General features: G+C 41.5%; 1 long non-coding RNA gene across 1 annotated transcript; it reads right to left on the bottom strand.

Annotated features, from left to right (window-relative positions):
* Positions 1 to 10621: 10621 nt before the first annotated feature.
* LOC128644601 (uncharacterized) lies at positions 10622 to 42147 on the bottom strand. Its single transcript, XR_008400025.1, has 3 exons — positions 42089 to 42147; positions 20721 to 20827; positions 10622 to 11291 (listed from the first exon to the last, which is right to left on the bottom strand). It is a non-coding gene; the product is annotated as an uncharacterized LOC128644601 (long non-coding RNA).
* Between the last annotated feature and the right edge of the window lie 10407 nt (positions 42148 to 52554).

Here is a 52554-nt window from a genome sequence, read left to right as displayed (position 1 = left end):
AGGAGCACTCAAGTCAAAAACATAATTTATGTAAGAACTTACCTGATAAATTCATTTCTTTCATATTAGCAACAGTCCATGAACTAGTGACGTATGGGATATACATTCCTACCAGGAGGGGCAAAGTTTCCCAAACCTTAAAATGCCTATAAATACACCCCTCACCACACCCACAATTCAGTTTAACGAATAGCCAAGAAGTGGGGTGATAAGAAAAGAGCGAAAGCATAAAAAAAAATAAGGAATTGGAATAATTGTGCTTTATACAAAAAAAATCATAACCACCACAAAAAAAGGGTGGGCCTCATGGACTCTTGCTAATATGAAAGAAATGAATTTATCAGGTAAGTTCTTACATAAATTATGTTTTCTTTCATGTAATTAGCAAGAGTCCATGAGCAGGTGACGTATGGGATATAAATACCCAAGATGTGGAACTTCCACGCAAGAGTCACTAGAGAGGGAGGGATAAAATAAAGACAGCCAATTCCGCTGAAAAAATAATCCACTACCCAAATCAAAAGTTTCAATTTTAATAATTATAAGCAGAAGAATCAAACTGAAACAGCTGCCTGAAGTACTATTCTACCAAAAAACTGCTTTTAAAGAAGAGAAAACATCAAAATGGTAGAATTTAGTAAAAGTATGCAAAGAAGACCAAGTCATTGCTTTGCAAATTTGATCAACAGAAGCTTCTTTCTTAAAAAGCCCAGGAAGTAGAAACTGACCTAGTAGAATGAGCCGTAATCCTCTGAGACGGGGAATAATCCGACTCCAAATAAGCATAATGAATCAAAAGCTTAACCAAGATGCCAAAGAAATGGCAGAAGCCTTCTGACTTTCCTAAAACCAGAAAAGATAACAAATAGACTAGAAGTCTGTCTGAAATCTGAGTAGTTTCAACATAATATTTCAAAACTCTTACCACATCCTAAAGAATGTAAGAATCTTACCAAAGAATTCTTAGGATTAGGACACAAGGAAAAGACAATAATTCCTCCATTAATGTTGTTAGAAATTCACAACTTAGGTGAAAATTTGAATGAGGACAGCAAAAAAACACCTTATCCTGGTGAAAAATCAGAACAAGGTGATTCACAAGAAAAAACAGATAATTCAAAAACTGTTTTAACTGAAGAGATGTCCAAAAAGAACAATACTTTCCATGAAAGTAATGAATGTCCAGAGCAAGCATATGCTCGTATACCTTCAGAACCCAATTAAGACTCCAAGGAGGAGAAATTGGCTTAATGACAGGTTTGATACCAAACAAAACCTGAAAAAAAATGATGAATATCAGGAAGTAACACATGCCTTATCCTGATGAAAAATCAGAAAAGGATATTCACAAAAAAGAGCAGATAACTAAAAAACTCTTCTAGTAGAAGAAATAACCAAAAGGAACAATACTTTTCCAAGAAAGCAATTTAATGTTCAGAAAATGCATAGTTTCAAATGGAGGAGCCTGTAAAGCCCTCAGCACCAAATTGAGACTCCAAAAGAGGAGAGATTGAATTAATGACAGGCTTGATATGGACCAAAGCCTGTACAACACAATGAATATCAGGATGATTAGCAATCTTTCTGTGAAAAAAGAACAGAAAGAGTAGAGATTTGTCCTAACAAAGAACTGAAGACAAAACCTTATCCAAACCAACCTGAAAAAATAATAAAATTCTATGAATTTTAAAAGAATGCCAAGAAAAGTAGGTCCTCCAGACTTAATATAAATCTTTCTAGAGACAGATTTATGAGCCTGAAACATAGTATTAATCAATGAGTCAGAAAAACCTCTATGACTAAAAACCAAGCGTTCAAACTCCATCCCTTCAAATTTAATAATTTGAGATCCTGATGGAAAAAATGGCCTTGAGAAAGAAAAGGTCTGGTTTAAACGGAGGTGTCCAACGTTGGCAACTGGCCATCCGAATGAGATTCGTATACCAAAACCTGAGAGGCCATGCTGGAGCTACCAGCATAACAAATAAATACTCCATAAGAATTTTGGAAGAAGAACTAGAGGCGGAAAGAATAGGCAAAAAGATAATTCCAAAGAAATGTCAATGCATACACTACTTCCGCCTGAAGATTCCCGGACCTTAATAGGCCCCTGGGAAGTTCTCTATTCAGATGAGATGAAAAACATATCTGGGTAAGAGAGACCATTCTCCCGGAAGAAAAGCTTGATTAACAGAGATAATCCGCTTCCCAAATATCTATACCTGGGATAAAAACCACAGAATTTAGATAGGAGCTGGATTTAGCCCAAGCTAATATCCGAGACACTTCTGTCACAACCTAAGGACTGATAGTCCTACTCTGATGAATGACATACACCATAGTAGTGATTGTTTGAAAAACATTAAACGTCTCTTCTTCAAAAAGAAACAAACTGAAAAAACTCTGAGAAAGCACAGAGTTCTAAAATATCAAATGGTAATCTCGCCTCCTGAGATTTCCAAACCCCTTGTGCTGACAGAGATCCTCAGACAGCCTCCCAACCAAAAAGACTCGCATCTGTAGAGATCATGGTCCAGGTTGAAAGAAACGAAGAGACATGTAGAACTAAATGATGGTGACCTTAACCACCAAATCAAGAGAGATAAATATTAGGATTCGAAGATTAAAAATGCGAAATCCTAGAATCCCTGCAGCATAATTCAGCATAAAAGACTGAAAAGGTTCTATTGAAAATGAGCAAAGGGAATTAAATCCAATGCTGTGGCCATAAGACCTAAAACTTCTATGCATATATAGCAACTGAAAGAAATAGAGACTAAAGGTACCGACAAACGGAACACAATAAAAATTGTCCCTTGTCTGATAGAGACAAAGACAGAGACACAAATATCTGGAAACCTAAAAAAGGTGACCCTTGTGTGAGGAATCAAGAGCTTTTGAAAAAAAGATCCTCTAACTATGTCCTGAAGAGCAAGTGAATCATATGAGATTCCGCATCCTCAGAAAATAATCTGAATGAAAACAGAAAAATGAAAATATGCATTTATTGTATCTAATGAAAACAAATAATGCTATCACTGACCAAAAGGCAGAATAGTTTGAATAAAACTCCAAAACATAGTTCCCAAAAATGGAACTGGAAGAAATACCCCAGAAGATTCCAGGTCTGAGCAGCGCTTGAACCCCATGGGTGCCCAGCCATGCTTCAACAGTACCCAAAATATATAGGACCGAAACACACTTAAAGAAAGTGTTAGCCTTACTGGAATAAAATCAAAGAAATTTGGACCGAATAGAACCAAATAAAATTTCAAAAAAGTCTTAACCTGCCTCTTGCCAGCCAAGCTGGAATACGGCACGTACATCGCAATATTAGGGAGCTGATTTCGAACTGAAACATTTCCAATTATAAACATGTTACTTGGGAAAGAATTCAGGAATTCGTTCCTTAATAAGAACAACCAAACTAGTATAAGCTTAAAGTTTTAGTCTTAGAACTCAATCTTGAAGCCCAGAGTAACAGATAAGAATTGAATCCAATTATAAAACAAATAATTGATTATCTTAGAACAAAAGAAATATGGATTTTATAAAAATCACAAAATTCTTCTAGCTAAAATAGCTTAAGACATAGATTAACCCTCATTTGCGAAAATATTCAACAAAATGAAGACACAAATGAAATTATTAGCATGATAGTTCAGTTTAAAGGAACAGTCAATACAGTGGACTTGCATAATCAATAAATGCAAAACAACAAGACAAATGCAACAGCACCTAGTCTAGTAAATGTTGTCCCTTAACAATGCTAAAATAAATCATAATCTGATACTTGATCTTAAAGTAAACAGAACAAAAATGAAGCAATTGTAAAATCCAAATAAATCACAGGACCAAGAAAAGTTCCTGAAACTAAATAATTTTCCATAAACAAGATACAACCATCTAAAGGAAAATAAATACTATTTTGCTATAGAAACAATAGCATAATTAGTAGGAGTAGAGATAGGCCCCAAAAAATTGGAGAACCCTCCAAATTGAATTTAACTGCTGGCAAAGAATATAGTTTAAAACCTTTGAAGAAGGAATAAAAGAAAATTCTCAGCCTATTCCATTCCCTAGTATGGGGAATTGGAAAGAAAACCTCTGAAAACACAGAAGAATAAATAGGCAGAAATAGTGTCAGCTAGTCTTAAAGAACTAGTTACCTTAATATCCAAAATAATCAACACCTTTTCAACAAAGAACAAATGTACTTTAATAAAAAAATAATAAAAAAGTATATTTGTTAGTGTCAATATTTGATGAAGAAAATTCTGAAAGAGAAAAAACACATCAGAGAAGGATAAATCAGTATGTTGTTGGTCATTTGAAACTCCAATAATTAAAAAAGAAGTGATAAAGACCTAAAAATTTTTATTAGAAGGCACGAAGTCAGACAAAGCCTTTAAAATAGAATCAGAAAAATATTTCTAAATATTTCTTGTACATAAGATGTAAGAATGGCAATATATAAAGCATAAATACTAATGGATTCTGCATGTAAAAGTATATCATAATAACTTATTACAAACCATAGCTAAAGATAAACATTTATAACATTTAAAATAAATGAACTTAGCTTGGTAAGAACTGAAAACTCAGTTAGCGTTTTTTCCAGAAGTGGTCATCTGATTCAGGGTTCAATCTGAGACATCTTGCAATATGTAATAGAAAAAACAACAACATATAAAGCAAAATTGATTCCTTAAATGACAGTTTCAGGAATGGGAAAAAATGCCAATGAACAAGCTTCTAGCAACCAGAAGCAATAAACAATGAGACTTAAATATTGTGGAGACAACAATGACGCTCAAATTTTTTAGCGCCAAAAAAGCCGCCCACATTATTTGGCGCCTAAATGCTTTTCCGGTAACGCCGACATTTTTTGGCGCAAAAACGTCAAAAAGATGACGCAACTTCTGGCAACACGTATGACGCCGGAAATGACAAGAAAATTTTTGCGCCAAGAAAGTCCGCGCCAAGAATGACGCAATAAAATGAAGCATTTTCAGCCCCCCGCGAGCCTAACAGCCCACAGGAAAAAAAGTCAAATTTTAAGGTAAGAAAAAATTGATTTATTCATATGCATTATCCCAAATATCAAACTGACTGTCTGAAATAAGGAACGTTGAACATCCTGAATCAAGGCAAATAAATGTTTAAACACAAATATTTAGAACTTTATATAAAAGTGCCCAACCATAGCTTAGAGAGTGTCACAAAATAAGACTTACTTACCCCAGGACACTCATCTACATATAGTAGACAGCCAAACCAGTACTGAAACGAAAATCAGCAGAGGTAATGGTATATAAATAAGAGTATATCGTCGATCTGAAAAGGGAGGAAAGAGATGAATCTCTACGACCGATAACAGAGAACCTATGAAATAGACCCCATAGAAGGAGATCATTGAATTCAAATAGGCAATACTCTCTTCACATCCCTCTGACATTCACTGCACACAGAGGAAAACCGGGCTCCAGCCTGCTGTGAAGCGCATATCAACGTAGAATCTAGCACAAACTTACTTCACCACCTCCATGGGAGGCAAAGTTTGTAAAACCGAATTGTGGGTGTGGTGAGGGGTGTATTTATAGGCATTTTGAGGTTTGGGAAACTTTGCCCCTCCTGGTAGGAATGTATATCCCATACGTCACTAGCTCATGGACTCTTGCTAATTACATGAAAGAAATAAACTTATGATTCAGAAAGAGCATGGAATTTTAAGTTATCAAATTTTGCAGTCTTTTATATTCACACTTTCTGGGCAACAAGCCCCTACTGAGCATGTGCAGAAGCTCACAGGGTATACGTATACTAGTCTGTGATTGTCTGATGTCGGTCACATGATACAAGGGGCCAGAAAATGGGAGAAAAATCTACTGCTTATTTGAAATTCAGATTAAGTGCGATTGCATTGTCTTTTTATTATGTACTTGTTAATTGTGTAATTCTACTGCATTGAGTGGTCCTTTAAGCAACATTGCCAACACATCTAAAAGTTTAGATAAAGGTTTCATGGTGAAATGTATTACTAAGAAAATGTCCAGAACTGCGCAAGAAAGGTCAGATGCAGACACCATTGTGGTATTTAAAATAACCCTCTCCTGCATAAATAGGGATGGGCGAATGTTTCGCAACATTCGAAAAATGAAACTAATTTTAACACATTGGTTCGAATTTCAAATGTTTACCTATCGTTCTAACATTCAATTTTCGAATGTTCGGTTTAGAATTTTACGATTACTTTAAACATATTTGTTTTGAAAAATTGAAATTTATATATTTGTAATAGTATTTCTAATGCCTTCCTTAAATGTAATATTCAAATTATGCAATATTTGATCAAAATAGAAACATTTGAATTGATATATTTGTATCTATTATGTATTAATTTACTAGATTCCCTACCACATGAACTATTGAACTTCAGAATAGTATTTTGAAATTTCGAATTAACATTCTTTTTAACATGTGGACATTCTAATTATAAACATTCAAATTCGAAACTTGATATCCGAAAACTGTAGCATTCCATTATAGATTTTCTAAGAATATTGGTTCTTATCAACATTCGGATTTGTAATTCAAATTTCGGTACAACATTCTTTCTAACATTCGAATTCAGAAATTTACATATTCAACCATCCCTAATAAATAAGCAGTAGGCTTTTTATTAATGTATGTATGCAGCAACGTCTTACTTTCATTGTGATATTCCAGCATTTCTGTAGATTTAATACACCACTAACAGTGTACTTTACAGTCCATGAAAACTGAAATACCAGAGTTGCTAGATTAAAAGGGATTTTTAAGAAGAAAAAACCCCACTTCTTTCTGTAGTGAAACTTGCAGCTTTAACCCCCTAATGACCACAGCACTTTTCCATTTTCTGTCCGTTTGGGACCAAGGCTATTTTTGCATTTCTGCGATGTTTGTGTTTAACTGTAATTTTCCTCTTACTCATTTACTGTACCCACACATATTATATACCGTTTTTCTCGCCATTAAATGGACTTTCTAAAGATACCATTATTTTCATCATATCTTATAATTTACTATAAAAAAAATTATAAAATATGAGGAAAAAATGGAAAAAAAACACACTTTTTCTAACTTTGACCCCCAAAATCTGTTACACATCTACAACCACCAAAAAACACCCATGCTAAATAGTTTCTAAATTTTGTCCTGAGTTTAGAAATACCCAATGTTTACATGTTCTTTGCTTTTTTTGTAAACTATAGGGCCATAAATACAAGTAGCACTTTGCTATTTCCAAACCATTTCTTTTCAAAATTAGCGATAGTTACATTAGAGCACTGATATCTTTCAGGAATCTCTGAATATCCCTTGACATGTATATATTTTTTTTAGTAGACAACCCAAAGTATTGATCTAGGCCCATTTTGGTATATTTCATGCCACCATTTCACCGCCAAATGCAATCAAATAGAAAAAATCGTTAACTTTTCACAAATTTTTTCACAAACTTTTGGTTTCTAACTTAAATTATTTACAAACAGCTTGTGCAATTATGGCATAAATGGTTGTAAATTCTTCTCTGGGATCCCCTTTGTTCAGAAATAGCAGACATATATGACTTTGGTGTTGCTTTTTGGTAATTAGAAGGCCGCTAAATGCCACTGCGCACCACACGTGTATTATGCCCAGCAGTGAAGGGGTTAATTAGGGAGCATGTAGGGAGCTTTTTGGGGTAGTTTTAGCTTTAGTGTAGTGTAGTAGACAACCCCAAGTATTGATCTAGGCCAATTTTGGTATATTTCATGCCACCATTTCACCGCTAAATGCGATCAAATTAAAAAAAACGTTAATTTTTTCTCAATTTTAGGTTTCTCACTGAAATTATTTACAAACAGCTTCTGCAATTATGGCACAAATGGTTGTAAATGCTTCTCTGGGATCCCCTTTGTTCAGAAATAGCAGACATATATGGCTTTGGCATTGCTTTTTAGTAATTAGAAGGCCTCTAAATGCCGCTGCGCATCACAAGTGTATTATGGCTAGCAGTGAAGGGGTTAATTATGTAGCTTGTAGGGAGCTTGCAGGGTTAATTTTAGCTTTAGTGTAGAACTCAGCCTCCCACCTGAAACATCAGACCCCCTGATCCCTCCCAAACAGCTCTCTTCCCTCCCCCACCCCACAATTGTCCCCGCCATCTTAAGTACTGGCAGAAACTCTGCCAGTACTAAAATAAAAGGTATTTGGCCCTTTTTTAAAAAAAAAAAAAAAAAAAAAAAAAAAGCATATTTACATATGCTGATGTGTAGGATCTCCCCTTAGACCCCAACCTCACTGATCCCCCACCAAACTGCTCTCTAACCCTTCCCCTCTGCAATAATGGGCGCCATCTTGGGTACTGGCAGCTGTCTGCCAGTACCCAGTTTTGTAACAAAATGTGCCTTTTTTTAAAAAAATTCCCTTTTCTGTAGTGTAGCTTTCCCCCCCACCGAGACCAACCCCCAACCCCTTCCAGGACCCTTAGATTGCATTTTAGTATGTTTGTTTTTTCAACTTTTAACTTTTTTTTTTCTGTAGTGTAGCGGTTCCCACCCGCGCCCGCCCACCACCTCCCGTGCGCGCCCCCGTAGCTCCCGCCCCCGATCCCGCCCCCCTCCACTCCACATAGAGCACCGATGGCCGCCCACCCACCTCCCACGTAAGCTCCCACCCACCAACGATACCGGCCATCGATGTCCGATGCAGAGAGAGCCACAGAGTGGCTCTCTCTGCATCGGATGGCCAAGGGGGGTTATTGCAGGATGCCTCCATATCGAGGCATCACTGCAATAACCGGAAAGCAGCTGGAAGCGAGCAGGATCGCTTCCAGCTGCTTTCCAGACCAAGGACGTACGCCACACGTCCTCGGTCATTAACTGCATTTTTTTTGAGGACGTGTGGCGTACGTCCTTGGTCGTTAAGGGGTTAAAAACTAACTTTATTCTTTAAGCTTATTTTGAAAAAAAAAAAAAAAAAGGTACAATTTATAAAGAGGGTGTTCGAGTGCAAATATAAAATATTTAAACTTTATTTATAGTAATTAACCTATAAGATGGTGCCAAAAGCAAAACAAGTTGAAATTGTCACATTTTACCCCCCAAAATATATAAAACAAACACAGGGTCCACTTCCAATATTTAAAGGTGACAAAAAAACCAAATATTTTCTATCATGATTTGGATAGAACGTACAATTTTAAAACAACTTTCCTTATTACTTCTAGTATCAAATCTGCTTTGTTCTCTTGTTATTCTTTGCTGAAGGAACAGAATTGCACTACTGCAGCTAGTTGAACACATCTTGTTAGCCAATCACAAGATACAAACGTGTGCAGGAACCAGTAAGTAGCTAGCTCCCTTTAGTGTAGGATATGTGCATATTCTTTTTCAACAAGGGATACCAAGAGAATGAAGCACATTTGAAAATTTAAGTGAATTTAGAAGTGTGTTAAATGCTCTCTGAATCATGCAAGTTTAAATTATGACTTTTCTATCCCTTTAAATAGAGGAGGGAGATAGAGATATTCCTTCCACCTGGACCATGTAAATTTTAGTCCCCTTAGTGACTTAGCATTAAGTGCGATTGCTATAACACTGAGACTTAGGAACGCACGCACGCACCCTCCACTGCTGTGTTCAGTCTGGTAACTATTCTCCTAAACCAAGTAAGCAGAACATTAAAGGGATATGACACCCAAAACGTTCTGGGTAGCGCTGGCTGATTGGTGGCTAAATGTAGCCAATAAATCGGCAAGCGCTACCCACCAGGATGCTGAACCAAAAATGGTCCGTCTCTTAAGCTTTTATTCCTGCTTTTTCAAATAAACATTTCAAGAGAACAAAAAAAAAAAAAAAAATAGGAGTAAATTAGAAAGTTACATGCTCTGAATCATGAAAGAAAACATATGAGTTTCATATCCCTTTAAGATGCAGGGACACAAAAATGCAAGCATTGAAAGTTGCAAATGCTACATCTTCACAGCCATTCATTTTTACCTGGGCTGATGTAACGGAGAAATGTTTCATGTAGACATTTTGTCCAGTGCTTGAACATCTGTATATAAAACAAAACATACACACAGAAAACAAAATGAGTGTAAGAAACTAGACAACCTGATGCTCTAAATGCACCCAGTGTACAAAGTACAGAGTTAAAGTTGCCTTTCCCATATTTAAGCCAAATATTGTGCACAATAGATAACCAAACAGATTGCAATCTGATTAGCTTCCCATGATCACAGACAGTGAGAGCAGTCCGCACACTACACTCACTGTCCGTCAACACTTCAGCCGAATTTAAAATGTGTTCATGGTTACCATACTAGAAATTATAATAATAAACATTATACATAACATACATATCATATACAGAATAAACATACTAAATATAATGATACAGAACATACTAGATATACATAATACATAACATATTATACAGAATAAAGATACTAAATATACATAATAAATTATAAAAATATTGTACAATAAATAACCAAACAAACAAATTGCAATCTGATTATCTTCCCATGATCAGACAGTGAGAGCAGTCTGCACTCTACACTTACTGTACATGAACACTTCAGCAGACACAGAATTTAAATGTGTGCATGGTTACCATACTACACATAATAAACACAAAAACTATGCATAACAACAATATACATAATTATTCACAAAAATATTGCATAAACACTGTTAAAAAAAGCCAATACTTAAATATTTTTTCTTTCCATGATCACAGGCAGTAAGAACAGTCTGCTCCTGCGTTCTGTGAACACTTCAGCATGTGCAGAATGCTACGTGTACTTTAAACTTACCAAAGTGGCGTTCTGATCATGTCTGAGGATTGACGAATCTGGTTGAATCCGTGGTATGCTTGAATGGTGTAGGCACAAACAAATGTAAAACTCACCAACACGATCGCTTTACGTAACTACCCCAACAAAGTCTCATCTTGTGGAGCAGAATGACGTAGCAGATCTTGAGCAGCAGATGTGTCCTTTTCATGCAGCAAACAGTAGCTTGACAGGATAACCTCGAGCAAATGTTCATGGGAGATGTACAGGAGACAAAGAAAAAAAAATGAGAAAGGCAACAGTAGCTCCAGTCTGTCCTTACCAACTTGCGGCCTGGATGTGAGCTTTTTGTCAACATTCTACACCTCATCTCAGCTGCCAGTAGTGATTGCACAGACGCAGTTATTCAGCAGACACAGTTGAAGAGCGCTCTTTGTACTTTAAGGCCTCTCTCGTCACATTGCTAGATCTGTTGAGAGGAAACAAATTCAGTTCTTGCACAGCAATACCTAAGTAGCTATAAAAAGTAATATGTTTTCCTTCATGTAATTAGCAAGAGTCCATGAGCTAGTGACGTATGGGATATACATTCCTACCAGGAGGGGCAAAGTTTCCCAAACCTCAGAAATGCCTATAAATATACCGCTCACCACACCCACAATTCAGTTTTTGGAAGTGGTGAAGTAAGTTTGTGCTAGATTTCTACGTTGATATGCGCTTCTCAGCAGGCTGAAGCCCGGTTTTCTTCTCAGAATGGAGTGAATGTCAGAGGATGTGAAGAGAGTACTGCCTATTTGAATACCATGGTCTTCCTCTAGGGGATCTATTTCATAGGTTCTCTGTTATCGGTTGTAGAGATTTCTTCTCCTACCTCCCTTTTCAGATCGACAATATACTCTTATATACCATTACCTCTACTGATTCTCGTTTCAGTACTTGTTTGGCTATCTACTATATGTAGATGAGTGTCTTAGGGTAAGTAAGTCTTATTTCTATTTATGACACTCAAAGCTATGGTTGGGCACTTTATATGTAAAGTTCTAAATATATGTGTTTAAACTTATATTTGCCATGATTCTGGATAATCAGTATTCCTTCATTCAGACTGTCAGTTTCATTTTTTGGGGAAAATGCATATAAATTTATATTTTTTTCTTACCTTAAAATTTTCAATCTTCAACATCTAATGTTCAGGATGTTCCTGTTAATGTTAAAGAATTTGTTTCTAATTCTATTGAGAAGGCTCTGTCTGTTATTCCTCCTTCTAGTAAACGTAAGAGGTCTTTTAAAACTTCACATATTTCAGATGAATTTTTAAATGACCGCCATCATTCTGACTTATCTATTTCTGATGAGGATCTATCTGGTTCAGAAGATTCTACCTCAGATATTGACACTGATAAATCTTCATATTTGTTTAAGATGGAGTTTATTCGTTCTTTACTTAAAGAAGTGTTGATTGCATTAGATATGGAGGAGTCTATTCCTCTTGATATTAAAACTACTAAGCGTTTAAATTCAGTTTTTAAACCTCCCGTAGTTATTTCAGAAGTTTTTCCAGTTCCTGATGCTATTTCAGAAGTAATTTCTAGGGAATGGAATAGTCTGGGTACTTCATTTACTCCTTCTCCAAGGTTTAAGAAATTGTACCCTTTGCCATCTGATAGATTAGAGTTTTGGGAGAAAATCCCCAAAGTTGATGGGGCTCTCTCTACTCTTGCTAAATGTACTACTATTCCTACGGCAGATAGTACTTTGTTTAAAGATCCTTTAGATAGGAAGCTTGAATCCTTTCTAAGGAAGGCTCATTTATGTTCAGGTAATCTTCTTAGACCTGCTATTTCTTTGGCTGATGTTGCTGCAGCTTCAACTTTCTGGTTGGAGGCTTTAGCGCAACAAGTGTCAGACCATAAAGCTTAGAGCATTGTTAAACACCTTCAACATGCTAATAACTTTGTGTGTGATGCCATTTTCGATATTAGAATTGATGTCAGGTATAGGTCTTTAGCTATTTTAGCCAGAAGAGCTTTATGGCTTAAGTCTTGGAATGCAGATATGACTTCTAAGTCAACTTTGCTTTCTCTTTCTTTCCAAGGTAATAAATTGTTTGGTTCTCAGTTAGACTCAATAATTTCAACTGTTACTGTGGGGGGGGGGGGGGGGGGAGGGAGCCTTTTTACCTCAGGATAAAAAAAATATAAAAAGGTAAATATAGGGCTGCTAATCGTTTTTGTTCCTTTCGTCAGAATAAGGAACAAAAGCCTGACCCTTCCTCTAAAGGAACAGTTTCCGTTTGGAAACCTTCACCAGTCGGGAATAAATCCAAGCCTTTTAGAAAGTCAAAACCAGCTCCCAAATCCGCATGAAGGTGTGGCCCTCATTCCAGCACAGCTGGTAGGGGGCAGGTTACGATTTTTCAAAGATGTTTGGATCAATTCGATTCAAAGTCTTTGGATTCAGAACATTGTTTCACAAGGGTACAGAATAGGTTTCAAGGTAAGACCGCCTGTGAGAAGATTCTTTATTTCAGGCATTCCAGTAAACCCAGTAAAGGCTCAAGCATTTCTGAAATGTGTTTCAGATCTGGAGTCAGCTGGGGTAATTGTGCCAGTTCCAGTTCTGGAACAGGGCCTGGGGTTTTATTCAAATCTGTTCATTGTTCCAAAGAAAGAGAATTCTTTCAGACCAGTTCTGGATCTAAAAATATTGAATCATTATGTAAGGATACCAACATTCAAGATGGTGACTATAAGGACTATTCTGCCTTTTGTTCAGCAAGGGCATTATATGTCCACAATAGACTTACAGGATGCATATCTTCATATTCCAATTCATCCGGATCACTATCAGTTCCTGAGATTCTCTTTTCTAGACAAGTATTACCATTTTTTTGCTCTTCTTTTTAGCCTAGCAACAGCTCCAAGGATCTTTTCAAGGTTCTCGGTGCCCTTCTTTCTGTAATCAGGGTATTGCGGTATTTCCTTATTTGGACGATATCTTGGTACTTGCTCAGTCTTTACATTCTGCAGAATCTCACATGAATCAACTTGTGTTGTTTCTTCAAAGACATGGTTGGAGGATCAATTTACCAAAGAGTTCCTCGATTCCTCAGACAAGGGTAACCTTTTTGGGTTTCCAAATAGATTCAGTGTCCATGACTTTGTCTCTAACAGAAAAGAGACGTCTGAAATTGGTTTCAGCTTGTTGAAACCTTCAGTCTCAATCTTTCCCTTTTGCTTGTTTTCACATGAGATCTCTCCAGCTTTGTATGCTGAACCAATGGTGCAGGGATTATACAAAGATATCACAATTAATATCCTTAAATCCCAATGTTCATTCTTCTCTGAGTTGGTGGTTGGATCACCATTGTTTAGTTCAAGGGGCCTCTTTTGTTCGTCCAACCTGGACTGTGATCTCAACAGATGCAAGTCTTTCAGGTTGGGGAGCTGTATGGGGATCTCTGACAGCGCAGGGGGTTTGGGAATCTCAGGAGGCGAGATTACCAATCAACATTTTGGAACTCCGTGCGATTTTCAGAGCTCTTCAGTTCTGGCCTCTTCTGAAGAGAGAATCGTTTATTTGTTTTCAGACAGACAATGTCACAACTGTGGCATATGTCAACCATCAAGGGGGGACTCACAGTCCTCAGGTTATGAAAGAAGTATCTCGGATACTTGTATGGGCGGAATCCAGCTCCTGTCTAATTTCTGCGGTTCACATCCCAGGTATAGACAATTGGGAAGCGGATTATCTCACTCGCCAGACGTTACATCCGGGCGAATGGTCTCTTCACCCAGAGGTATTTCTTCAGATTGTTCAAATCTGGGGGCTTCCAGAAATAGATCTGATGGCCTCTCATCTAAACAAGAAACTTCCCAGGTATCTGTCCAGATCCAGGGATCCTCAGGCGGAAGCAGTGGACGCGTTGTCACTTCCTTGGAATTATCAACCTGCTTATATCTTTCCGCCTCTAGTTCTTCTTCCAAGAGTGATTTCCAAAATCCTAATGGAGCGTTCGTTTGTACTGCTGGTGGCTCCAGCATGGCCACACAGGTTTTGGTATGCGGATCTCGTTCGGATGGCAAGTTGCCAACCTTGGACACTTCCGTTAAGGCCAGATCTTCTATCTCAAGGCCCATTTTTCCATCAGGATCTCAAATCATTAAATTTGAAGGTATGGAGATTGAACGCTTAATACTTAGTCATAGAGGTTGCTCTGACTCCGTGATTAATACTATGTTACAGGCTCATAAATCTATGTCTAGAAAGATCTATTACCGAGTCTGGAAGACTTCCATTTCTTGGTGTTCTTCACATAAATTCTCTTGGCATTCTTTTAGAATTCCTAGAATTTTACAATTTCTTCAAGATGGTTTGGATAAGGGTTTGTCTGCAAGTTCCTTGAAAGGACAAATCTCTGCTCTTTTTGTTCTTTTTCACAGAAAGATTGCTAATCATCCTGATATTCTTTGTTTTGTACAGGCTTTGGTTCGTATCAAGTCTGTCATTAAGTCAATCTCTCCTCCTTGGAGTCTCAATTTGAACCTATGCATTCTCTAGATATTAAATTACTTTCCTGGAAAGTTTTGTTCCTTTTGGCCATCTCTTCTGCTAGAAGAGTTTCTGAGTTATCTGCTCTCTTATGAATCTCCTTTTCTGATTTTTCATCAGGATAAGGCGGTGTTGCAGGCTTTAATTTTTAATTTAATTTTTTACCTAAAGTTGTGAATTCTAACAACTTTAGTAGAGAAATTGTTGTCCCTTCATTGTGTCCTAATCCTAAGAATTCTCTGGAGAGATCTTTACATTCTTTGGATGTAGTAAGAGCTTTGAAATATTATGTTGAAGCTACTAAAGATTTCAGAAAGACTTCTAGTCTATTTGTTATCTTTTCTGGTTCTAGGAGAGGTCAGAAGGCTTCTGCCATTTCTTTGGCGTCTTGGTTAAAGTCTTTGATTCATCATGCTTATTTAGAGTCGGGTAAATCCCCGCCTCAAAGGATTACGGCTCATTCTACTAGGTCAGTTTCTACTTCCTGGGCTTTAAGGAATGAAGCTTCTGTTGATCAGATTTGCAAAGCAGCAACTTGGTCTTCTTTGCATTTTGATGTTTTCTCTTCTTCTGAAGCAGTTTTTGGTAGAAAAGTACTTCAGGCAGCTGTTTCAGTTTGATTCTTCTGCTTATAATTTCAGTTTTTTTCATTATAAGATTACAACTTTTTGATTTGGGTTGTGGATTATTTTTTCAGTGGAATTGGCTGTTTTTATTTTATCCCTCCCTCTCTAGTGACTCTTGCGTGGAAGTTCCACATCTTGGGTATCTGCTATCCCATACATCACTAGCTCATGGACTCTTGCTAATTACATGAAAGAAAACATAATTTATTTAAGAACTTACCTGATAAATTAATTTCTTTCATATTAGCAAGAGTCCATTAGGCCCACTGTTACAGAAGCATTAGTTATTTTGTTGTGAAGAGCTTATTTCCCAGCAGCAATGCCTGAACCAGCAAGCCAGCGCCTAAGAAGGGCTCCAAGAAAACCGTAACAAGTTTCATTTCATAAAGAGTTAACTCTTTTTTTTCAGCTTTTAGAAACTATTGTCTAATCACCTCTGGAGCCAGACTGCTAATTGATAAGATGAACTTGTAAACTTGTTATCTTAAGTACTGTAATCCTATTGTGGCCTGTCAAAGGACAGTGCTCTCTATCTAAATGTGTGATGGGGGATTTTGTGCTTCCCCCCCTCTCCCCCTGGGAGTGCCCTGTGTGCATGTAACCTTAATAAAAAGCAGGCTGGGCATCCCAGTCCTGAGTTCTTGTTTGACCCTCAATCGCAGCGTTGACTCGTTTTTGTGGGCAGAAGGGTATCCTAGCTGTACTGCAGCTAAGGGAGATTATTCTATATTTGCGAGACTCATATAGAATACTATGGAAAGCAGCTTCTCCCCTCTTTAGCAATAGGGATCCAGGCTACTAAGCGGTCCATCTCTCAGCGAGACTAAGGGTAACCGTAACACCCACCCTTTTTGTGGTGGTTATGATTTTTTTGTATAAAGCACAATTATTCCAATTCCTTATTTTTTGATGCTTTCACTCCTTTCTTATCACCCCACTTCTTGGCTATTCGTTAAACTGAATTGTGGGTGTGGTGAGGGGTGTATTTATAAGCATTTTTGAGGTTTGGGAAACTTTGTCCCTCCTGGTAGGAATGTATATCCCATACGTCACTAGCTCATGGACTCTTGCTAATATGAAAGAAATTAATTTATCAGGTAAGTTCTTACATAAATTATGTTTTTTTTTGTTATTCCTAAAAGGCAAGTACCGAGGGGGGGGGGGGTGAAGTGTGCTGTGTGACACGATAAACAACATGCATGATAAACAACAAAATACCATGATCATCCATGTACAGAGCAACACTTTTTCCCAATATCTGTCTAAAAGGTCATGGAAAGAAAGTATTTTCTATATTTTTCTGTGGCTATTCACATCCGTTTCACAACAGTGTATATGTTAACATAGCAAAAGTGACACAGAAAGAAAGAAAAATTACAACACAAGAAAATACAGTAATGTTTAAACTTCAACATGGTTTTAAAATGTAGCTCTAGGATGCTTGACTTATAAATTAAACATTCATGATTCAGCAACAGTATATAATTATAAACAACTTTCCAATGTATTTCTATTACCAAATTTGCTTTGTTCTTTTGGTATCCTTTGTTGAAGGATAAAGTCAAGTCAGCGGAAAGGAGCCCAAGAGTGTGCACGTAAAATGCAAAGTCTGTGAAAAGAACTGAAATAAGGGGACAGGCTGCAGAGGCTTAGATACAAGGTAATCAGAGGTTAAAGGCAGGGGCGTATTATTGTCTAGGCAAACGAGGCCTGGGCCTAGTGCGGCAGATTTGGGGTAGGCGAAAAGTACGGCATTGTTCCCTACTAAACAGCGCTGGGCAAGGTTTTTTGGGGGTACTTTTTATTGAGCACCGCATTGTGTAATCAGTGGCAAGCTTACCGCTGAGCTGCCACTTCAGTTTATTGTCAGTGCTGGCCAGTCTACCCTATGCCCTGTCTCTAAAAGCTTACATCACATGCAGTACACTGAGCACTACAGCATGTGGGCTTTTACAGAGCTGGGGTGAACGTCAGCATGAGGGGGCATGTTAATCAGTCGACTCAACAGAGATGGAGAGGGATATACTACAGGGGAAGCAGTGGTGGCATGGCAATACTTACTAACCCACAGGTAAGATTGGCCACTCGATGTACTCACTAACAGTGGCAGCTGGGGTAGCACTGAAACTTGTGCAGGGAAAACAACTTTGAAGGTGGCGGTTGGGGCAGCGAGCATGTGTTCAATTTTACTTTTCTTAGATGCTTTGATTGCCGCGCACAGTAACCTGCACCTGTAACCTTCTTTGTGGAATCACAAATGTAGGAGGGCAGGGGCAGCCTAAAGTGTAAACTTCCATGTGAGGCAGCAGCAGGTCTCTGGTCCACATGAGCAGATCCCATCCCATTAGTGTTAGAGACAGATTCTAACACAGCAGGTAGATCATTTCTCTCCTTCACTTTTAGTTTTTCTATTGACAAGTTCCCTTGTAGAAGAAGAACAGACAGTAGTAGTTTTGACTTCCCCATCCAGGGACTTGCAGCCAACCAACAGCATAATTTGCTTACAGAGATGCAATAGGATTCTCTAAAGATATGTTTCTGATTAATGCAGGTGGACCTCCTTTTTAACCTTTTCACTGTGTGCCCTATTCCAATTTTGTCAGCATTACTTTGTATGTACCTGTGTGCATGTATCTGTATGTGTGTGAACCTTTATATATATGTATCTGTTTATGCATCTGTGTATGGATGTGTGTGTATGTATATCTGTTTGTGTGTGTAGCTTAGTGCATTGTACTTTTTAAAAAAAAATGTAAAATATTTTTAGTTCTACGTAGGGGCCCCACGCTGTAATTTCGCCTAGAGCCATGCAACTACTAGGGATTTTGTATTTTAATTTCACATGGTTACTTAGTACTGACTGTCTCCTATCTAATATATATATATATACCCTGCATATAAAATAGTTTTTTCTCACCCTGCATATGCATTTAGGTTTAAATCAACCCACCTGAGTGAATGCAAGCCCTGGTAAAAATCTACAAGAGACATAAAAATAAGAAAAATGTTACACCCTGACCAAAAAAATATTATAGATAAAAAAAGGCCTAAAACCTGGGGGGGGGGGGGGGGGTAGCAGAAGTTTGAGTGCCTAGGGCAGCACAAAACCTAAATACACCACTGGTGAAAGGTATATTTAATATAACCGTGTTGGTTATGCAAAAATCGGGGAATGGGTAATAGAGGGATTATTTATCTTTTTAAACAAAAATTTTGGTGTAGACTGTCCCTTTAACAATAGTATACCACGAGAACTAAGCAAAATTGATAACAGAATTAAAATTGTAAAGTTGTTTAAAATATCATGCTCTATTCAATCCATTTAAGTTTATTCTTTTACCACTGGCTGTTATTATGATCCCATGTTCAAGCAAGTACATTGAACATTTACATTAATAAAAAGCTGCCTAGGCTCTGAGATCAGGTTAATTTTGCTTAAGAAGCTAAAACTTTTTTTTTTTGGTTACTAAGATTAAAGTAGCTATATTGCCCCAGGACATATTTTATGCCCCTTTAAGAGACAAGATAGCTATACACTAGGACTAGCAATAGCAACTGCTTTCCCTATTCCTTTAAGGATAAAAATCTATTAAAATTAAAAGTACAGTCATACCACAAAAAAGACACTGCAAGGACGAGGGGACATTAGAGGTAAAATGACATTCATTTGTTAGAATATATCATTTTAAGACTAGTGACCCTGCAGCTACTGCTTGGGATCCCCACAACAGTGCTGGTCCCATTCAGTAGAGCTTTCTGCTTGGGACTAGCAGTGTTCTGTGGGTCTTCAGCAGGACAGCATTGTTAGTGTTAACAATTACATGCTCCATTGCTATTGTTTAGGATCTGCAAAGAGTTACACATTTAAAGTCGCACAGAGTACTACTAGTCCCAAGCAGTAGCACCAGTCGCACAACTCAGATGTTTAACTAGCGCTACCAATTGCATAGTTGCCAACAGTCCCTGATTTCCAGGGACAGTCCCTAGATTTTGTTGTATGGCCCTGTATTTTTTTTTGTCCCTGGAAATGTCCCTGAAAATCTCCTTTGCACAACATTTGTTGTTTGCATATAGATACACACACACATACACATAGATAGATGATACATAGATATAGTGTATTATTTAAATATAATGCATTCCTAATGGAATATTGTTATTATTATTGAATGGGTTCACATATTATTTGTCTTTCTACATTTGATGCTGTGTTGTAAAAATATCCATATGCCCAGAATGTGTTCCAGAGACTGGGTAGGTGTAAGAGCTTGGTGCTGTAATCTGTATAATAAACTATGGATAAGTCTAAATTATACTATTACTTTCAAATGGGTGTGTTTTGATTGCAGAACTGAGTGGGCGGAGCAGTTGAACAGTAGGTTGTCAATACTCCAGTAACCCGCCTGCTTGCTCTGCTTTAAAGTGTCCCTGGAATTTTTTTTGAAATGTTGGCAACTATGCAATTGGGACCAGCACTGCTTTGCTGGTCCGAAGAAGTACTTCTACTCTGCGTTTACCTCTTTGCAGGTTAAACACACAGTAATGCAGGGTCGCTAGTCTTAAAATGCCATGTTCTAACAAATTAGAGCATGTAATTGTTTGACTGTTATCACCAATTATACTATGATAATATATGTGCAACAAAAATGATCTACTGTTATACAAGAAACACAGCTCAAATACTATGAATTTAATGTATTTTACAACAATTTAACTCTTACCTTTTTAACAAAGGAGGCACAGAAACATTTCTTTTGACAATGAACTAGACACTGTTGTGTTGGCTGTATGTCATCTGGTGCTGTAGATCGGTTAACTTTAGCATCACCTGCAGATTAGAAAACTAAACTATTTAACGTAAGAAACAGGACATTGTGATAGATTTGCCTTGCCTATAGTTAATACTCAAGAAGAAAATCAGAGAACAATTAGAAGAAAGAACCTTTAATATGAACATTAAGTCTTAAGGTCTATATTCTGGGCTGTACAATATATAAGGAGATTTATAGGTTTAAGTTGTTAGTTATATGACCAAATGCTCCAAAACTACAGCCTAACAGTCGCTCCATATCATAATTTCATAAATGCAACACAAATAAAAACAGCATTAGAAGGGAAAGAAGAGTAAGATAAACCAAGAGGTCTCCGTGGAATGGTATAAAAGCATCAGGAATTGGGTTATTAAAGACTTGGTAATTATAGGCAGTGACAGAGGAATAATAAATGCAACAGAATAGAGTTTACCATGAATGTTAGCTGTGCATTTTCTGGGTTGGGCTTGCATGGGACCTATGTCATTTTTTAAGCTGTTGTGTAAAAAGGTTAATGGAAATAATATATAATTTTCATTAAAATATTGATATATTTAGGGATTATTATATCTTAACTGCATGTCCAAAGGCTTCAGAGACCATTTACAATCCATCATAGCCTTACAGCTGTACTCATGGGCACTGGGAGAAGGTGCGGACTGCTCCAAGTGTTCACAAGCACAGCTGACACCATGACAGAGAGTTCACAGCAACATCTACCAATGACCATGATGGGTTTTAACAGTACTTTAATAGGAGAAAATGCATTAGGCTATCTTTTTTTGTAATATAGACTATAATGTCAGAAACTTTACTATGAAAAATAGGGGGAAAAGGGAAAATGCCATATTAGAGGCAATAAAATTAATTTTAAAATGTCATGCTCATAGGCGTCAAGATACCATTTACAATCCACCATAGCTTTACAGCTGTATCCATGGGCACAGGGAGCAGGCGCGCACTGCTCCACATGTCCATAAAAACAGCTGCCACCATGGGCAGAGAGCTCACTGTAACATCTGCCAGTGATCATGTTGGGTCTAACAGGAGAGAAGAAAGGAAATTATGCTGTTAAGCAGCCATTGAAAATAGGAGGAAATAAAATTCCATGCTAGAGGCAGTAACTAATTTTAGACTAGTCACATGTCCAGAGGGTTCATTAAACAGTTTATGCCCCACCATAGCTTTACAGCTGTAGTCACGGGCACCAGGAGCAGGTGCGGCCTGCTCTTAGTGTCCGCAAACTACAGCTGCCACCATGTGCAGAGAGCTCACTATAACATCTGCTAGTGACCATATTGGGGCTATCTGGAGAGAATAATGGAAGTGGAGGGCCCTCTAGTGGGGCTGTAACAAAATTAAGGGATAACTGAGTTGAAGTCTAGAGGGTACAAGGTGATACAGTGTTGCAAGTGTGGGGGCGGGTGTTTCTGCTTACCTTTATAGGTCCTGGCTGCAGTTTATCCGGCCCTCTTTTGTTCCTGGATCCAGACTTCAAAGGAGTTTTTCCCCGCCCGCCCGTCCCTCGATGAAGAGGTGGCAGCTCATAGCGGTAAAGTTAGGGTTTACCCTGGCGTGGGTAGGTTTATGTGAACTAGCCTTTTAAGACCAGGTTTTAATTGTAGCCTTCCACCTGTTCAGGCGTGTTTTATGACTCGCTTGAGGGGGTCGCCTTCCTAGGCTGGTTGTTTTTATGCCTTCGCTGGCGGTCGGTCAGGGCCCAGAGAGCGGGCAGGGAGAGAGAAGAGTGATGCCCTAGGATGGGGGAGGCGACGCCCGCTAGGTGCTGAGTTGACCTAGGGGTTACTCCCCCCTACGAATCGTAGGACAAATAACTCTAATAGCTTACAGCTCTATCTGCCAATTGGGTGCGTGCAATCCGCGCCGTGCTGCAAACACTGTGTAGGACCCTGGCTGTCTGTCAGTAGGGGTTAGAATAGCTAATTCATTGCCGCCATCAATTTTTGCTAAGAACTTTATACAGTTCTTTGTGTTATTATGAGTAAGTTGCCTAAGTTGGCATATTTTAAATAGCCTAATCTAAAAGGTTTATTTATAATAAACGTGACCGGTCTTTAGTCCAAAACCTGTTGTTGTGTGTTTATTGGTTTATCATTTCTAGGGTACGTAAGATGAATAAGGAAGTTTATCTCTTAAGTAAATTATGCTGTTAAGCAGCCTTTGAAAATATAGGGAAATAAAATGCCATGCTAGAGGCAGTAATGAATTATTTTAGACTATAAATGTCCAGAGGCTTCAGAAACAGTTTATGCCCCACCATAGCTTTACAGCTGTAGTCACGGGCACCAGGAGCAGGTGCGGCCTGCTCTTAGTGTCCGCAAACTACAGTTGCCACCATGTGCAGAGAGCTCACTATAACATCTGCCAGTGACCATATTGGGGCTATATGAAGAGAAAAAAGTAAATTATGCTGTTAAGCAGCCTTCGGAAATATAGAGAAATAAAATGCCATGCTAGAGGCAGTAATTAATTTTAGACTAGTTACACGTCCAAAGGCTTCAGAAACAGTTTGCGCCGCACCATAGCTTTACAGCTGTAGTCACGGGCACCAGGAGCAGGTGTGGACTGCTCTTAATGTCCGCAAACTACAGCTGCCACCATGTGCAGAGAGCTCACCGTAACATCTGCCAGTAACCATGTTGGGACTATCAGGAGGGAAGAAAGTAAATTATGCTTAAAGGGACACTGTACCCAAAAAATTTCTTTCGTGATTCAGATTGAGCATGAAATTTTAAGCAACCTTCTAATCTACTCCTATTATCAAATTTTCTTCATTCTCTTGGTATCTTTATTTGAAATGCAAGAATGTAAGTTTAGATGCCGGCCCATTTTTGGGTTGTCCTTGCTGATTGGTGGATAAATTAATCCACCAATAAAAAAAGTGCTGTCCAGAGTACTGAAACCAAAAAAAAAAAAAAAGCTTAGATGCCTTCTTTTTCAAATAATGATAGCAAGAGAACGAAGAAAAATTGATAATAGGAGTAAATTAGAAAGTTGCTTAAAATTGCATGCTCTTTCTGAATTACAAAATAAAAAATTTGGGTTCAGTGTCCCTTTAAGGGATTAAATGCCTATCAGTTGTTACCAGAAAAGAGGAACTTAACATAACTTTAACCTTTAAATAACGTAACTTTAAGGAATAAATAAGACACAGAAACTGAATGTGGGAAAAAATTTTGACCTTCACTAGCCAAAACATTTATTAACTGAATAACTTCTGAAACAGGACAGGCAAGATGGCGGCAAGAACTTCTAACTAAACGGCCTGTTACGGTTACCCTTAGTCTCGCTGAGAGATGGACCGCTTAGTAGCCTGGATTCCTATTGCTGAAGAGGGGAGAAACTGCTTTCCATAGTATTCTATATGAGTCTCGCAAATGTAGAATAATCCCCCTTAGCTGTAGTACAGCTAGGATACCCTTCTGCCCACAAAAACGAGTCAACGCTGCGATTGAGGGACAACCAAGAACCGAGGACTGGGATGCCCAGCCTGCTTTTTATTTAGGTTACATGCACACAGGGCACTCCCAGGGGGGGGAAGCATAAAATCCCCCATCACACATTTAGACAAAGCCCTTGGACAGGCCACCGCAGATAACAAGTACACACAAGAAAACAATTGAGTCCTTCTTATCACCTAGCAGTGAATGCTTATCACAAACTTAATTACAGTACACAATATGCTAGGAAACCTGCCTCAGAAAATAGTTTTCTCAAAACTGAACAGAGTTAACCCTTTATGAAATGATACTTGTTACAGTTTTCTTGGAGCCCTTCTTAGGCGCTGGCTTGGCTGGTTCAGGCATTGCTGCTGGGAAATAAGTTTCTTCACAACAAAATAACTAATGCTTCTGTAACAGTGCTCCCTTTCTGTGGAACACTCTGGCAGACACGGTCTGACCCCTTTTCGGGGCAGACTAAGGCTGTCCAGACCGCTGGTTTATGCGGGGCTGAGGTCGGTTTGTCTGGACAACCCGTCGGCGTTGCCATTCTGTTTCCCAGGTCTGTAAGTAATGGTGAAATTGAAGGGTTGCAACGATAAACTCCAACGTAATAGCCTGCCATTATCTCCAGAGACCCGGTTCAGCCACACCAACGGGTTATGGTCGGTGACCAGAGTGAACTCCTGCCCATATAAATAGGGAGTCAATTTCTTTAATGCCCACACCAAAGCCAAACACTCCTTTTCGACCGCTGCATAGCTGACTTCGCGGGGCAGGAGCTTCCGGCTGATGTAGGCAACTGGATGCTCCCCTCCATCTTCGCCTACTTGGCTGAGGACGGCTCCCAGCCCGAACATGGAAGCATCTGTGTGGACGATAAAACGTTTGTTAAGGGCTGGAGCCGCCAAGACAGGAGCGTTAATTAGAGCATTTTTGAGAGCCTGGAAAGCCGTTTCACAGTGGGGAGACCACAGGACCTGTCGAGGTAAGTTCTTCTTGGTCAAGTCAGTCAGGGGTTTGGCAAGTGTGCTGTAGTCTGGTACGAACCGTCTATAGTACCCTGCCGTGCCCAGGAAGGCTAGGACCTGAGTCTTAGTGATGGGGGTGGGCCAATTGGCGACAGCTTCTATCTTGGCCGGCTCTGGTCGCTGCTTTCCACACCCCACCCGGTGACCCAGGTACTGTACCTCGGCCATCCCAAAGTGGCATTTTTCTGGCTTCAGAGTCAGGCCAGCAGCCCGGATCTGATCCAGAACCATTCCTATGTGAGCTAAGTGGTCCTCCCATGACTCACTGTGGATCGCTATGTCGTCCAGGTAGGCGCAAGCAAAACTCTGGAAGCCATCCAGGAGCCTATCCACCAAGCGCTGGAATGTAGCTGGGGCATTCTTCATCCCAAACGGCATTACCCTAAACTGATATAAGCCGAATGGGGTGACGAATGCCGACTTGGGGATAGCCTCCGGGGTCAGGGGAATCTGCCAGTAACCTTTGCAGAGGTCAATAGTGGTCAGGTAATTTCCCCTGGCTATACGATCGAGTAGCTCGTCTACCCTGGGCATAGGGTAAGCGTCCGTCACGGTCTTTTCATTGAGCCTCCGATAGTCTACGCAGAACCGGGTGGTCCCATCTTTCTTGGGCACCAAGACAACTGGGGAGGCCCAGGGACTATCGGAGGGCTCAATTACCCCGAGTTGGAGCATCTCATCGATCTCCTTCTTCATTCCTATCCTAACTGCTTCGGGGATTCGGTACGGAGCCTGGCGCAAGGGAGCTTGTCCCGGAGTATCTACCTGGTGGGTGGTTAAAGTAGTGTACCCTGGCTTCGGGGAGAAGGTGAGGTGTTTGGACTGTAGGAGTTGGTTGAGCTGCTCCCTTTCAGTGGGGCTAAGTCGGTCTCCTATCTGAACCTGAGCCACTATACCTGTGGGGAGACTCTTTTCTAATAGGTCTGGAATGGGTAGACTGTCGGGGCCTTCCTGAGGGGAACAACATACGGCCGTCACGTTCTCTGGTCGCTCAAAATATTCCTTGAGCATGTTTACATGGAATGTCTTTCTAAGATTGTTGTCGTGGCAGCTAGCTATCACATAAGTGGTGTCTCCCCTTTTCTCTACGATCTGGTAGGGGCCCTGCCAGGACGCCTGCAATTTGTCTGTCTTCACCGGCTTAAGTACTAACACCTTTTGTCCTATGGTAAAGATTCTCTTTCGGGCCCCCCGATCGTACCATACTTTCTGTCTTCTCTGGGCCGACTGGAGATTAGCCCGCACGGATTTGGCTAATTGCTCCATTCGGTCCCTGAGTTCCAGCACGTATGGCACAATGGGGACACCGTCAGTCTCCATCTCTCCCTCCCAGTGCTCCCGGATCAGGTTTAGGGGTCCCCGTACCTTTCTTCCGTAGAGCAACTCGAAGGGAGAGAACCCTGTCGTTTCCTGGGGCACCTCCCGATAAGCAAAAAAGGAGGTGCGGCAGGAAGCGTTCCCAGTCTCGGTATTCCTGAGTGAACGTCTTGAGCATTTGCTTGAGGGTCCCATTGAACCTCTCACACAGCCCGTTCGTCTGGGGGTGGTATGGGGAGCTCAGGAGGGACTTAATTTTGCAAACCTGCCAGAGTTGTTGGGTCAATTCAGCCGTAAATTGGGTGCCTCGGTCGGATAGGATTTCTTTTGGAAATCCTACCCGGGAGAACACCTGTACTAGTGCATTCGCTACCGTATCCGCTTGTATGTTGGATAGGGCGACAGCCTCTGGGTACCTGGTAGCGTAGTCCACTACGGTAAGAATGTAGCGCTTACCGGAGGGACTAGGGGTAGCCAGTGGTCCCACTAGGTCAATAGCAACCCGGCTGAAGGGTTCCTCTACAATGGGCATATTTACTAGATGGGCTTTAGGGTGATCGCCTCGCCTTCCTACTCGTTGACACACATCGCAGGTGTTACAGTAAGTTCTAACGTCGGCGTGTACCCCTGGCCAAAAGAACGTGTGAGTAATGCGGTGTAGGGTACGGGTTACAGCTAGGTGGCCTGCTAAGGGGATGTCATGGCCTATCTTGAGGATTTCTTGACGGTATTTGTGGGGCACTACCAGCTGTCGCCTACGCTGTCCCCTTTTCTCTGTCCAGCGGTATAGTTTCCCTTTTTCCCATAAGAATGTTTCATTATCTGCCCCGCCCCCTCCGGTCTCTGCTCGTTCCCGGTACTTTTGTAAGGTCGGGTCAGTCTTAGACTCTGTCTCGAAAGCATCTGGGGTGTCCCAGGGTATGGGGCCTAACATGTCAGGCAATGTCGGGGTAGGTCTTACCTGTGTCTCCCGCACTGGTGAGAGTTCTCGCTCCGTCCGGGCTTGGGCCCGTGTAGTCACTGGGTCCGCCTCGTTGTTGCATACTGGAGCATAGGCAGAAGTCATGGGGCCCAAATCATTGCCCAGTAGTACTTCGGCAGGTAAATTATCCATTATGCCCACGTTCACAGCCCCCTTTCCCGCTCCCCAATCAAGATGCACTTTAGCTGTTGGAATTTTGTACACATCCCCCCCCGCCACTCTAACGGCCACAGTCTGTCCAGATCGCTTGTGCTCCGGCACCAAATGACTCTGTACCAGCGTGATAGTAGCCCCTGTGTCTCTCAATCCCTCGGTAGATCGCCCCTCGAGCCATACCTTCTGCCGATGGTGCTGGCGGTTATCTGAGGCAGCATATACAGGGTCCGCCTCGTGAAGCGGCCCCAAATATTCCTCCATAGGGGCCTCTTGGTTAACACAGAGGGTCCGGGCCGGACGATATGCCCCAGAGGGGTAATTGTAATTCCTGGGTGTCTGGTGCGTATTAAGGGGGCAGCTAGCCATGAAATGCCCTGGTTGCTTGCATCGGTGGCAAGTCGGTCTGGGACGCTCAGAGCTGTTATTGGGTGGTCCTGAGTGTCGGGCGGGCCCTGCGGGCACCGGGGCTCGGAATTCAGCACGAGGGGGTGCACGGTAAACCTCTCTGGGTTCGTGAAGACGGGAGTCATAATGTTCATCGGCCAATTTGGCTGCTTCTTCTAAGGTAGAAGGTCGCCTGTCTCGCAGCCATTCCTTCCCTTGCTGTTCCATGCCATTATAAAAATGTTCTAAGAGAAACAATTGTAAAATTTCCTCACCAGTCACCGCTTTACTTCCGCTCATCCAGTGATTTGCCGCTCTCCGCATTCGGTGCGCCCATTCCATATGGGTATCGTTAGGCTTCTTTTTCGTGCCCCGAAACTGTCGGCGATACGCGTCCGGAGTTACTGCGTACCGTCGCAACAGTGTCTCCTTAACTAGCTCATACTGTGTCACTTCCTCAGCACCCAGAGTACGAAAGGCTTCCAGGGCTCGCCCGGATAGTTTCCCAGACAATATCGTGGGCCACTCCCTGTTGGGAATCTGGTGCAGGGCACATTGCCTTTCGAAGTCCGCCAAATATTCATCAATCCCTGTCTCGCTCTCTAGGAAGGGTCGAAATGCCGCATAGGGTATCTTGGGCCTCCCAGCATTTTCGACAGGGATGATTACCTGCGGGGCTTCAGCATTGCGGTGTGCGTTCGCTAGGTTGAGTTCGTGGGCTTGAGTCTCTCGTATATCCTTGTCCGCTTCCGCCATCAACTGCTGTACCAATTCCATGGAGGGGTTCGGCCCGTACAGTGAGAGCCTCTCCCGAACAATCCTGGTTTTTTCGTCACTAATCGTGGTCGGTGTTTCCGCCATTGTGAAGCTCTGATCCAGTTCGGTCAATTCTGCGATCAGCTCTCTCCTCGGCCGGTTGCTGGCGTACCCCCCTCTGCTTTCAAGTAAATCCTTTAGGGTTGTACGCTTCAATTTTTCGTAAGCGCTCTCCATCCGTTCTGTACCTCTCCTAGGAAATCCAGGAAAAATCCCACCGCTGCCGCCAAATGTTACGGTTACCCTTAGTCTCGCTGAGAGATGGACCGCTTAGTAGCCTGGATTCCTATTGCTGAAGAGGGGAGAAACTGCTTTCCATAGTATTCTATATGAGTCTCGCAAATGTAGAATAATCCCCCTTAGCTGTAGTACAGCTAGGATACCCTTCTGCCCACAAAAACGAGTCAACGCTGCGATTGAGGGACAACCAAGAACCGAGGACTGGGATGCCCAGCCTGCTTTTTATTTAGGTTACATGCACACAGGGCACTCCCAGGGGGGGAAGCATAAAATCCCCCATCACACATTTAGACAAAGCCCTTGGACAGGCCACCGCAGATAACAAGTACACACAAGAAAACAATTGAGTCCTTCTTATCACCTAGCAGTGAATGCTTATCACAAACTTAATTACAGTACACAATATGCTAGGAAACCTGCCTCAGAAAATAGTTTTCTCAAAACTGAACAGAGTTAACCCTTTATGAAATGATACTTGTTACAGTTTTCTTGGAGCCCTTCTTAGGCGCTGGCTTGGCTGGTTCAGGCATTGCTGCTGGGAAATAAGTTTTCTTCACAACAAAATAACTAATGCTTCTGTAACACGGCCCAAAATGGAAACTGCAGCAGAGAGGCTCTCTGCTCAAGGAAATGCTACGGAGGGGTGTCGAGCTCTTGTGACCCACCCACAAGGGGAAGGAGGGGCACCCCACGTGCACTTGGGGGACATTCACCCCTCTCACATTTAGATCGGTCATTGCTCACCCCTTCTCGCCCTTTCCTAAACAACAGGGCCGCTACCTCCCGCCACAAGATAGCATGAAAATGATACACTTGCCGCCACCCTAACCAACCACAACCTGCTTATAGGCGGGTTACTATAGAATTCTTAATTTCAGCAATAAAGATATCTAGGGCTACGTTCTCTAGGTGAACCCTATCCCTCCTATAGTACTGAAGCTTGATGACCGTGATGGAATCGTGCTTGACAACGAATCCGTGACGGTCTTGCCTACTGAGGCATTTATCTTTTTTTGCACCCTATAGGCTGCACTGTGACTAGCCATGCGTCGCCATTTCAGTCTGGGAATAATATTGGACCACCCTATCTTAACGTTTGGGATTCTAGTCCTTATCCATGCAATCCTGGCCTGCATGACCTTATCAATTCTAACACTGGAATGGCACCCACATCGTTACCCCCAAGGTGGATGATCAATATGTGAGGCTTACCCCACCATACCAAGGCCTCAGATATAAGGGGGGCTAACCTAGGGCAACACATACCCCATTCCCCCAACCATCTAACTGATGCCTTATGGGAAGGGAACCCCAGGGATTGACCTCCGGGCAGGGATAAGCAACGGATGCAAGTCCAAAGCACATATGAGTGCCTCACGATCCACACTCTCTTGGCGCCTTTTGGTGCACCTGCAGTGACAGTGTAAAAAACACAAAACAAGGCAACTGAACTAATATTAAACAACTGGGCGAACATAACCCCGGTACCTATTAGAACGCCACCTACCCAAATGCCGAATAGCTTCCGCTGAGGAGCCCGTCAGCGCAGAGTTAGTTGTGGCCCTTATGCGAAAGGAGTGGGAAGCTATCCTAGTGACATCTAAACCTGCTACCGCCTTTGTTAAGACCTTGCGGAACTGGTAGATGGATAACGTGTACCCATTAGCATGCATTAATAGGGACCCCGGGTTTGCGGGCCTACATTCCCAGAATTGGGTCAGGACAGAGACTGGGAAACATGACCCCAAAGTCTTGGGCATAGAAATCCACACCCTTTTGCCCTGCTGATCTGTTTTTGAACGGGGCAGATACAGCAACAGAGAATCCGCTGAAAACCGTAAATGATCAGCCAACAAGCCCTTGTCAACCTGTGTTTTAGAAGGGGATACTAATTCGCCTACCCCGAGAGCTGCAGAATAAGCTAGGACGAAAGCTGCACGAAATAACAAACTCATATTGTGTAGTGCAAACCTGCCGTAACGCCTCAACCAGCTGCTCGAGCCGGGCTAAGGTAATGGGCTCTCTAGGGTCTTTATGCTAAGGTTGCGATATTCCCCATCCTTTCACCACCTGCCATACAAAAAATGAACTAGTTGGGTCAGGCATGCCCATGGTATGAAAGAAAAATGACAATGCTGCTAGCCGAGAGTAAATAGCTCCATGACGAGCCCCCGACTGTCTAAGACTCACCAGCCAGTCACACAAAGTAACCTGTGATGCCTCCACCACCTCCAAATTCCGGTCTCGACAGAATCATTCCCATTCATCCCACAAGCTAACGTAAGAATGCCAGGTTGATGGGGGCTAGAGAGGCTCAGACTAAAGGGAGCAGGGATATCCGTGACTTAGAAGCTGCCAAAGAAAAGCAGGACAGGGTAAAACCCTCTGGAGCAGCATTAGGTGCAAGACGTATGAAAGTCACCCAATCAAATCGCGACAGAGCATCAGCAAGGACATTATTAACCCCGGGGACATGTTGAGCTTGAAATTGAACGTTAAGCTCTAAAAGCGCAACACCAGGCGTCTCAGCAGGCAAACCGCCACAGCGGATGTTGCTGATAGATTGTTCACCACGTTAACAACACTGAGGTTGTCTGTCCAGAAAACCACTGTCTTCTTTGCAAAGCATGCCCCCCCCCATAATTCAACTGCTAACACTATCGGGAAAAGTTCTAATAGGATGAGGTTCCGTGTCAAACGCCTCCCCTCTTTCCAGTCTGAAGGCCAAGGACCTGCAGACCATAGCCCTTGAAAGTAATCCCCGTAGCCTTTGGACCCAGCTGCATCTGTAAATAAGTGTAATGATTGGCTGGATGTAGGGGGGTTAACGTCAATGACGGATGCCATTGAATTTTTTCAAGAAGTCCATACCTGCAAATAAGCCCTCATGCCATCAGTGATCCTGATTCTCTTTGAAGGTGAGGAAGGACCCTTTAGTTTACTTTCCAACCTTCTGTTAAAAACCCTACCCATGGGCATAACTCTTCCCGCAAAATTAAGGAGGCCTAGCAAAGATTGAAGTTGGCGGAGGGAAATAAAGCGACTGGCAGAAATTGATTGGACTGCTAGTAACATAGATTGTACTTTGTCAGGAGGCAACCTGCACAACATCGCCTCTGTGTCAATTTGAATACCCAAAAATGTGAGACAAGTGCAAGGGCCCTCGGACTTATCTTCGGCAAGGGGGACCCCAAATTGAGACATAAGGTCTCTCATGGTCGGCATGAGAAGCTTGCAATCCTGCGAATCCCTTCTTCCTACTAGGAGAAGGTCGTTGAGGTAGTGAGTTATGAAATCACCACCCACCAACTGGTTAACTGCCCAATGCAGGAAAGTACTAAATGTCTCAAACAGAGCACATGAAAGGGCGCAAACCATAGGAAGGCAACAATCAACATAATAACCACCTTCAAACTTAATTCCCATAAGATGAAAAGCTGCTGGATTTAACGGCAGCAAGCGGAAGGCAGCCTCAATATCTAATTTCGCAAGTAAGGCCCCCTTACCAGCCGACCTCACCAACTCAAGAGCACTATCGAACGATTGGTACTTAACTGAACGGAACTGCCCCTGGGGTGAGAGAGATGCTGGATAAAACGAAATTTACTGGCTTCCTTCTTTGGGACAACCCCCAAAGGAGACACCACAAGATTTGGCAGGGGGACGGAAAGGAAAGGGCCAACAAGCCTTCCCAAACTTATTTCTTTAGTCAGTCAGTTTTAGACCTAACTACCTGTGGAAACTGATAAGCAGATTTCAAGTTTCTAAGGCAAGAGGCCCCCTTAATACCCTGAATTATGGGAATATGAAAGCCATGAGTGAAACCGTCTAGAAACAACCTTGCTGCATGACGGTCTGGGTAATGGCGCAGCCAAGGTCAAGGGCGTGAACCCTCACCGGAGTTGGTGCCCTTTGTAACAGTAGCAAATCTGTTTGTGGCTCTACCACCGTCCTTTTTCTTTGGGCATTCGTTGCCGGAGAGTGGGCCCCCGCAGAACTTACAGGAATGACGAAAGGTGCAGGAGCTACCCCTATCGCATTTGCCCTCTTGAAATGCCCAACATGCACCTCCCTTACGTTTATCCTTTGGGGAACGAAAGGACTGGCCAGGAGCACCAGTGGATGTGGAGGAGGAAGCATGAGAGCCCAGGCGCTGCCAAAGATGGGTATAAGTGGTGTCAAATGTGAGCACCGGGTTCCCAGCCATCTTTTGCCTGAACTCTGAATCATAATCCCTCCATGCACCATCACCATACCTCCTCTGCATCCAGTGTATGTTATCTGTATATTTCAAGATAGCATGGAACTGACAGGGGTATTTTTCTAATTAGCATGACGAGTACACTCTGAAACCAACCAGCCATTCATCAAATGTCTCCGGGCGCTTGAACCTTTTAGGACCAGTGCCATCAGAGCTCCTTTCCCTTCGGTCTGTAAGCTTCTGCCGAAAGCTTGAAGACATTAACATATTTTCCTGACTGTTTTAGGTTTCAAGTGTCTATGCAAGGAAAGGTTATAGGCGGGCAACGAAACACGAAATGAGGCTAGGTAAAGGGCGCTTAACTAGTTGGCCTGGGATTTCCGGGGAATGTTCCACTAATGCCAATTGCTGCTGCTGACCTGCTCTTTTAAAAAGTACCCCCTTGGAATTCCTGCCACATCTTTTTCACCATTGAAAACATACATTTCTGCCCCTTAGTTTTAAGCCCCAATGAAGTGTCACTGTCAGAGTGTGATTCTGTTAAAGATAATTCTGACATGTCAGGTAGGGTCATGTATAAATGCCCTAGTCTTACCATCCGCAGATGATGCCGCTGCCTGACTTGTGGCCGCCGCTGGGTTGTCTCTCCCTGGTTCACCACCTGCTGTCTGGAGAGTTGCTGCCGCTGGACCTGGATTATCCCCGCACTCCTACTGGGTAGGTGCCAGGAGCGAAAGCATTTGCCTGAACAGGGACCCGCAGGCAAAACGGGATCAACTTGAGCAGTATCCTGCAAAATAGATAAGATTTTGCGAGCACAACGAATACACTAGTAGTGGAAGGATAAGCACTCTCTACTCTCAAAGCCTCATTTTCAGTTGAATTAGTATGTGACCTTGCATTGTACCCTGACTCACTCTGCAACTGAGGTATGGGATTATTCTGCCCCAACCTAACATTGTCCGTAGTAGATAATGTGATACTGTCTCTAACGTTAATGGGAGGGTTCTGGACATTCATACCATCAATACCATTGGGCCCTGATGCATCTGGCTATTGTAATAATATTATGTGGCCCATTCACACTATCAGGTGCAGTGTTTAATAGATACATTCATCATATCATTCATAACTGGAACCTGTATGGCTGTCTGTGGTGATGCCCTAGTAGTTACACATACATTTCTCACATTGTGCGTCAAAACCTGTTTTGAAATGCCCCCCATAGTATTACTGCGTTCATGTGTATCACCAGCTATCACGCTGCTACAAACTGCGTCACTCTTATTAGACACGTACCACTCATTTCCTGTCTCCCTTAGCTACATTCTCGTTTTCTATAACTGAGAATATGCTCCTCTATCACCTTTTAGAAAATACCCCTTTTGACACCTTATAGCGAGTGGCACCTCCATTTCCCCGTGATACATTTACCCCAGCGCCTTTTTTATTTGATGCGCTACTTCCTGAGGCCCCGCCCCTCCTAATTGCCACTCTTGTATTGACCCTTGTTTGAACACTTTTTGCCCCTCTAATTGCCCCAAGGAGATAGGCAATCGTTCCCCTTACCGGTGTCCTCTTATGGTGCTCACCTGCCTTGTGCACAAGAGGACCCGGTCGATTGCCTCCATCTCCTTCCATGTCTGGGAGCGCAAATGCAGTGTTATGACGTCACCAGGATGGGGCGAAGCTTCCTTCGGCCACTTCCGGAATTGCCGATGAGGATGCCACTTGGAGGGGAAACGCTATGAGGAGCCATGGCCGCCGCCAGGAATCGATGAGAGACGGGAGAGTCTGCCGATGGAGGGATCATGGCGAACAAGGATGTCACGGACGCTGCAGGTAAGTTAATAGGAGCTATAGCAGGTACCGCGTGACCAGGTCCTACCGCTGACGCCACCTACGCATCATTACTTATCGTGCCATGCAGACAAGGATTCTGATTTTGCAGGGGCCCCCCACTGAACCCACCAATATTTAGGCCCTTGTCTCCACTATTATGAGAAGGGCCAGGGGGGGGTCATTAACAATAGGGGGCAGGGTAACCAGCAGCAACCGACGCTGGGATTGAAGTAGGCCGTGGGCCTAGCTAATGGGGTATGTAACAGTGTATGTGACTCTACCCTACTGTCAATACAACACTGGGGACCGAGGCTCCATTTGGCAAACCACCCTGAGGCCCCTGAGCAACTCCCAAACCAGTATCAAGGCCCCCATATGCACTAGAGGCCTCCTCGCCAGAAGGCCTGACCATTGTCTCGGTGGCATAGGCCGAATCAATGCTGTCGCTGACCGCTATGGACATCAGCCACTGTTGTATCTGATCTGGGAAGGGTGCTATGTGTTGCATCAACTGCATATGTGTATTGTGTTGCTGGGACAAAATCATCTAACTCCTCAATATTAACCATATCACTTATCTGCTTTTTTTTTTCCAGGTTTTGAGAAAGTTAGGGCCTGGAATCGCTTTGGAGGAAGTCTGGTTCTTCTTGGACGCTGCATGTAGAAGTTTAGAATTCACTGCAGGAACAATGAAAACGTCTCTGCTCCAGGATCCAGGAAGAAGAGGGCCAGGAAGCTGCGCTGCTCACTTTTAAGGTAAGAAGGGGAGCTCCTCCCTACATTAGGCAACATTATTGCAACTAGACCACAGGACTGCCCTCTTCTCCTATCCTACTCCTTCCCAGCATTAACCCTAAGCTTGTTTCAGTCCATGCTTGTCCCTCCACTGTCTGTTAAGCAACTATGAAAAATGGGGGGGGGGGATAAAATTCCATACTAGAGGCAGTAATTAATTTTAGACTAGTCACATGTCCAAAAGGCTTCAGAAACAATTTACACCCCCACCATAGCTTTACAGCTGTAGTCACAGGCCACCAGGAGCAGGTGAGGACTGCTCTTAGTGTCCGGAAACTACAGCTGCCACCATGTGCAGAGAGCTCACTACTAACATCTGCCAGTGACCCATATTGGGGCTATCTGAAGACAAACAAGTAAATTATGCTGTTAAGCAACCTTTGAAAATAAGGGAAATAAAATGCCATGCTAGAGGCAGTAATGAATTATATTAGACTATACATGTCAATAGGCTTCAGAAACAGTTTACGCCCCACCATAGCTTTACAGCTGTAGTCACGTGCACCAGGAGCAGGTGCAGACGGCTCCGGAAACTACAGCTGCCACCATGTGCAGAGAGCTCACTGTAACATCCGCCAGTGACCATGTTGGGGCTATCAGGAGGGAAGAAAAGTAATTATGCTGTTAAGCAGCTATTGAAAATAAGGGGGGGGGGGGATAAAATGCCATGCTAGAGGCAGTAATTAATTTTAGACTAGTTACACGTCCAAAGGCTTCAGAAACAGTTTACACCCCACCATAGCTTTACAGCTGTAGTCACTGTCACCAGGAGCAGGTGCAGACTGCTCTTAGTGTCCGCAAACTACAGCTACCACCATGTGCAGAGAGCTCAGTATAACATCCGCCAGTGACCATATTGGGGCTATCTGGAGAGAAAAAAAGTAAAAATATGCTGTTAAGCAGCCTTTGAAAATATAGGGAAATGAAATGCTATGCTAGAGACAGTTAATTCATTTTGAACTATACATTTCCAGAGGCTTCAGAAACAGTTTACGCCCCTCATAGCTTTACAGCTGTAGTCACGGGCACCAGGAGTAGGTGCAGACTGCTCTTAGTGTATGCAAACTACAGCTGCCACCTGTGCAGAGAGCTCAGTATAACATCAGCCAGTGACCATGTTGGGACTATCAGGAGGGAAGAAAGTAAATTATGCTGTTAAGCAGCTATTGAAAATATGGGGGGGGGGAGGGGGCCGAGAATAAAAAAAAACAGTGGAGGACTAGCATGGGACTGAAACAAGCTAAGGGTTAATGCTGGAAGGAGTAGGATAGGAGAAGAGGGCAGTCTGGGGTCTAGTCTGCAACAATGTTGCTAGTGTAGTGAGGAGCTCCCCTTCTTACCTTAAAAGTGAGCTGCACAGCTTCCTGGCCCTCTTCTTCCTGGATCCTGGAGCAGAGACGTTTTCATTGTTCCTGCAGTGAAATCTCTAAACTTTCTACATGCAGCGTCCCAGAAGAACCCAGACTTCCTCCAAAGCGATTCCAGGCCCTGACGTTCTCAAAACCTGGAAAAAGAAAAGCAGATAAGCGATATGGATAATATTGAGGAGTTAGATGATTTTGTACCCAGCAAACACAATACACATATGCAGTTGATGCAACACATAGCACCATTCCCAGATCTGATACAATAGTGGCTGATGTCCATGCGGGTCAGCGACAGCATTGATTCGGCCTATGCCACCGAGGCAATGGTCAGGCCTTCTGGCGAGGAGGCCTCTAGTGCATATGGGGGCCTTGATACTGGTTTGGGGGGTTGCTCAGGGGCCTCAGGTGGTTGCCAAATGGAGCCTCGGTCCCCAGTGTTTGACAGTAGGGTAGAGTCACATACACCGTTACATACCCCATTAGCTAGGCCGTGGCCTACTTCAATCACAGCGTCGGTTGCCACGTGTTACCCTGCCCCCTAGATGTTAATAACCCTCCTGGCCCTTCTCATAATAGTGGAGACAAGGGCCTAAATATTGGTGGTCCAGTGGGGACCCCGCAAAATCAGAATTCTTGTCTGTGGTGGTAGGCCCTGGTCACGCAGTACCTGCTATAGCTCCTATTAACTTACCTGCAGCGCCCGTGACATCCTTGTTCGCCACGATCCCTCCGTTGGCAGCCTCAGCAGATTCCTCCTTCCTCGCGTCCCTGGCGGCGGCCATGGCTCCTCCAAGCGGCGTCCTCATTGGCTATTCCGGAAGTGGGCGTAGGAAGCTCCGCCCCTTCCGATGACGCCATAACACCGCATTCGCGCCCAGACACGGAAGGAGATGGAGGCAATTGACCGGGTCCTCTTGTGAACAACGCAGGTGAGCACCATAAGAGGACAACGGTAGGGGAACGATTGCCTATCTCCTTGGGGGCAATTAGAGGGGTAAAAAGTGTTCAAACAAGGGTCAATACAAGAGTGGCAATTAGGAGGGGCGGGGCCTCAGGAAGTAAACCATCAAATAGAAAAGACACTGGGGTAAAATGTATCACAGGGAAATGGAGGAGCCACTCGCTATAAGGTGTCCAAAAGGGGTATTTTCTAAAGGTGATAGGGGAGCATATACTCAGTTATACAAAACGAGAATGTAGCTTAAGGGAGAAAGGGAATGAGTGGTACGCGGCTAATAAGAGTGATGCAGTTTGTTAGCAGCGTGATAGCTGGTGATACACATGAACGCAGTAATACTGCAGGGGGCCTTTCTAAGAGGTTTTGTCACACAATGTGAGAAATGTATGTGTAACTACTAGGGCATCACCACAGACAGCCATACAGGTTCCAGTTATGAATGATATGATGAATGTATCTATTAACACTGCAACCTGATAGTGTGAATGGGCAACATAATATATTATATTAGCCAGTGCATCAGGGACCAATGGTTATTGATGGTATGAATGTCCAGAACTCTCCCCATTAACGTTAGAGACAGTATCACATTATCTACTACGGACAATGTTAGGTCGGGGCAGAATAATCCCATACCTCAGGTTGCAGAGTGTGTCAGGGTACAATGCAAGGTCACTACTAATACACTGAAAATGAAGCTTTGAGAGTAGAGAATGTTAATCCTTCCACTACTAGTGTATTCGTATGTGCTTGGCCAAAATCTTATCTATTTTGCAGGATACTGCTCAAGGTTCATCCCGTTTTGCCCTGCGGTCCCTGTTCAGGCAAATGCTTCGCTCCCTGGCACCTAACCCAGTAGGAGCACGGGATATCCAGGGTCCAGCGGCCGCAAACTCTCCAGACAGCAGGTAGTGAACCAGGGAGAGACACCCAGCGGTGGCCACAAGTCAGGCAGCGGCATCATCTGCGGATGGTAGACCTAGGGCATTTATACATGACGACCTGACATGTCAGAATTATCTATAACAGAATCAGGACTGACAGTGACACTTCATTAGGGCTTAAAACTAAGGGGCAGAAACCGTATGATTTTCAATGGTGAAAAAGATGTGGCAGGAATTCCAAGGGGGTACTTTAAAAGGGATGGTCAGCAGCAGCAATTAGCATTAGTGGAACATTCCCCGGAAATTCCAGGCCAAATAGTTGAGCGCCCTTTACCTAGCCTCTTTTCCGAGCAAAATGTTGCCTTACACTGTGTTTCATTGCCCGCCCCTATACCCCTTCATTGCATAGACACTTGGAACCTAAAACTGTCAAGAAAATTCAGCAAGGAAAATATGTTAGTGTCTTCAAGCTTTTGGCAGGAAGCTTACAGACAGGAGGAGAGGAGCTCTGATGGCACTGGTCCTAAAAAGGTTCAAGGCCCCCCGGAGACATTTGATGAATGGCTGGTTTGTTTCAGAGTATACTCGTCATGCTATTTAGAAAAACACCAAGTCAGTGCCTTGCTGTCTTGAATATACAGATAAAATTACACTGGATACAGAGGAGGTATGGTGATGGTGCATGGAGGGATTATAATAATTCAGAGTTCAGGCAGAAGATGGCTGGGAACCTGGTCCTCACGTTTGTCCACCACCGACACCCATCTTTGGCAGTGCTGGGCTCTCATGCTTCCTCCTATCCACATCCACTGGCGCCCCCTGGCCAGTCCTTTCGTTCCCCAAAGGGTAAACGTAAGGGGACGGTGCTGTTGGGCATTTCAAGAGGGCAAATGCGATGGGGTAGCTCCTGCCCTTATTGTCATTCCTGTAAGTTCTGCGGGGGCCCCACACTCTGGCAACAAATGCCCCAAAGAAAAAGGACGTTCCAATGGGTAGAGCCACAATACAGATTTGCTACTGTTACAAAGGGCACCAACTCCGGTGAGGCTTCACGCCCTTGAGCCTTGGCTGCGCCATTACCCAGACCGCTCACGCCAGCAAGGTTGTTGCTAGACGGTTTCACTCATGGCTTTCATATTCCATATTCAGGGTATTAAGGGGGCCTCTTGCCTTTAATAACTTGAAATCTTATACAGTTTCCACAGGTAGTTAGGTCTAAACTGACTAAAGAATTAATTTGGGAAGGATTGTTGGCCCTTTCCCTTCCGTCCCCCCTGCCAAATCTAGTGGTGTCTCCTTTGGTGGTTGTCCAAAGAAGGAAGACGGTAAATTTTGTTTAATCCAGGCATCTCTCTCACCCCAGGGGGCAGTTCTGTTAATGATGCCATTAACCCAGATCTGAGCTCAGTAATAGTACCATTCATTCGATAGTGCTCTTGAGTTGGTGAGGTCGGCTGGTAGGGGGCCCTTACTTGCGAAATTAGATATTGAGGCTGCCTTCCGCTTGCTGCCGTTTTAAATCCAGTAGCTTTTCACCTTATGGGAATTAAGTTTGAAGGTGGTTATTATGTTGTTTGTTGCTTTCCTATGGGTTGCGCCTTTCATGTGCTCTGTTTGAGACATTTAGTTCTTTCCTGCATTGGGCAAGTTAAAAAGTTGGTGGGTGGTGATTCATAGCTCACTATCTTGGACGACTTCTCCTAGTAGGAAGAAGGCATTCGCAGGATTGCAAGATCTCATGCAGTCCATGAGAGATCTTTATGTCGCAATTTGTGAGTCCCCCATTGCCGAAGATAAGTCCAAGGGCTCTTGCACTTGCCTCACATTTTTGGGTATTCAAATTGACACGGAGGCAATGTTGGCAGGTTGCCTCTGACAAAGTACAATCTATGTTACTAGCAGTCTAATCAATTTCTGTCAGACGGTTTTATTTCCCTCCTGCCAACTTCAATCTTTGCTAGGCCTCCTTAATTTTGCGGGAAGTGTTATTCCCATGGGGGAGGGTTTTTAACTGAAGGTTGGAACAGTAAACTAAAGGGTCATTCCTCACCTTCAAAGAGAATCAGGACTCACTGATGGCATGAGGGCTTATTTTGCAGGTATGGGAGGACTTCTTGAAAAATTTTAATGGCATCCGTCATTGGCGTTCACCCCCCTACATCAATCCAATCAAATTTTCCCTAATGAAAAGGTGCAACTATAACTCTACACATGAATACATAAATAATTAGGTCCCTCTAATAATCAAACGCACAGAACACTATTAGGACAATAAATCCATAAGCCCAATTAAAACCTCTCAAGCTAGCCTCATACACAGGGGATAAAACCATTAACCCCTTGAGTTCCTAAGCGTTTCAGTGCCCTGCAGAGCTGCCTAACTGATAACCCCATAATAAAAGGAGAAATTTGTCCTATTAAAATTGTCCACAGAGGATTAGCCCTCCAAAGTGCTGGCTCCTTCCAACTCTAGAAGGCAATATCACTTACCTGTGGATCCAGCTGCAGGGCAGGAACAGCTTCTCAGGTGTGACAGATTCACCCTACTTCTGACAAGGACCTGTAGAAAAAAGGAAAACAGAGTAACCAACCCTTGTTTTCTATAGAGGGGTAGCATTTTATTTTGTCCTTTAAAACCAACAAAATCCCTAAAAAAGTAGAATGCTAGAACCATCAGCATCTGCACCACCACATTATGTTCCAATGCCAACACAGTACACAAGATAAAAAAATAAGTTACTGATGTGGTCAGTGTGTTGACCATTTTTAAAAGAAAATGTGTAAACATTGACATTTTAAGAACTATAACTTGCATATAGTACCCTGTCAACAGCTCATTCTTACTTGGCATGATGTCACAAGTTCCCATCAAGGAATAATTGCATGTAGGCGTTTGATCAATTCTCTGCAATCTGGAAAATAAAGAGGTAAAAACCCTTAGCGTAAGAAGCCAGACAACTTGATACTTTAGGCGCATCAAATGTACAAAAAAGTTGCCTTTTCTATATCTGCATGAAAAAACCCACTAACGTGAAAAGTAAACAAATGTCTTTTTCATTTGAACAATAGATTAAACAGTTAAACAAAAAGCACATTTTGATTTGTGGAATAAATACTTCACACATATATATGCACAGATATACACATGCCCACGCATCTGCACATGCCCACACATATGCCCATGACAACAGATGCCCACGGGCACACATGACCATGCCCACAAATGACTATGCCCACACATTCCTACAACCACACATGCACAGTCCCACAAATATGCACATGCGCAGATATGCCCATGCCCACACACACCTCACATATTTAAAGCAATAATTAACTGTACGAGTCCTTTCCACAGTTGAAAGGTTCGACTTGCAAAACAAAAACCAAGTAAAAATCATGTAGCAGATGAAAAAGAAGATTTCAGAGATTGAAAATAAAATGGAGGAACCATTAATCGTTTGGTGACTACCTACCCAATTGCTAAGAATTCATGACACATCTTATCAGCTCATCACATAAGAGAAAAGTGTGCCAAAAGGCAACTTCCCTAACTATACATGGCCATAGGAAATCTGTTACATGCTGAAGATCCAAATGGTAGTGAATGTCTGGGGAGACCATTTTTTTGGGGGGGGACAACCTACCCAATTGCTAAGAATTCACAACACATGCTATGACATCATTACATAAGGGAAAAGTGTGCCAAAGGCAATTTCCCTAACTATGCATGGCCAAAGGAACCGATTTCACTCTGCTTCCACTTCCCATGACCACAGAATGTGGGAACAGCTGCAATCTGCTCCACAGCCCGTGAACACAGTTGGCAGTCACAGAATGAAATGTTTACCTGCTGACCATGTTGAGAAGACATCCCTAACTATTTCCCTTAGGCTCAGAGAGATAGCACATGAAGTAAACATTAACACTGGGTCTGCGCTCAAGCCATAAAAGGCATGAGCACCGGGCAAAGAAAATGCCTGATAGATCAAATTGAAAGTCTGTTTTCTGATGCAAACACAAACTGAAGTCTTCTCAGATGAGCTGATGTAGCTCATCCATCAAGGTTGGGCTTCTGTAACATACGGAAGAGCCAAACGGTAAATAATTGAAAGTCTGTTTGATTATGCAAATACAAACTGAAGGATTTCCAGATAATTGTTTCATCAAGGTCTCATATCGTCTGTAGCAGGATTGTCAGATTTAAGCAGCAAATCAGAACAAGAGGTAGAAGAATTGATCAGGACACGTTCACAACATTGAAGCATAAGATATAGGAAAGGCAACAGTAGCTCCAGTCTGTCCTTACCTGTAAGTCGTACCGATAAGCTTGTAGTCTTCCCTTCTACGCAAACTTTGTACAACATATCATACGCCACACCGTGTTATTGTATTGAGTGGGCATCATCTAGTGATAGCATTTCTATTGCGAAAACAGCTAAGGTGAAGTGAGCTCTTTTCACAATATGGCCTCTCTCCTCACATCGTAAAATCGGTTGAGAAAAAAACAAAGCTTTTAGGTTTGTAGAGCAGTTACCAATATCATGAAATATAAACCTACAAAGTTCTTTATACACTAGTTCCCTTTCTACAGTCAGTAATCCTCTATTCTTTTAAAGGGGCATATATCTTAATATATCGACAATTAAAGAGACATGAAAGTCAGAATTAAACTTTCCTGGTTCAGATAGAGCATGCAATTTTAGGACATTTTACTGTTTACTTCTATAACCAAATTTACTTCATTGTTTATGCTATCCTTTATTGAAACACATAACTAGGTAGGCTCAGAAGCAGTGATGCAGTACTGTAGGCTAGGAGGTAATTGGTGGATTCACACGTGTGCATCTTGTCATTGGTTCACCAGATGTGCTCAGTTATCTCCCAGTAGTGCATTGCTCCTCTGGTAAGCACATAGCTACAAGCGATAGTATAATAAAATGCTAGACACAATAGAGCATTATCTTTATGCACGTTTATGATTCTTTAAGCATTTAATTACAAAAGGTGCACATATCAAACTTGATGCATTCTGCACCTAAAATATTGATCGGTGGTCTCATGCATTAGGAAGTTGCCCATTGCTGGCTTAGGGTAGAGGAGGGAGAGAGAGGTTAGAAACCTTTAAGTATATTAAAGGGACTTAATAAAGTTGAGGCTAAAATGTATTTTTCATCAGAAAAAGGTGTCATGAGTTCAAGGATAGCAGGTTCAGAAGTAATTTACAGAAAATGGAGAGGGGGCTCAAGGTTTTTGTTAGGAAGCCCAGGTAGCAGGCTTAATCCTAAATGGACGCGGTTCCCAGAACCAGCAGCAGTCAGGCTGGGCTACTCAGAGAGCTTCTTTGCACAAGGATTATCAGATCTAACATATACCACATATCAGACTGAGTGCTCGTTCTACTGCCATGTACGTGCGATGCTGGTGTAATACTTTTGGAGTAGAAATTGTGTTTCTCTGATCCTCACAAAAGAGGCCAAAAAGCAAATTCTGTAAGCAAGGCTTTCTGAAAAATACTGCAAAGCGAAGAGCTGGCTTAAAAGGACAAACATTTTTCATTTCTGATTCAGCTAGAGAGCATACAATGTTAAACAGTTTCACAACACTGCTATACATTAGTAAGAGCACTAAATAGCAGCACATGTAGTGCACCAGACAAGAGAACAAAGCAAATTTGTGTTTCCAATGACTTGTAATAAAATGTTGAGAAATAGATATTTTAGATTTATTTTTGTATTTGAAGTAATTGGTTTGTTCTTTGAAACCACAACCCATCAAAATAGGTGGAGCATGCACGGAAATCAGATAGCCTTAATATATCACTTTCTGTACACACATACTTTATATTTTCTCTGTAAGCCAAAACCCAATATTAAGAACAATTGTAAGTTAACATTTTACTGCTTATTTCTTTTACCTCCCACTTGGAGTGTAATTTCTTCTGCTGGATAGGGTTACACAGGTTTTCTTTAACCTCTACGTAAAGGGACAGTCTACTCCAGATTTGTTATTATTACCCATTCCCCAGTTTTGCATAACCAACTGTTATATTAATATATATTACCTCTGTAATCCCCTTGTACTAAGCCTCAGACTGCCCCCTTAGTTGAGTTCTTTTAACAGACTTGCATTTTAGCCAATCAGTGCTGACTCACACAACTCACAGTAGTGAGCACAATGTTATCTATATGGCACACATGAACTAGCACTATCTAGCTGTAAAAAAAAAACCAGTCAAAATACAATTAGATAAGAGGTGGCCTTTAAAGGGACAGTCAAGTCCAAAAAAAAAAACCTCATGTTTCAAATAGGGCATGCCATTTTAAACAATTTTCCAATTTACTTTTATCACCAATTTTGCTTTGTTCTCTTGGTATTCTTAGTTAAAAGCTAAACCTAGGAGGTTAATATGCTCATTTATTTGACCTTGAATGCCATCTCTAATCTAAATGCATTTTTCACCACTAGAGGGCATTAGTTCATGTGTTTCATATAAATAACATTGAGCTCATGCATGTGAATTTACCATGGAGACAGCTCTGATTGGCTAAAATGCAAGTCTGTCAAAATAACTGAAATAAAGGGCAGTCTGCTGAGGCTTATATACAAAGTAATTACAGAGGTAAAACGTGTATAATTATAACTGTGTTGGTTATGCAAAACTGGGGAATTGGTAATTAAAGGATTATCTATCTTTTAAAACAACAAAAATTCTGGTGTTGACTGTCCCTTTAAGGGCTTAGAAATTAGCATGAGCGTACCTAGGTTTAGCTTTCTAAAAATACCAAGAGAACAAAGCAAATCTGATAAAAGAAAATTTTAAGTTGTTTAAAATTACACACCAATTTATGAAAGTTTAATTTTGACTATACTGTCCCTTTAAACATGCTATAAAGTAGATGTGACCCAGCACAGCTTTGTTCTAAACTGCAGAACACAAGACCTCAGCAAACCACTCTTTAGCCATAAAAAAGTGAATGTAGCTTGCTCCCGCTCTGATCTGGTAGCAAGCTACATTCACTTCTATGGCACGATCGGGTGCGCTGTGACTAGACAGCGTGCACGTGAAGCACTTTTGAGCAACAAGACCCGCTCAGTAGAACCTTGAGCGGAGTCCACCATTGAAATAAAAATTCTGCAAATGCTTTAGTTTTATAAAGCTGCCGCTAAGAATTATGCAGAATTATATAACATTATTTTGTATGTTTACTGTCCCTTTAAAAAGGTGCAGTAAATTCAAAATTAAACTTTCATGATTTAAATCGAGCCTGCACAATTTAAACAACCTTTCCAATTAATTTCTGTTATCCTAGATTTGCTTTGTTCTCTTGGTATCTTTTATTGAAGAGTAAAACCTAGGTAGGTTTAGGAGTGTGCAGATCTTTAGTACTCTTTGACAGCAATATTTTGCAACATTATTTGTAGCAAAACACTGCTGCCATAGAGTACTAAAGACACGTGCACACTCCTGAGCTCTTATGAGCCTACCTAGTTTTACTCTTCAATAAAAGATACCAAGAGAACAAAGCAAACTTGATAACAGAAGTACACTGGAAAGTTGTTTAACATTGCATGTTCTAAGCCATGATAGTTTAATTTTGACATTACTGTCTCTTTAAATAAATAGAAAGGTTAAACAGAAATGTGCAAAACATGCTTAAAGGGACATGAAAACCATATTATTTCTATCACAATTTAGAAAGGGAATGCAATTTTAAACAACTTTCTAATTTACGTCTATTATGTAATTTGCTTCATTCTCTTGATATACATTGCTGAAAAGCATATCTAGATAGGCTCAGTAGCTGCTGATTGGTTGCTGCACATAGATGCCTTGTGTGGGCTTACTCATATGCATTGATATTTCTTCAACAACGCACATCTAAAGAATGAAGCAAATTAGAAAATAGAAGTAAATTGGAATGTGGTTTAAAATTGTATTCTCTATCTGAATCATGAAATCATTTTCTGGGGTTTAGTGTCCCTTTAAACAGTATGAACTTTACTGGATGGATTTAAAGTGATGTGAAACCCCAAATGTGTATTCCATGATAGGAGCACGCAATTTTATACAACTTTTAGTTTTACTTTTATTCATTTTTCTTCATTCTATTAGTATCTTTTTATAAAAAGCAGGGATGTAAGCTTAGGAGCCAGTCCTTTTCTGGAGCACTATATGGCTGCAGTTTTGCTAGAAGAGCACTAGAGGGCAGCACTATGTCCTGCTATGTAGAGCTCCAGATGCCTGAATCAGTAAATACATTTCTTGGGGTTTATATCCCTTTAAAGATAGTGTCATTTACTAGCAGGCTATATATATATGCGTAATACAGCCATTTATTTTACCTCTGGTTATTTCTATTGGATAATTCTAGAGACTTTTATAGACAGATTTCTTACACTAAAAAGGTTTACATTTTTTTAACAGAAGATAAAAAAAAAAAAAAGATTAAAGGGACATTCCAGACAAAATTGAAATCCCTATAGCTACATTTCAGTTTTGAATACACAGTATTAGCAAAAACGTTTCTAATAAAAGCTAAAGCCGTTTCAAAAGTGTATTTAAGTATGCACCGTGCACCAGCATTTTATACACAGCACTTGCTTAGAGAGCCCAAGGTGTTTGTATCATCTGGTTATAACTCAGTTTGTTAATTGCTGACATGATACAAGCTCCACTCACATTCTGAGCAGCTGCAGTATTTAAAAAGCTGGTGAAGTGAGAATATCTAGCTGTGCTTCACGTGCAGAGAAAATGCTATCACTAAAACAGTGCTAACTTTTACTAGGAGCATTTTTGCCAATACATTTATATTGTAAATATATACAAATCTATTCCAAGATCATTTATCTAGGTGCATTTAAATTTTGTCCAGAATGTCCCTTTAAAAAAAAGCTGCCTTTTCAAACAGCTGCAATTAATAGCCTAATTATGTTATCACACACACAATACACAGTCCATTAACTTAGTACAATGCATTTGTTTTAACTACAAAGCAGTAGCTAATTTACTTAAACATTAATCACTAAAATCACAATTATTTTATTTGTAATCTCAATTACATATCCAGTCAATACTACACAACACAACTAAAAGAAACTTCAAGAAATCTTTTGCAAAAGTGTAAGAACAAATGCATAGAGTTTAACACATTTTACTGTAGACAATGCCTTTAAATGTTTCTGCAGTGTAAGCTAAACACAAACTATAAGGCAGAACAAACAGGCAAGACATGAACCCTTATACACATAAATCTGCAGGAAAAGTTTGTTTTAAAGGGACACTGAACCCAATTTTTTTCTTTTATGATTCAGATAGAGCATGCAATTTTAAGCAACTTTCTAATTTACTTCTATTAACAATTTTTCTTCCTTCTCTTGCTATCTTTATTTGAAAAAGAAGGCATCTAAGCTAAGGAGCCAGCAAAAGTTTGGTTCAGGCCATGGACAGCACTTGTTTATTGGTGCTGTCCAATCAGCAAGGACAACCCAGTTTGTTCACCAAAAATGGGCCAGCATCTAAACTTACATTCTTGCTTTTCAAATAAACATACCAAGAGAATGAAGAAAATTTGATGAGTAAATTACAAAAGTTGCTTAAAATTTCATGCTCTATCTGAATCACAAAAGAAAAATTTTGGGTTCAGTGTCGCTTTAACTTCTGAATAAATGATGCAAAACCCACATTAACATCATGTGCCACATTGTAACAAAGTATTACACTGCAAATCTCACCAGTAGTATATTCTCATTCAAATTTTGGCGCAATTTCTGCCTTCCTGTAGCGTCTGCCTCTGTACAGGAAGTAAGCCTCAAATGTAACCTTCCATGTGATCATGTGACATGCAGCAACCAATCAGAACTCAGATTTTTTTTTTTTTTAAACAACATGCTTTATTTATATGTAATACTGCATGATGCAGACATCCCAACCTGCAACAACTAATTTCAGGGAGGTGGCTTCACCCGCTACTGCGCCGCCAACCCCCCCGCCCCCAGTTATATATTGGACACCTTGAATCCCTAAATAAGATAGAGACTTATCATTAAAGTATCTTCCCACTAAAGTCACATTAAAAAAAAAAAGTAGCTTTATTGCACAACCACATACAATAAACCTATTTTCCAGTGATCGTACGCTTGTTGAATGATAAATATTTTAGAATTACGTGCAGTAAATAAGGTAGCATTTGTGTTTTATTTTATTAGAATCAGTGGGGGGCTTTTTGGTTACTGATGTATGCTTTAAGGGTTCTATAACGTCCCAGCAACTAAAGGCATTTCTTAAAGAAACACTTTTCCGGATTTGGGCCACATTGGATCATGGTACTTGGAGTTTCAGGGAGATTGCATTCCATTTGCTGGCATCAGGGAGTCACTATTACAATCAGGGAGACTTGGGATGTCTGATGATGCAACGTGAATTTCTGATGAAACATCATTTTAGTATGTTTTTCTAGCAGATTTAAAGACATTAAATTATATCTAAGTTAGCATTCAAAATTATTTTCTTGGCTTTATGGCATTTTACTTGAGAAATTGGTATGGTGGGGGGGGGTTTAAACCAAGGCTACCAACAACAATACTGCAGAAACAAAAAGGGGAACCATATTTTGGGTGTAAAATGATAATCCCTGTTTTCACTACAGACCTCAGCCAGCCTACATATTTATATACATTTCTGCAGATTATGTGTAACTGTTTACAATGACTTCTGTCAGTAGCAAACCCTGCTGGAAGATAATGTTCACACTGCACAGCTTTAAAGGTGTAGCTCACACAGTCTTAAAGGGACATACACACACCCTACACAGACTTTTAAGGGACAATTCTAACACACCACACACAGTCTTAAAGGGATATATTACAGTAGGCACACTCAGTCTTAAAGGGATAGATGCGCGCACACAGTGTCCACAGCATTTAAAGGGACAGATCACAATATGCAATATGTGAACAGACTAGGGTTGCCAGGTGTCCTTCACAAAAATACCTGACATATAACGGAGGGGGGGAATGGGTAAAACAAAAGTGTGTTTTATTATATATATATATATATATATATATATATATATATATATATATTTATACAGTATATACAGTACACATATACAGTGTGTATATATATATATATATATATATATATGTACACATATATAGTGTATTATATATTATATATATATATATATATATATATATATATATATAACACACAAACATATATACAGATCTGCTTAATACTGCATATAAAATCAAAGTTTTGGGGGGATGTTATGGACTCCCCTGTAGTAATTGCATCATAGTGTGAAAATCCTCATTTTGAGTGTGTAAATCCAAAAATGAGTGCACTATATCAGAATCTGCAGTTCACATTCTGAGTGTGCCTGTGAATTTAAATATCATTGCGAGTACTTGTTTATTTCTATTGTGCTAAAGTCATTTTCATTCAAAGCATTTATATGACACGAATAGTCACTGTGGCTGTATAACCTGAGAGCACATGCGGTTTAATCTATGGGACTGTATTTTCCAATGAATGCATTTGCGAATTTTGACTTGACTAATTCCAAAAGTGTATTATACGGATTTGATGTTTGTATTATGTTTTACCAGAGAGCTATATACGTCAATGCCCAGTTTAACACAATATAGCGGGTGCTATAAACTTGCAAGGTACTGGGTCAACAGCAGACCGGTGTTCTATCAGGCCGCCTGCCACTTGTGATTACTTTAAGAGGGCGGCTGCAGATCTATTTGCCGAAGTTATCATTTCATTAGACCGATATGCACGTGGGGAAATAAAGCAGCCAGTCATAGACACAATGAGTTGGGGAGCTAAGAGACAGAAGGTATTCTGTCTCTTAGCTCCCCAACTCATTGTGTCTATGACTGGCTGCTTTATTTCCCCACGTGCATATCGGTCTAATGAAATGATAACTTCGGCAAATAGATCTGCGGCCGCCCTCTTAAAGTAATCACAAGTGGCAGGCGGCCTGATAGAACACCGGTCTGCTGTTGACCCAGTACCTTGCAAGTTTATAGCACCCCCGCTGGATTTCAGCATCACGTGATTGAGATGATGTCACTCACTCACTTCCAGTTCCAGCAGGGTCAAAAGGAGCGGCTGCGCTCTCTGTGTGCTACGCATTCTCCCAGACTGAAATGTCACTTGTTTGAAATACTGTCCGGTATATTTTTAAACATAATACCGGACAGTAAACGGAAATACCGGACTGTCCGGTCAGATACCGGACACCTGGCAACCCTAGTCAACAGACGCAACCTTGGACACTCATAGTCATAAAGGGACAGGCACTCACAGTGCACTCAATCTTTTAAAGGACAGGCACGCACACTCTCTTTCACATCCTTTAAAGGGATAGCTGACACCACACACACACACACAAAATCTTAATGATAGAGATGCACACACACCCAAGGCAGACAGCCTTAAAAAGAAAAGAAACCCAGAATTTTTATTTTATTATTCAGATACAGCACGCAATTTTAAACGACTTTCCAATTTACCTCTATTATCAATATACTTCATTCTCTTGGTATACTTTATTGAAGGAGCAGCAATGCACTACTGGGAACTAGCTGAACACATAAGTAAGCCAATCACAAGAGGCATATATGTGCAGCTACCAATAAGCAGCTAGATCCCAGCTCCTAAGCCTACATAGGTATTGTTTTCAACAAAGGATACTAAGAGAACAAAGCAAATTAGATAATAAAAGTAAATTGTAAAGTTGTTTAAAATGTTATGGTCTATCTGAATTATGAAACAAAAACATTTGGTTTCATGTCCCTTTAAATGAACACCTGGCAGTCTTTGAGGGTCAAACACAAGTCTGTGTATTCTTCAGACTAGTACCAGGCTTCTCTCTCCTGGGCTCCTATTTAACAAAGGTCTGGCGGACCTGATCAGGTCCGCCAGACCTCACTGAATGCGGACAGCAATAGGCTCTCCGTATTCAGCATTGCACCGGCAGCTCTTGTGAACTGCTGGTGCAACGCCGCCACCTGCAGATTCGTAGCCAATCAGCCGCCAGCAGAGAGGTGTCAATCAACCCAATCATACTCAATTGGGTTGAATTGCGGCAATGTCTGTCCGCCTCCTCAGAGCAGGCAGACAAGTTATGGAGCTGCGGTCTTTAAACCGCTGCTTCATAACTGTCTGGCGAGCCTGCAGTCTCACCACAAACACGGGCCCTCAAGCTCCATCCGAAGCTTGATAAATGGGCCCCCTGGATTCCTCTTCATACATTAAAGGGACAAGAAAACCAAAAGTTTTCCTTCATGATTCAGAT

The sequence above is a fragment of the Bombina bombina genome, unplaced genomic scaffold (genome assembly GCF_027579735.1).
Source record: "Bombina bombina isolate aBomBom1 unplaced genomic scaffold, aBomBom1.pri scaffold_1681, whole genome shotgun sequence".
Taxonomy (NCBI): Eukaryota; Metazoa; Chordata; class Amphibia; order Anura; family Bombinatoridae; genus Bombina; species Bombina bombina.
This window is presented reverse-complemented; position numbering and strand designations above follow the sequence as displayed.